The following is a 72089-nucleotide window of genomic DNA, read 5'->3' as shown; positions in this document are numbered from 1 at the left end:
CGAACGCTGGAATCGACGGCCTAGGGAGGTTGTGTAATCTCCATCACTGGAGAGATTTAAGAGCAGGTTAGACAGATGTCTGTCAGGGGTAGTCGAGAAGGTGCTTGGCCCTGTCGTGAGGGCAGGGGCCTGGACTCGATGGCTTCTCAAGGTCCCTTCCAGTCCTAGAGCTCTGATACTGGAGAATAATGCTCTCTATGGGAAAAGATCGAGTTGGGTCAATTTTTCTGTTGGCTGTCTAGATTGCAAGAGACCCCTGGTGGTCATGTCTCCACAGGCCACCTAGTTCCCAGAACAATTCCGCTCAGAGCTACAGCAGCTAGGCAAAGCAGCCATGAGCAGTGGTGGGGGAGATGGGGAATACACACCCACAATGCTTTTGTTTCAATCTGCATTAATCTTGCTCTCCACCCGAGTGCTGCAGGTCCTTGGAGTTGCCTTTTCCTTTCCCATGTGGCAGTGAAGCAACTCAGCCCCAGGAAGTGACAGAGTAGCCTGTGAGACGAAGTCCAGTTGGCTTGCAGGGCCCTAGGCTAGAAAGAGGAACCGAAAACTGCAACTTCTACCAAGCGTGGAGGTGGCAGGAGCAGGTGGGGAGACTCATGAGCTGCCAAAACCAAACCTTTCTGTGGCAACCTGTGTGGAAGCCAGTCGGTGTGCGTCGGGCTGGAATGCTAGCTGCACACTTGGGCTGCGTCTACACGTGCACGCTACTTCGAAGTAGCGGCAGTAACTTCGAAATAGCGCCCGTCACGTCTACACATGTTGGGTGCTATTTCAAAGTTGAAATCGACGTTAGGCGGCGAGACGTCGAAGTCGCTAACCCCATGAGCGGATGGGAATAGCGCCCTACTTCGACGTTCAACATCGAAGTAGGGACGTGTAGACGATCCGCGTCCCGCAACATCGAAATAGCGGGGTCCTCCATGGCGGCCATCAGCTGGGGGGTTGAGAGATACTCTCTCTCCAGCCCTTGCGGGGCTCTGTGGTCACCGTGGGCAGCAGCCCTTAGCCCAGGGCTTCTGGCTGCTGCTGCTGCAGCTGGGGGTCCGTGCTGCATATACAGGGTCTGCAACTAGTTGTTGGCTCTGTGTATCTTGCACTGTTTAATGAAAGTGTGTCTGGGAGGGGCCCTTTAAGGGAGCGACTTGCTGTTGAGTCCGCCCCGTGACCCTGTCTGCAGCTGTGCCTGGCTCCCTTATTTCGATGTGTGCTACTTTGGCGTGTAGACGTTCCCTCGCTGTGCCTATTTCGATGTTGGGCTGAGCAACGTCGAAGTTGAACATCGACGTTGCCAGCCCTGGAGGACGTGTAGACGTTATTCATCGAAATAGCCTATTTCGATGTCGCAACATCGAAATAAGCTATTTCGAAGTTGGGTGCACGTGTAGACGTAGCCTTGGTCTCTTCACAGTCCTCCTATTAAAAAAGCCAGTTAAGTTTCAGAAACATGGAGTCTGCCATATCGTTTACCTAGGCCATGAAACAAAGTAGAGGAGGGGTCGTAGGCAGAGCGACAGCTCACAGGCTTCAGCATTGGCCTGCTTCAACCCAGGGCGGGGAGCTCCATCCTTGGAGAAATTGTTGAGGGATTGTGGTCAAGTAGTTCACAGGGATGGTGCTTGGCCCTGGCAAGAGGGCAGAGGACTGGACTAGATGACCCTCAAGAGTTTCCTTCCAGCACTGGGTGGGTGGGTGGGGTGTGTGTGTGTATAAAATAATAAAATGTGTGTATGTATCTCTTTCTGTAGTTCCAGAGCAACACCCTCTGCCCCAAAACAAAACCCGGTTGCACTATATTTTGTTCCTTGCCAAGTTTAGATATTTTATCCTGCTTCAAACAGAAAATAAGCTTTTTCATATCCATGCCCAGTATGGGGGAAATTCCATCTTTAATCCACGCTCGCCGTCCAGACACTTCAAGTATACTGTTCTCCACACAAGACTATTCCTTGGGCAAGGCACGGTTTCTTCGCAAGAAACCATCTGTCAGATGAGCTGACTGTGTTACAAATTCCTGTAACAAATATGAATCATGGGAGTTCGAAGTTAGCAGATGGACTAATTAAAGACTCAATTATGGGTGTAATAGATAACCAGGTCAAAGTAAGTTTACTGCAAGAAGTAAATGGGATTTTGCAGAAAAGAGAGAATAGTTTAAGGCTGAGATTAAAGGCAAGATATTGTCACATTTTTCTCTTCCTGCCAAACAGCACACTTGGCACAGAATCGGAATTAGCTGTTGTCAGGATCGTTACGGGGCTAGAAATCTGCTATAATATGTCTGACTATATGGGGGTAAGTCCTGTCACCAGGGACAGAAGCACTGAAAATGGGGAAAGGTGGAACCACTGTCCTAGGTAAAGAGAACTTGCAGGTTAAGTTGAACGTGGGCATCTCTATTAGCCCCAGTCTGCTTTGTCCATGGGGCAGAGTTGCTTCCAACCCAAGTCCTCGCCAGCGCTGTATTGAGGGTGCCCTGCCAAATAGACTGTCTCTTTGGGGAACATGGGCCCTCTGAGCCTAGTTCCCTGGGCCATGACACAGCTTCTCAGCTTAACAAACATTGCCATATAAAGCTTAAAAGCAACTCATTGATGCCCAACCTGCACTCCATGTCTCCTTAGCCAGAGCTGGTAGCACAGAGCCAAGGTGAAGTATCCCAGTATCACCTTCTCCAGGGACATGGCTTTTGTAGTTCCTCGGCAGGAATTTCAGGGGGCGGGGTGTGTGTGTGTGTGTGTGTCCGTGTCCTTTTTTTGGTAAATGAGGACTGCAATTTTTTTAAATAAAAAGTTCAAATTAGTCTGTGCGAAGAGTGTGCATAAGAGGATAATGGGAAATTTGAGTGGAAACCCTGGTAACATGATTTTGTTAACTATAAATGTACACAGTAGTAAAGGTGTAGTATAGCAGCTACCTTCTGGGACCTGGCTGTAATATAAGTGAAAAACAATACTCCCTCACCTCCCTCCCTTTCCTGTTGCTAGCAGACAAGGGCATGCTGGGAAATGTAGTTCCTTCATGGCTCCAGGGCTAGCTCTCTAGGCAGGGAGCTGGCTAAGGAACTACAGCTCCCAGGATGCCTTGGGCTTCTCCATCATGCTCTGCACACTCCCCTTGCAAAGCGCAGCAGGGAGGAAGGGAGGGAAACCAGACATAGGGGTGGTGTGTGTTCATATTCTAGCTGCTCCCGCCAGCCGCCCTGGTGCGTAGGGGCCTAGGGTGTGACCTTTCTGTGTCCGAGTCAGGCCAGCTCTCTGTGTAGAGTCTCTCCCTATCTTAGGGGATTTGTCCCTGTATGGTGCTGTCTGGGCTGTGATGATCTGGGTGTTGTCGGCTGGCACATAAGGAGCCCCTGTTCCTTTGCACCACTTAACCTTCTTTCAGTCACCTGGTGGGTTCTGGGGGCTAGTGCACCCCTCATGGTTCCTGTAGTCCCCCAAGGGCAGGGCTGGGCAAACTTTCTGGCCTGAGGGCCACACCCAGTATGGAAATTGTATGGAGAGATGGATAAGGTAGGTGTGGGGAGGCTGTGCTTCTCCAGACAGCCAATCAGGGCCTGGCCCAGCAGCCCAACACCCTCTGCTTCCCAGGACTCACGACCCAACACCCGCCCCAGACTCCCACTGCCTGTCAAAGCCTGTCTGTTCTCTGCAATCCATCCCTGGCAGAGGGGAGCCCAGTGGGGGCCAGGAGTCTCGCCTCCTGCCTCCCAAGCCAGCACAGACAGATTCACGCTCGGGGCTGATCCCAGCCCTCATCCAGGCTCCTTCTCCAGCCATCGTCCTGCTTCCCAAAGAGGTGCTGCTTGGTTGCACCGCTTCTGGGGCTCAGGTTATGAAGGACATCAGCTGTGACACTGAAATTCCCATTCCCATCTGGGAATTAGTACAGAGCCCAGGGAAACTGAGGTGCACACGCAGGGTTGCTATAGGACAGCAGGACTCACAGGCAGCATAACAACCCAAATAAAAGCCCCACTCCTTCACAGGGCCAATGGCTAATTGCTCTCCCTGCTATAAATTTACCCCTTTTCCATCTTAATTTATCTAGTTTCACCTTCCGGCCCTCGGATCAGGTTACCCCTTCCTCTGCTAGGCTCAAAAGCCCCCTGTGAATACATAGGCACTTCCAGTCTGTAATCATGTCACCTCTTAACCTTTGTGTTAAGATCAAGAGGTTGAACTTTTGCAGGCCATCCCTATCCAGCATGTTTTCCAGCCCTTTAATCGTGTAATGTGTTAACGGCTCCAGTTGCCAGCACCAAGTGAAGTTTGGTGTTTTTTTTTTTTTTTTCTTGGGGTTCCCTTGGAAATTTAAATGACACTGGCTCAGTGCCCCCTGCCCAAAACCTGGGAAACTGTGTATGCCCCTCCGGGACCCTGGATGGGCTGTACTTCCCGCCCCCCCACCAATGAAAAATCCTTTCAGGGGTTTAAACCCAAGAGCTTGTCTGGAGGAAGGGCAAGAGAAGGCATTTAGGAAAAGCAGTGGTTCATCAAGTCAGGTTTGGAAGATTCCCTCCCTCCAGAGAGCTTGGCGCTACCATCCCAGCCTAAGCTCACTTCTGGCAGCTGGGAGTGGCGGCTGCTCTCCAGTACCAGCGTGTTGCAGCAGGTGGGGGATACCTCACCGGCTGCGCTCTGGGCTCCTGACCCAGCAGAAGGAATTCAGCTTTGGGGTCTGGGGATAGAGGCCTGCAGCCGAATGCCTCAGGGAGGCTGCAGTTCTCTGCATCTTCAGCTCCCTCGCTGCCTTTGTTCCCTCCAGTCTTTTCCATCCACATGCAGAATGTCTCTTTTTATGTGCACCAAGACGTGTGAATGCCCCACCGAGCAGGGGGTGCTCTGTTAATCAGCTTTTGACTCAGGCGGGCCAATGCTCTGCTGTGCCTGTATCTCATTTGAAAGGTCGGCACCTCTGGGCTGCCTGCCCCCAGCCACCCTGGCCATGTGGGGCAGACACTTGCAGCTAGGCAGCGAAGACACTGGGGCTGGCAGCTCTGGGCAGCTGGAGCTAGCGGAGTTGAACAGTGCTGAGGTCTGTGCTGTGCTGCTTTACCTAGTTTTTATCCCCCTCCCTGGGGAGGAGGACTGACTGTAAAACATACATCTTGTAGCAGCAGAGGGGGACACGCTTGCAGGCTCATGCCCCTGTGAAGTAGGAAGCTCAGGTGCAGCAAAAGTCTGGCCTGGAGTGCCAGCTCCTGGCTCTGGAGTCCGGATGAAGCTATGTTCAGAGTTAGACACAAGCTCCACTCTCGAGCTGTTGGTAACTCTGAGGTTCCGTTCCAGCATCTCCAGGCTGGACTCCTGTTTGCATATAATCTACGTCCTCCCTCCCCACAAAGAAACCAGAACCCTGTGTGTCTTCAGCACTGCTGTGGCTGGTCCCTGGGAGCTTGTCTAATTCCCACTTGATATTTTTTAGAATCATAATCTCTTACAGGTCAGTACAGTCCCACGGATTTCCAAGAGGTCTATCCTGATTTACACCTGCCAAGGACCCGGCCCATCCATTCATGCAGGAAGTTCCCACAATGCTCTAGTGTGGGGTGGCCACAGGTCACGTCCCTCCCCAGCAACGTGGCCATCGCAGTTCCATTCGGGCAGTTACTGTTGCTCGCGGTGCTTTCTGTAGAGTGCATGCTACGTAAGCCCCCTAGCTGGATAAGCTGCAATCTATCAGCCAGCACATTTGAATCCAGATATTGGTACAATGGGGCCTATCCCCTGGAAAATATTTCACTTACTTTGAAATAAGTGAGGCTGTCAGGAATCATTAAAACCCCAGGAATAAATGCCCTCCAAAGCACACTATTGTTGAGCTTGCCTGCAGTAGTACAAATGATATGTGAGGTGCATTAGATGTCTGCTTTCTCCAAAGGCTTGGAAACTCTGTTCCCAGCTGGGATACAATAGGCATTGTCCTGAGCCAACCTGAGCACAGCTGGGTTCTCTGAGCAAAGAGAGATTGAAGTCCTGCAAATGGCCAGGAGTGATAAATCTTTTCCCTTACTGGCACAGTGAAACCCCACTGCCAGCTGTTGAAATGCACTTGATCGCAACTGACAGCAAGGTGTGACTCTACCATCTCCTGATGCTGTTTCACTTACCGAGCAGATAGAACCACCTGTGTCCGCTCTCTGTGACACACCGACTCCCAGCTCACAAAGCTAAACACTGTTTTTCCAGCAGCTGGCAATGAAAAACCCCACCTGCTGCACAGCAGGCAGGGTGAACCTTCTCTGGGTCCAGGGGCTGTTCTTGCCTCAGTCACGCCTCTTTGCTGGAGAGCCAGCATGCCCGTTGGTTAGGGCAGCGTTTCCCAAATTAATTGGCCCCAGCACACTTTTGGGATTGGGCTATAGTGACAGAACACACGCCTGCTGGTCCAGGTGGGCTGGGGTGTGGGGGAAGGAAGGCTTCATATTGAAAAACTGCAACACATCATGCTCAACAGTTGATTTAAAAGAGTTAGGTTTTTAGATGTCTTATTTTACAAAGAAAAAAAAATCAGAGAAAATCATCGAATGAACAACTAATGTCCTTCTGCTAGGAGGACAGCTAGCAATCCTATACTTAAGTATAACAATAGAGCACACACCGAAAACAAAACAACAATACAACAGCTGAAAGAGGGATGGTTGGTGTCGTTCTTTTGTACAAAACTGGAAAGGACAATATTGTTCCAAGAACTGTCCTTTAAACCTTGTTTATTTTTATGAGAAAGAAACACAAAGCAAATTAGGTACAGAAAATATTTTAAATGATATGTTTTTATAAATTTGTTTCTTTTACAGAAAATTACTTGAAAATAAAAACATAGAGCAGGTTTTTTTTTTATAGGAAGATTGTTTTTGCATCTCTGTTTTGGTACGAGTTGTACAGTAACAAGTATACTACTGTGAATTCATTGAATATATTCATATAGCTGCAATCTAAATACTAGTCCAATATCTTAAGCAATTGTGTGTCTCAAAAATTCTATGTAATATTTTAGAAGGCAAATTATCACTAGCATCAACATTTTTTCCCACAGAACACCTAATCAACGTCCTGGGAAATCTAGATTCAAATCCCTGGTCCTCTGTGGATTTTCTCTGTGAACTTGGGCAAGCCCCTAAGCCGTTCTATACCTCAGTTCCCCCTCTGTGCAGTGGGGATAAGAGCCCTGCCCTACCTCACAGGAGTGCAAGGCCAAGTGCAGTATCTGAGGTGCTCCGATGCTATATTAGTGAGGGTCATATTATATGGGTTACCATATTTCAACTTTTAAAAAAGAACACGCCCCTGTGAGGCAGCGTGTCTGTAACAGTAGCTATCAACTCACAGGCTACGTCTACACTAGCTCCCTCCTTGTGGAAGGGCTATGGTAATGAGGCAGTTCAGAAGATGCTAATGAGGCGCTGCCATGAATATGCAGCACCTCATTAGCAGAAGGGTGGCCGTGCCTGATTTCAAGCACTGCTTTTGAAATGCATAGCGCCCGTGTAGCCGGGGGGCCTTTCGAAAGGACCCCCTGACTTTGAAAGCCCCTGCCTCCTATTTGGGTTTAGGAAGAAAGTCAAAGGGTCCTTCACAAAGGCCCCCGGCTAAATGGGCAGCTCCAAAAGCAGCACTCCCGAATTGGGCGTGGCTGCCATCCTGCTAATGAGGTGCTGCATATTCCTGTCAGCCCTTCATTAGCATCTTGCCCCTTCCGAAAGGAGGGGGCAAGTGTAGACAGAGCTACATCGTGTTAATGTGCGATACTCTATCGAGTACATTTATACTTCCCGACTTGGTAGCTGCTGATACTTGCCCTCTCACACGGGTCCTCTTTTTTGGAAGTTGACGTAAGGTCAGCCTAGGTCAGACCAATAGCCCCGAGATACTTCCTTTGGGGTTGCAGAGCAGAGCTGGGCCAAGCAACATGCATGAGCAGTATGAAGAGAAATTTGTTTCCTATGAAATGTTCTGATTTCAGGTTGAGGAAAATCCCGCTCTCTTCTTTGTTGAATATTTCCTTTTTCTCACCATGGTGAAAACAAGGCTGTGGGGGAAGTAAGAAAAGTGGGTCTCCCCCAACCCTCCCATTTTCTCTTACTCACGATATCCCTTCTTCCAATAGGAAAAACAAAACAAATGTGATTCTCTCCTTCCCACCCCTCCATTGCAATTTCAAATTGAGAGTGACCCTGAGCCTTGCTTTCACACTCATCTATGTATCTATCGCTCCCCAACCAGGACTAGTGCCTTCAATTTTCTTGCTCTAGCCCATTATGTGGCATAAAAGGGGTCTGGGAAGGACCTGAAAGCCAACAATGAGGAGATCAGATGTGGTGGCCCCCAATTTTTCTAGTGGTAACTGTAATCCAAGGCCTTCCTCTGCTGCGTTTATGGCCCCGTCAAAAGGCTGCTCCTGGTTTCCTATCAGCTCTCAGATATCAGTAAGTTCTGTTCCAATGGAAGAAATTTGAGCTGACCAGGTGAGTTGGGTTCGATTCATTAAAGGTAGTGCTCAGAAGTGACCCAAAACCTGTGCCATAAGGCTTTACCAGAACCAGGCGAAACCTAAAGGCCTGAATATGAATATCCTAGACTGGGGGAGTTAGGTCAAGGTCCAAATTCCCTGATGAAGGTACAATCAAGATCCAGGCACCAGAGAATATAAAGAAGTAAAAATAACAAGAGTGATCATCATAATAAAATAAAAGGATGCGGGGGGGTGTCCCTTCACAAGTATTCGGTAGTCCAGATCTGGCCTGCAGTTCACCTATGGATTCCCTCGAGCACTGAGCCATTGCTGATGCAGACTAACTCCAAGCTCTGATGCTTGAGAAAGTGCCATGACCTTGACCCACTCCCCCTGCCTGCATTTTTGTGCTCTGCTGAGCTTCTGTTGGGTTACCGTATGTGAACTTGCAAGAGGGGATACCCCTGAGAGGGAGCGTATCTGTATCGGTATCCACCAACTCACCATATCGTCCATGTAACGCCACTGTTTTTTTGTGCTGGTGCTTGGCCGTACGTGGGACTGGCACCTCAGCAGCCCCAGCCATGGGCTGTGGTGGAGGCAGGGAACTGGCTGAGTACCAGCTGCTCTTTGCCCCTGAGACGGGGCCGGACTGTGGTCCTCTCATGTAGCTGGTGTGCTGTAGTGCAGTCAGGGTTAGGAAATGGTGAAAGGCCAGGAGACTCGGAGATACGCCAAGAAGAAATGGCAAGAAAAGCAACACTGAAAGAAGGGAACCAAACAGGGGCTTGTGCACCTTTGTGGTGCTGGCAGTTAGAATCATAAAAATCATAGAATCCCAGGGCTGGAAGGGACCTCAGGAGGTCATCGAGTCCAGCCCCTGCCCAAAGCAGGACTAATCCCGGCTAAATCATCCCAGCCAGGGCTTTGTCAAACCAAAAACCTCCAGGGCTGGAGATTCCACCACCTCACTCAGTAACACATCCCAGTGCTTCACCGCCCTCCTGGGGAAATAGCTTTGCCGAATATCCAACCTATTCCTCTCCTTCTGTAACTTCAGACCATTGCTCCTTGTTCTGCCATCTGTCACGACTGAGAACAGCCTCTCTCCATCCTCTTTAGAGCTCCCCTTCAGGAGCTATGAAATCACCCCTCAGTCTTCTCTTCTGCAAAGTAAACAAGCCCAAATCCCTCAGCCTCTCCTCATAGGTCTTGCGCTCCAGTCCCTTAATCATTTTTGTTGCCCTCTGCGGAACCTGCTCCAGCACATCCACATCCTCTTTATTCTGGGGGGCCCAAAACTGGACCCAATATTCCAGATGTGGCCTCACCAGTGCCTAATAGAGGGGGAAAAACAACCTCTCTAGATCTGCTCAAAATGCTCCTCCTAATTCACCCTAGTATGCCGTTAGCCGCCTTAGCTACCAGGGCACACTGTTTACTCGTACCCAGACTTTCATCCACCGTAATCCCAAGGTCTCTTTCTGCTGCACTGCTGCTTAGCCAGTCGGTCCCCAGCCCTATAATGATGCCTGAGATTGTTCCCCCCCCGAGAGCAGGACTCTGTACTTCTCCTTACTGAACCGCATCAGATTTCTTTTGGCCCAATCCTCCAATTTATCCAGGTCCCTCTGGGTGTTGTCTCTACTCTCCAATGCATCTACCTCTCCCCCTAGCTGAGGCCAGGTCCATGCTAGACCTTAAAGTCCATCAAAGACATGCAATTATGTATCTATAATCAACTTATTTGCCCATCATCACCGAGGGAGGTGGATGGGAGAAATTCTCCAATCAGCCTCCCTTACTTCCTCATGAGATTGAGATGTACAGGGCTCAATTGTTGACCCCAATAGTTCGATGTTGTGTGTCCCTGCTAGGCATGCAAAAACGAACCCTGGAAGATTGACCCTGACCGGGTTGATCTACCGGGTAGTGTAGAAGTACCCTGAGATACCCGCTTAGGTGGGCCCAGAACTGGATGTCATAATGACAGGATGATTTTAAGAACTTATGAGTGGAAAATAAATTTCTTCAAAGATGATCAATGCCCACTGGGCCCCCTCTCGGGAAGACTGTCAGTCAGATCTGTTCCTTTTGTTCTGGGGTCAGAGATGAGAAGATGCTGGGTGGAAAGCAAGTCAGGCTGACAGATTATGTTTTCTAAAAATCTCTTTTTAAGAAACTCCAAGGTGGAAAGTGAGCAAGATCGTTTGCCCTTTCGCTATTTTATTAACCAGGGAGGCCTCATGTTCATCATACTCATTTTGATTAATGTCCAACTCCACATGTTCTGGTTTAAGCATGATTTTAACAGGCCTTGAATTAAATCACTAGCTCCTTTTTGTTTGAGCTAAACCAGTTTCTTTTTCTGGTGTTCCTGTACTTATTTACCTGGTCGTGCTTGGGTCCTTAGCTCAATTAAGTTTCTTTTTAATTTAAGAAAACCTCCCAAAAACAAGGAAAATGTCAATGCTTGGTTTAAATGATGGTATTTTAAAGAAACTTGTATTTTTAAGAAAATAATTTTTATTTCTGGATTTTTTTAATCAAACCAACACATTTTAGCAAATCCCTTTTTTTATTTTTAGTATTTTTTAAAATAGGAATTCCATCTAGTATTGTTTTTCTCATCCATATAAATTCTTACCATTTGTTATGTTTTAACACAATGATACTGTAAATGTGGTTTGCAGTAAGATTTTCTTCTAGCTTTCACACTGTAAGCATTAATTTAGCTGTGCCAGAATATAATGCTGCTCCAAATTTCCCCTTTTTATCTCTTCCGGGGCTGTGTCTACACTAGCACAAATGTTCAAAATGGCCATGCAAATGAAATGCATATTCAGCGCCTCATTAGAAATCTTCCAAATGGCCATTGGCATGGCCATTTTGAAGATTTGTGCTAGTGTAGACGTAGCCTTTGTAGGCTTCATTCAGAAGCAATCCTATTCCAGGTTCATCCTATTTTCCTGGCCCACCTTGGTTCGGTCTTTTCGAACACTCACTCAGTTCTGTCGGTTTTGAGGCCTGTTCTTGATTTGGTGATGCTGGCTCTTTTCTGTTTTTTATGAGGCACAATTTCATTCCAGGCACATCCCATTTTCCTGACCCACCTAACTCTCTTATTTTGCTTTAACTTCTGATAAAAGGAAGCTGTACACTGAATTTGGTGGTCCTGGCTCTTACTGTTTAGGAGGACTTCATAATCAGACAGACAGACAAACTCTCTAAAATATATCGCAGGTCAATTTTTCTTTTTTTCCCAGTCCATAAATGTTCTCTATTTTCCTTGGTTAATCTCCAAGCAGACCAAAAGCTATTGGTCATTTTGACGTTTTATGAACTTCTGCCTACCTTTTATACATCTGAGCTTACAATTGGGGCAAATTTTTAGGTCAAATGTGGATGACAAAAAACTGCCTAAGACTGCACTCTGTAAAGGATTCTACAGCCAAAAGCCTGGATAGAATAAATGAGTTATTGCTAGAAGAGACAGGTTCTCTCTGAAAGCAGCACACAGTGGACACATCTGTAGGGCCCCTTCCTATTCCTCATGGCTGCTTGCCAGCGCAGGATTTAATAGTGAAATTCTCAAGAGACCCGTGTGAGAGTAGAAGAATCAATCATGAGTTTCAGGCGCTATTTTTTTCTTTAATAGCAACCCACCGATGCATGGCTTGGCTGAGTTATTTATTAAATAAAAATTCCTCAGCCGCTACATAATTGGCTTGCAGGGCAAACCCTCAAACTGATCCATCCATGGAATTCAACTCATTTGGACTGCAATGAAAAGTAAGAACCTAACAGTGAGCTCAAGGGAGAGGAAGCACCTTCAGCTTCATGCTTCTTTTCATGGCTTATTTCAGAGTGGCTTTGTGTTATCTCAGAATGGCTTTTTGCTTGGAAAGGAACAGGTGAGAGAAAACTCTCTCCCTCTCTTTTTTTTTTTTTTTAAAACAGTGGCTGATTCTGATGCCGTTCTGCTCTTTGGAATGCCAGCAAAATGCAATGCCAGGAACCAGCCTTGTGAATGGATTTGATAAGGGTACATCAGTGGCTCAGCTTTAGGGGCTCTCTAATTAAGGGTCCCTTTTTATTTCTCCCCACAGGTCATAATGATCCAGAAATGTGAGTTTAGGGCGGTGGGGGTTAGGAACATTTGGGAGTTTCATACCCACAGAACCTCTCTGGTCTGGCAACACCTGTGGGCCGACGTGACTTTAGTTAGCCGAGTGTTTGTCTGTCATGGGTGCAGCCAAGTTTCCTATGGTCCCAAAAAGTTTGTTTCCAGCCCCCAGTCCTGGCTCTCAGTGTTCTGTGCTGTTATTTAGCTGTAACTTACCCCACATGTCTTCTAAGCACCCAGGAAGCAGTGCAAGCGTTGGTCATGTGCCAGGCAATATTGACCTCCTGCGGGTCGGCAAATTCTCTTGTCGGGCCCCGAGGGTGTCTCACTGGAGATGTTTAACCTACAGTGCCGTGGGAAGCAATGGCCATGTTCGTGAAGGCAGCAATGTCCTATTTACTCCCTTTGGGGCCAGCGATCCCAGTCTGACCCTTGCTGAGTAGCAAAGTCACCTTCGAGCACAGCCCAGCTCTGAAGAGGGTGCCTTAAAGACATGGCACTGGGAAGCTCCGTGTACGTTACCTCTCGGTGATGCCAGATTCAAGGTACTCGGGCTACGAGCTAGGACAGCCAGCCTTGGGAACCACAGGAAAGTTGGCTACACCCGTCGTAAGTGGTCATTCGGCTCACTAAAATCATGCCCGATTTGTGGATGTTGCTGGCTGAGACAGCGCCAAACGTTCCAGATGAGAGAGGTTCAACCGGTAGTCAATGTGGGGTCAGGCACTAGTGCGCTGTTCTGTGTGAGGGGGGACATCACAGTGGGTCCGTCAGTGGCTTTAATGGCTAAGGAGCTCACTTCAGAGGGTTCAGTACATTTCCTTCTGACAAGGGAGCACTGGACATGGACTTCCATAGTCTGCTCAGCTTCTCTGGCTATTTCTCGCACCAGGGCTCAGACCACCGGCACGGGGATTTCCCACGTGGCATCCAAGGGGCACTTGGCCTTTATAATCTATCGAGATCCCCTGCATCACTTTGCTTCAGCGGCAAAGTGATCATCTCACCCTTCCCTTTTCCACTGCTTTCCTTTGAGCCAGGAATGCAAGTCGGAGAAGCCTTGCCCTCCGCTAATGGCCTTTCCACATCACCAAGGTACGGATCTGTTCTCTGCCAGTATCCCCGACCTTCCCCACCCCACACCTGGCCACCTCTCATCCAGGTTTCACATGTCTATTTTCCCTGCCATGCCGACAAGAACTGCCCCGAGTTTGATTTCCTCACGGGGCACCACATCGCCTTTATATTGCCCGTGGGCTGCACGATCTTGGAGACAATTCAGAGGAAGCGGATGGAGATTTGACTTAACATATTAGATATGAGCCTGAATCGAAACCTCTGCTCCAAACACCCCCGAGAGCCAGGTTCTAAATTCTCAACTTGCCTTTCTATCTTCATAATGGTCAGAACACACCTCACCGACTGTGTTGTGGGCCACCTGCTGCCCTGGAAATCCTCAGCTGACATGTGCTTTTTTTATTTGTCTTATTCTTGAGTATTTTCTTGTAATATATGTGCCTCAAACTATGATGAGGGGCCCATTGTACGAGACATCGCAGATCAGTGACGCCAGTAACTTGACACCTAGGCTATTTGTCCACTCTGGAGTGGCTTCCCCAGCCCTGGTTAGGAAACCAAGAATATTTCCAAAAGTGGATGAAGGCAGAGTCTACAGTCACAGAGAGGGAGCCGTGTTAGGCTGTACTCCAACAAAACAGAGCAGCAGAAATGTAGCACTTTAAAAACTAACAAAATGATTTATTCAGTGATGAGCGTCCAGTACAGGCTGATAAATAAGGACTCAACTGTCCTCCTCCTCCTTCTATCCATTTGATTTGTCAGTTTGTATTGCTTCTTTTTTTTTTTTTTTTATTTTTGGTCCTCTGTACTTATAAATGTCAGTCTGTACTGGAAATGAGATTGATCTGATAAAATGGGTCTGTCCCACGAAAGCTCATCACCGAAGAAATCATTTTTGTTAGTCTTTAAAGTGCTACATTTTAGCTGCTTTGTTTTGCAGAAGCCGTGGATCCTGTTGAGTGCATCAGGAGTTCAGTAACGGTGTCTTGAGAGCTGGGCCCTTTGGGTGCCCTCTCACAGGTCTGCTTCTCCCCACCCCCGGCCTCCTTTGCTTCCTTTTCAAAGCTGGTGCAGTTATCATCCTATGGGAAATCCAGTCCCTTCGAACCACGTGTCCTCCCTCAACCGAGAAGGAAAGTGGCAATATAGGCACGTTTCATGGAGCCCAGACTGGCGATGAAGTTTTGAATTGGACACGTTGAAATGGAAACTGTCGGCAATTTCGATCGAAAGGAAAATGTCCTAACGCACTGAGGCAACAATTTTCATCTCACATCAACATTTCAAAGTAAAAAGTTGCCCAGTTGTTTTGAAAGATCAGCTTTCGAATCTCCCCATTGGCAAACAGCATTTTCCACTTGGAAAACTTTTCATGCAACAAATGCTGACCGGCGCTCCTCTCTGTGAGCCTGTAGGTTGCAGTGTTTGGGAAGGAGCCGTCTCTGAACAGTGTTTCCTTTCAGAGGCCAATGCATGTTTTGCTTCCCTTCAGAACCCTGGCTTGTAAATAAAACAGAAAGGAGCCCTCCTGCCTCCTTCGCCCCAGCAGCTGGAAGTGATCTAGGCCGTTTGCATATCAGTTTACACCCTGGGGAAATCAAGCAGGTGGTGACGCAGTTACCTTTAACCAGCACTTGAAAGCAGTTGCATTACACTTTATTACCAGCGAGGGCTTTGCTGCTTAGCTGGCAGAGCCAGCCGAAAGCAAAGGAATGGGTGATGATATATCTTCCCTCGCTCCCCTTTCCCCTTCCGGTGCTCGGACTCCTGACCCCAGTGACCCTCCGGGTTTGTGAAGTGACACCTGGGTTGCGGTACATTCCAAACGGCACGGACTGGAATGAGATACCGTGAGCAGCGGAGAGCCCAAACTCCCCCTGCTTTTCCTTTGTCGTCTTTGGCCACAGGAACAGTCCAAGGAGGAAATATACTTGCTCGAGAGCCACGAGAACGAAGGCCAAATTGTGGATTCTGTTCCAGGCCTCTTCCTGCCCCCTTCACGTTTCTACTGGACTCAGTCTTGAGACACAAGCTCTTGAGAGACAGGCGTTAGATGGAAAAGGATTTTTGTTATGTCTTCAAGTTGTTGTTGTTGGTTTGGTTTTTTTTTTTTTTTTTGTCTCCGCACAAATCCATTCAGGAAGTTTCTGAAAAGTAATTCCACCCACAGGTAGGATGAATTTTGTGAAGTACACGGAGGTGTGTGAAGATGTGCACCACTAATAGAAAAACAGGCTGCTAGCTGTGGGCATCCGCTAATCAACGGGCAGCGCCTGAATCGTCCCTGGGTGGCTGCTCATGAGCTCAGCTTACAGGGAGCCCTGATAGGCAGTCATATGTGGGTTCATTTCATTCTTGGTGCACCGGGGCAAAGGGAAGAAAACTGGATGCCGTCCGTCACCTCTGCTGGGCCCGTCACACTTTGCCTGTACTTCAGATGATTTGGACTCAGCGGAGGGCAACAAAAATTAAGGGGCTGGAGCACATGACCTGTGCAGAGAGGCTGAGGGATTTGGGCTTATTTGGTTTACAGAAGAGAAGACTGAGGGGTGATTTTGATAGCAGCCTTCAATTTCCTGAAGGGGAGCTCTAAAAAGGATGGAGAGAAATTGTTCTCAGTGGTGACAGATGGCAGAACAAGGAGCAATGGTCTGAAGTTAACAGTGGGGGAGGTCAAGGTTGGATATTAGGAAAAGCTATTTCCTCAGAAGGGTGTTGAAGCACTGGAATGCGTTGCATAGAGAGGTGGTGGAATCTCCAACCCTAGAGGTTTTTTTATGTCCGGCTTGACAAGGTCCTGGCTGGGATGATTTAGTTGGGGTTGATCTTGGTATGGACAAGGGGCTGGACTTAATGACCTCCTGAGGTTCCTTCCAGCCCTGTGATTCTATGATTCATGTCATCTGGGGAAGTGGGTCCTGCCCAGGCAAGCTTGTGACCTAATATATTGGTTAGCCTCTGAGGTGCTACAGGATGGCTTGTTGGTCCCATATAACTTAAGCACTAGAACCCGTCAGTGTGAATGCACCTGGACAAGATACGTGTGTGTTAGACAGGAAAACGGTTTGCTCCCATTGTGAAAGGGAATTATTTTTGCCAGTGTGAAGAGCCTTTGTGATATAACCTCTTCCCCCTCCCAGCTGTACCTGGTGAACGAGTTGAGCTGAGGTGTGATTTTCATTTTTTTACACTCATTAGACAACAGCGCGTAGTATCTAAGGCTAGGCCGTGGCGTCAGGGAGCAGCGGGGGAGGTCGAGGTTGCGGCTGGCACAACTGCATGCCCCCGACACCGCATCTGTGCTGCGGTAGCCTCGTAGCATTGACTTTTCCCCACATCATTTTCCCATTGTAGAGGCCGCAGCTACACCGGGTGTTAAGTCAAACTAACGGTAGCACTCGGGGTGACGTTCTTCCCAGCTTTAGTTGGTGTGATGGCTAAGAGAGGCCAGGCTTTAGTGGCACAAACATTATAAGGCACGCATGTCCAAGACAACACCAAGCAAGGCTAAGTTAGCCTGTTCGAATCATCTGAGGAGGTGGGTCCTGCCTACAAAAGCTTATGACCAAATAAATTTGTTCCTGTAAGGTGCTACAGGACTGCATGGTATGCATTAACCTGGTTAGCCTCATGTATTGCTCTATCCAAGGAGACGGATGGGCTGGAGAAAAATGTAGCATTCGCTCTCGGCCCAGGTGCTGTGCTGCATTGTTGTATCAAAAGTAATACATGAGAGGGAGAAGTGGGTTCAGAGGCAAGCACTGAGCAAGATGAGGGGCCTGGAAATAATCTGTGCGAGGAGATATTGACACTAGGGAGCTCTGCTAGTTCTAGAAAGGAGGTGAAGAAGAAGGGACGTTATTCTGCAGATCTCTCTCAGGAATGGTCTAGAGACAGGAGCTTGGGAACTCTTAGTTCTGTTTCATGACACAAGCATAAGGGGACATGCGATGAAACTGAGAGGCAGCAAAAATAAGTGTTACGAGGAAATACTTATTTCTTGCACTGCAAAATTAACCTGTGGAACTTTCTGTGGCAAGATAGGGGTCAGACCACAAGATGAGCAGAACTCCAGGGAAGATGGGTCATTTCTATGGATATTGAGAAGCTCTAGGATGAGGAGGAGGATTTTAAAAACAAGACCTTGGTAGAGGCAATAGGCTCACCTCTAGTGAATGTAGGTAGGAAGTAACTTCCCTCTGGGGAGAGGATATCTCAGAACTGCTAGCTTCTCTATTTCTCTCATTTACTTATGAAGCAGCTGCTTGCGACCACTTTGAAGATGAGATAGTGGACCAAATATCTGGTCCAACAACTCTGGTGTTTTCCCCCTGACTTTTCTTTTAAGATTCAACTGAGGTTCAAAATATTTAAATAAATGTATAATTTCCCTCCCCCGGTTTCATAGAATCATAGAACACTAGAACCAGAAGGGACCTGGAGAGGTCAACAAGTCCAGTTCCCTTCCCTAAAGACAAGACCTAGCACTGTTTAGACCACCCTGCTCGATGTCTAACCTGCTCTTAAATATCTCCAGTGATGGAGATTCCGCAACCTCCTTATGCAATTTATTCCAGTGTTTAACCACCCTGACAGTTAGGAAGCTTTCCCTAGTGTTGAGTGTAAACTCTCTTGCTGCCCTTTACGCCCCTTGCTCCTTGTCCTTTAGCTACTTGAGGAGGCTTACAAGAAGGGAGGAGAAAAATTGTTCATCTGGGTCTCCTGAGGATAGCAATGGGCTTAAACTGCAGCAAGGGAGGCTTGGTAATGCAAGCTGAAAATTTCTGTATTAAACAAATCCCAACAGGATGTTACAGGAATGGCCCCCAACGTGACCATAGCTCTGTTGGACAGGAGAAAGGGGAATATATTTGTTTAATTATTTGCGGTTTTGGCCAAGACTGACAACAGGATTGCTTAAACCACTATCAGGACAGCTGTTCTAATGATCTTTCCAGACCAGTCAGAACTCCCTGGAGAAAGTCTGTTCGCTGGAGATTTTGCAACCCTGTTGTGGTCACTATTTGGATAAACTTTGGTAAAACAGTCCAAATTTTGAGTGCTTATCTGCAGCACAACCAGACACAGACCTCTGTGACATCCTCCTGCTCGCTGTTTTTTGCTAGACATAATCACAAACATTCCCCGTTTCCTGATAACACCCAGAGGAGACCAAACAAATTCAGAAAAACTCTCTAATGTGTGAACATAGGCAGCTGGGGACTGCAACCCCCTCCTGTGGCCAGGGCTGAGTCGGTGCTAACACGAGGTGTAAATCCAGATGGAGGCAAAATGCCATGATTCACTTAGGACCCTAGTTAGCCTGGAATAAGGTCTTGTCAACCACCAAAATGCATCCCTTGGGTTCCCCTCCCCATGAGCACTGTAAGGTGTGTGTCTGCCGTGATGTGCCAGGGAGTAGGGAAGGCAAACAACATTCTCCTCTCATTAACCCCCCGACAGATTTATGAGCTGGAAGCTAGTGAGGTCAACAACTCCCTAAGGGTCCGTAATAACTCCTCCCAAAGGCTGACCCTGCTCTTGACCCAGTGCAAAATGGAGTTAAGATTGAGAGTCCATATTAGTTCTTTAGACGAAGTCCATTATAGGGATGTTGTAAATATCCAGAAACAAAGCATTTGTCTATTGTAGACCCCCTACCAGGAAGAAGAGACAGCTGAGGTCTCTTTCAAATGGAGGAGTTGGTGGTGATGAGGGACTTCAACTACTCCGACATCTGTTGGGAAAATAACGCAACAGGCTTCAGATGATCCGAAGTGTTCTTGGAATGCATTAGACAACTTCTTCTTACAGAAGGTAAAGAGAGTGACAAGAGGAGAGGCTGATTTTTGGCAAACAGGGAAGAGCTGGTTGAGAATTTGAAGGCGGAAGGGGGCTTGGATGAAGGTGATCATGGAAGAGCTCATGTTAGGAGAAGAAACGGTGGATTTCGAAGGCAGACTTTAGCAAACTTAGAAGTGAGAGGTAAAATCTGGTGGAAAGGAAATCAAACAGAAAAAATGTTAAGGAGAGTTCTCGGTAGTCTGAAAACATGTTACTGAGGGCACAAAAGCAAGCTCTTCCAATGGATAGGGAAGATTTGAGATGTGGTAAGAGACCATCCTGGCTTAACCAGGAGCCCCTCAGGGTCCAGAAACTCAAAAAAAAAAAAAAAAAAAAAAAAAGACTCAGGAAGAAGGGGAAAGTTGATACAATTACAAAGGATGAATACATTTAAAATTAAGCCAACATAAGCCTATTGGGACAAAATTAGAAAACCCAAGGTGCCAAAAGCACTAGCAACGGGTTAAGGTGTAACACACAAATTTTTGGCAAATACAGACGGTCCTTGTTTTAAGTCCAGGTTATGTTCCTAAATAACGTAATTATAAGTGAAATGACTTATAAAGGGGAATGAATAGGAATAATGTAATGAGCTTGAGATACCTTCCCAACACATACAGTTCACATGCGCGTGGTAAATATAATGTACCTATAGCCCACAAAAACAATAAATAGAAATTGAATAGAAACTAACAGAATCAATAAATTATCTAAATACTAACAAATAAATACATAGAAAAAGATCAGCTGGCTCCCTGCCAGCCCCTGGGGCTCCGTGCTGGCTCCCCACCACCTCCCCTCTGATTTCCTGCCGCTCCCTCACCCGTCCTTGCGGCTCCCCGCTGGTTCTCTGCCTGTCCCTGCAGCTCCCCACCAGTCCCCCATGACTTCAGGGCTTAATTCCAAGGCTTGTGCACTACAACGCCTGCTGCCTGGCTGCCACAGAGCTCCGCTACATTCCTGGCTTCTGGTCCCCTAAATGATGGAAGCCCAGAGCAGTGCGACTTACAAGGAATCTGCTTTCCTGAATTACTGAACGACGGACGTGCGAAACGACTTACAGCGAAGCAACATGTAACGAGCAGCCCCCCGTACATTAGATGGAGGAGGAAGACCCAGGTCTAGGTGGGTCCATTACTCAATGAGGAGGGAAAGACAATAGCGCAGAGATACTCAGACTGAGGCGTAGGAGCTGCAAGTGGCTCTTTAATGAGTCTCCGTGGGCTCTTTGTGGCGCGTGTAATTAAAACACAGGGTGCTTTGATTCTTAGCCAAGTGAAGCGGTTAACCGCTCAGGATGCTTTTATTATTTTATCAATGAATTGCAGAGCGCTCAGTCACCCATTTTGCTGTGAGAATTATATATGTAAACGAAACAGTAAATTCACACTCGTGGGGTGGCTCTTGGGTAACATCCATCACTCGTTTGGCTGCTGAGAATCTCTGCAGAAAACGCAGCGCTGGCCAAAGCGCTCCATCCCTGGCTTGTTTTCACCAGAAAAAGTTTGCAGTGATCGGTCAATGAACATGTTGAATGTCGGTACAAATAAGGTAAGCATCTCAGACTCACCTAGAAAGAGAACAAGTGAAGAGTTACTTAGGCATGTTAGACGTCTTCATGTCAGCAGGAATAGGTGATGCATACGGGGCCATGGGCGGTCACGTGCACCCCAAGATCTTAACTACGGAGGACGGTTGACCTCACTCTGTCTCCTCTTTCTGTCCCCTGCCCCACAGATGTGGGTCACCCCTGTCGGCAGAGCCCAACAAAGTAAGTTCTAAGGAACTGGCTGAAGGAAGCTATGAACCATTAGTGACTGAAGACACATGGAGGATGGGAGAGATCCCCCAGGACTGGGGCTGGGCCTCCCAGAAACCTCCTTGGATTCAAACTTGTGTGTGCGGCTCACAGCTCTTGCCACAGTCCGCCCCTTGGGTTTGTGGCTGTCGGCTCCATTGCTGCTCTCAGATTTGCTGGCCTAAGAACTATAGGTCACTTGTAAAGCAAGTAACCGAGGCCGAAGTTGTACCCTTGCAAGCCACCAAAGAGCGCGCACAGCAGCTCTGGGAGTGTGGACCAGGGAGCAGCCAGCACCGTATTTGCAAAGCACTGCGAAATAGAAGATCGGGCTGTCACTCGGCTCTCTCTGGACATTGGGAAGTGTAGATATGGAACAACGAAGGATGAGGCAGAGGGCTTGTTCACATGGGTTTTCCCCAACCCTCCCAGGGAAAAACCTTTTCTCCCCCCCCCCCCCCCCCCAGAAACAACCCCTTGTGTCCACACTGCAAAGCTTGTTATTCTGGATTAATGGAGCATTTAACTTGAAATTGTAACTCCACCAAAATGAATGACTTTCACTCGCCCCCCCCCCCCAACTTTTTCAATTTCAAAATTGGCCCACTGTCTACTAAGTGCAGGCACCCCATCGTTGCTCTTATTTTGAAAGTGGGCTCCGTTTCAAAAGGCTCTTGGAGCGCGAAGGCTTTTTTCGAGATTAGAGATAAGACGTGGCCATAGCGTCTCCACTGCCCTCATTCGCGTCCACGCCTCTGATTGTTTTCCCAGGCCTGTCTCTTCAGCTTGCTTTTGCTTGTCACCAGTGACTTTAAGAGCTCCGAGTTATGAGTGACTTCAGTTTCTGGGCATTGTGGTGGGACTTTTACACGATTTAAGAGAGAGAGAAAAATTTTTCCACCTGGAGCAGCAGACTGGAACTGATTCGGCGAGAGAACTAGCCGCCTCCCCGTAAGCTGCAGCGCAGTCCGTTCCCACCATTCATTCTGCCTTCTGTTGTTCCAAAGCTGAGTGGGATCCCGGAGGGGCCCGTTCCCCAGACATCGATAGAACGAGTAACTGTGAAGCGAAACCTGATGGAATGCAGATATGGGAGCAGAGGTTTTCTGACCCTTGCTGAATAGTTTCTGGTCACTAGCCAGTTGTGCTAGGTTTCCAAAGAAGAAATGGGTGGCTTTCTGCAGTGCAAGGGTACTTGCGCATCCATTCAGGAAAACAGGTGGTTTGACACTGGTTCGTTTTAACAGTGACTCTCTGGTCACTCAGTGCACTAGACGGTGAGCCAGGAGGCCGAGCACCAGGTTTTATATTATGCTTTCAGAGTGAATTTAATGCTGGTTCATCAGCTTTGGCGCCCTCTGTGTCTCCATACTGTGGGATCCTCTACCCAGCAATTCAAGGTGAAGTCACATGGGGTGGGAGAATCCCCACCCTCAGAGCAGGCCTTGCAACATGCACCTGCCATGGTCCTAGGACTTCACTGGCCTTGGACAACAAACTGAGTTGGGAGTAGGGGAGAACACAGAAAGCTTTGTCCATTCACAGCTGAGAGGGGACAAAGTGGGGGCTATTGATAAAACACCCCCGGGTTTGCCAGTTTAATATTTACTGGCTTTCCCAACGTTATTCTGCTGTCCTGGCCCCTTTCCTAGTTCTCTTTGTTTTAATCGCTGGGCCTGCGTTTGTGCTCATGGTGGTGCATGGAGGTTCAAGCAGCTGTAATTTCACGGTAATTCCAAGTTTTCTGATGTGCACCCTAGGAAACAGAACCCAGAACTTCTTGCTGCTGACAACACGTGGCAGAGGGGCTATGCTGAAAAGTGCTGCTCTGGGTTGGCTTTAGCTGGCTGACGTTTGCTTTTTGCTTTCTCGGTCCTGCGCCGCACCCTTAAAATGCCACCTGTCTTGCAGGATCTCAGGGCTGTTCAGCGGAAGTCACCCACTGCTCATGAAATCTCCTGTGGAATGGGCACTTCATCATGACAAGATTCAGATGACAAATTTCTTACTGAACTGAAGTACTTATCTGACCTCCTGGTTATGCCCCCTTCCCACTTTTACCATACTGAGCCACACAACACGCAGGGCTCTTAGTCTCTCTATGCCTCGGTCTCTCTTCTCTATAATGGGAGTAAGTGGCTTGCCCAAGTCCACACCAGAAGACTTTGCGGGAGAAGGGAAAGCACGGTTGGGTTGCCGATCACAGGACTTCTTTCTTCCTTGGACTGGAGCAACAGGCAGCCATTTTGGGTTCAATTCAGTGCAAACAGTGAGAGGAGAGAGAGACAGTGTGTTCCTGGTCTCATGAAGCATTTACTTTTGTTCTTCCTTGTTCTCAGTTGAAAACTAAGGTCATTGTGACGGAAAGGATTCCTTTGCCTTTTGTCTTGAAGAAAATGACATTTTTGCTGATTCAATAGAACATCTACTCCTCCATCCACCTACATAATTAGAAAAATTAAACTTGGTTTGGCTACAAGAAAATTAGTACGAAAAGTAAAAAATAGCCCCATGTTTTAACATCTAGAGTTTCACTCATGTTAGCCGAGTATTCTCAGCTCAGTCACTGGAAAGGCAAGATTTCATTTCCTGGAACACATGTAGAGTTCTGTGCCTATCAATAAAACAGTACAGTAAATGTATTGTGGCAAAAACTTCCCCAGTGATCAGATGGCTTCCCCAAGAACCAGAAGTCTGTAAAATTAGGACTTAGATATTCATCACACCACGTTTCAAGTATTAAGGGATTAATAATGGTTTGGAATGAAACTGCAGTGCTGCCCAAAAAGGCATTTGGGGTATGTAGCCTTCAACAATATTTGAACGTAAATATTACCCACATATGCTGTGAATTTAGAGTTTGCTGCAATTCTGAAGGATAATATAGAATCAAATGAAGCAAAAATCCTAAAGGAATCAAAATGTTCCATAGAATCATTATGGATAACAATTCATTCTTCTAATATGAATATGGCATTAGGAATATATTACCGACCACGCAACCAGGACAGTGATAGTGATGCTGAAATGTTAAGGGAGATTAGAGAGGCTATCAAAATAAAAAACACAGTAGTAATAATAGGAGATTTCAATTATCCCCCTATTGATTGGGTGCATGTCACCTCAGGACAGGATTCAGAGATTAAATGTCTTGATGCCTTAAATGACTGCTTCTTGGAGCAGCTAGTACAGGAACCCACAAGGGGAGAGTCCATTCTCGATCTAGTCTTGACTGGAACGCAGGATCTGGTCCAAGAGGTAACTGTTACTGGACCGCTTGGAAATAGTGACCACAATATAATAACTTTTAATATTCCTGTGTTGGGAAGAACACCGCAGCGGTCAAACACTCTGGCATTTAATTTCAAAAAGGGGAATTACACTAAAATGAGGAAGCTAGTTAAACAGAAACTAAAAGGTAGAGCAACTAAACTAAAATCCCTGGAAGCTGCATGGAAACTGTTTAAAGACACCATACTAGAGGCCCAACTTAAATGTATACCCCAAATAAAAAAACACAGTAAGAGACCTAACAAAGAACCACCAGGGCTAAACCGCCATGTTAAAAAGGCAGTGAGAGAGAAAAGGGCAGCTTTTAAAAAGTGAAAGTCAAATCCTAGTGAGGAAAATAGAAAGGAACATAAACACTCCCAAATTAAGTGTCATAATGTAGTAAGAAAAGCCAAAAAAGATTTTGAGGAACAGCTAGCCAAAAATTCAAAAAACGATAGTAAAATGTTTTTTAAATACATTAGAAGCAGGAAGCCCGCTAAAAAAGCAGTGGGGCCCTTGGACAACGAAGATATAAAAGGAGCGATCAAGGAAGACAGTGCCATTGCGGCGCGATTAAATGATTTCTTTGCTTCAGTCTTCACGGCTGAGGATGTTACAGAGGTTCCTAAATCTGAGCCAGCCTTTTTAGGTGACAAATCTGAGGAACTCTCTCAGATTGAAGTGACATTAGAGGAGGTTTTGGAGTTAATTGATAAGCTGAATAGTAACAAGTCTCCAGGACCAGACGGTATTCACCCAAGGGTTCTGAAAGAACTCAAATGTGAAATTGCGGAGTTATTAACAGTGGTTTGTAACCTATCCTTTAAATCCACTTTGGTACCAAATGACTGGAAGACGGCCAATATAACGCCAATATTTAAAAAAGGCTCCAGAGGAGACCCTGGCAATTATAGACCGATAAGTTTAACATCAGTACCAGGCAAATTAGTAGAAACGCTAGTAAAGAATAAAATTGCAAGGCACGTAGAAGAGCACGAATTCTTGGGCAAAAGTCAGCATGGTTGCTGCAGAGGGAAGTCGTGTCTAACTAATCTATTAGAATTCTTTGAAGGGGTTAATAAACATGCGGACAAGGGGCACCCAGTGGACATAATATACCTAGATTTCCAGAAAGCCTTTGACACGGTCCCACACCAAAGGCTTTTATGTAAATTAGGCGGTCATGGGATAGGAGAAAAGATCCTTTCATGGATCGGGAATTGGTTAAAAGACAGAAAACAAAGGGTGGGAATAAATGGTAAAATTTCACAATGGAGGAGGGTAACTAGCGGTGTTCCCCAGGGGTCAGTCCTGGGACCGATCCTGTTCAACTTGTTCATCAATGATCTAGAAAATGAGGTAAGCAGTGAGGTGGCAAAGTTTGCAGATGACACCAAGTTGTTCAGGACAGTCAAAAGCAAAAGGGATTGTGAAGAACTACAAAAAGATCTCAGCAAACTGAGCGATTGGGCAGCAAAATGGCAAATGAAATTTAATGTGGGTAAGTGTAAGGTAATGCACGTTGGAAAAAATAACCCAAATTACACGTACTACATGATGGGGTCAAATTTAGCTACGACAGATCAGGAAAGGGATCTTGGAGTTATAGTGGATAGTTCTCTGAAGACATCCGCGCAGTGTGCAGCGGCAGTTAGTAAAGCCAATAGGATGTTAGGAATTATTAAAAAAGGGATCGATGATAAGACAAAAGATATCATACTTCCCCTATATAAAACTATGGTACGCCCACATCTCGAGTATTGCGCGCAGATGTGGTCTCCTCACCTCAAAAAAGATATATTGGCATTAGAAAAGGGCGACTAAGATGATTAGGGGCTTGGAACGGGTCCCATATGGGGAGAGGCTAGAGAGACTGGGACTTTTCAGTTTGGAAAAGAGGCGATTGAGGGGCGATATGACAGAGGTCTATAAAATCATGAATGGTGTGGAGAAAGTGAATATAGAAAAATTATTTACCTTTTCCCATAATACAAGAACTAGGGGACACCAAATGAAATTGATGGGTAGTAGGTTCAAAACTAATAAAAGGAAATTTTTCTTCACACAGCGCACAGTCAACCTGTGGAACTCCTTGCCCGAGGAGGCTGTGAAGGCCAGGACTCTATTAGGGTTTAAAAAAGAGCTTGATACATTTTTGCAGGTTAGGTCCATAAATGGCTATTAGCCAGGGGTAAAGTATGGTGCCCTGGCCTTCAGAACAAGGGCAGGAGATGGATGGCAGGAGATAAATCACTTGATCATTGTCTTCTGTCCTCCTTCTCTGGGGCACCTGGCATTGGCCACCGTCGGCAGATGGGATGCTGGGCTGGATGGACCTTTGGTCTGACCCAGTATGGCCATTCTTATGTTCTTATGTTCTCAGTGTCTCTAGGATGCTTTTACTATCTAACAGCACATCTTTGAAATGTATTCGAAACTGCCACATTTACCGCTTGTAAGTGTGGGGAAGCAGCCTGCCGAGTTGATGCTCAGTAAAATAAAGGCGTGTGGAGGTCATGAGATCTCCGTATGCGTTTGTGCAGAAGCGGGCATATATTTGTGTGTGCGTTTCCTTTGTCTGAAATAACCTGCATATTAGGGAGATGCTTTGGAGGCTTCTCATGTACTTTGCTCCCAGCCCAATGTTCCCTCTAATTTTTGTGTGGAATAAATTTTATGTGCACCAAAGCATGTGCAGATGTGCACCAGCAGTAGAAATGCATGCGACTGGTTGAAAGCACCGTTGGCACTCTGCTGATCTGCCAGGGGGCATCTGAATCTCTCCTGGGTGGCTGTCCAAGTGCTTAGCTCCCAGGGAAGGCTGCACCCAACCCTTAAAAAGAGCCGGTTAACCCCATTTGAGGTGCAAGTAACTTTTTGAAAGCCCCAAACTGTTACCACAGGGCTTAATTATATTTTAATTCTTTAACAAATACGGCTCCCTGGTAGGGTAATGAAGTGGTTGTTGTTTGTGTAGCTGCAAAGAGAGGAAGTTCATTGGTTCATTAGCAAAGCAAATGATTTGCCTTTTGGCGCTGGCTAACCTCTGGGGCCAAACTCCACTCTCTGTCACAGATGTACAGTTGATAGAATAACTCCAGCTTTCTGGTGGTACTAACGGGCAAAAGTTTGGCCCTTTGCTTCCGATGGGAACGTAAATACAATATTCTTGCCTTCCATCTATCACGTAGATAGTGAGATGGATAGATTAGATTACAGAGGCCAGGCCTGCAATTTCATATGCCAGGGGGCATTGGAAAGTGCTGATAAAATGCAGATTGGTTCCCTGAGCTTAAAAGAAAAACAAAATATTCCCTCGGCCAGCTTCTTCCCCTGCTGAAAGGGTTGAGGCTCAACAGCTGAGACAGCTTTAAGTGAACCTACTGCGCATGTTAAAGTTGGATGCACTGGAATGGGATTCATTTTTTTGAAGTTTTGCCCTGATTCCTTGACATTTCTTTGGCTCTGTTGGGTTTCACGCTGAGAAAATGTACAACTGTCCAACTTCTTGTGCTTCATGGTGTCTCTGTGTGCTGAACGGAGTTTTTCCTTTTCCACTGGACCTGTTTCTAACTCCGTTTCAGGGAGCCTCCATAAATATAGTGGCCATTGACTAGTTTCCTTGCTCAATGTCTGGTCCAGGATTGCAGTTTTCATTTAAGAACAGCTCATCATGGTTGTGAGGCTTGGCAGGGTTGGTCTCTGCAGCGGCAGGGTTGTATTAACTCTTCTGGGGACCCAGGGCACTTATATTTTGTGGGGATCATCCCAGCCTTGGGTGAGAGATGCCTACCTTGTATGGAGCTGCTCAAGCAGCTAAGCAACGGATTTTCATGGTGCCCTGGCATACAGAGGTGGCTGCAGGAATGAGGCAGGGACTTCCATTTCCCTCATGCCAGAACAATTGTTTAGCATGAAAAAGAGCTGGGGGTAAGTTCCAGCAACCTCTGCCTTCCTGCCCTCAGAAGCACTGTGCTGAGCACAGCTTTTCATTCATCTGTCCTTTGCCTGCACCTGGCATCTTCCTGTTTGTTTTTCCCTATCTACTCTCTGGATCCCACACACAAGGAAAAGAGCAGAGACATGGCCTCGTGTGATTTCTTTTTTTTTTTTTTAAAGGGACACGGGGACAGATTTGAATGTTATTTCACATTAAACCATCTAATTTGTTGTTATTCAAATACATTTCTTCCTCGGACTTGCAGTGCTCTGCGTATTGAGTGTGAATCCCTTTACTGCTAGTGCAGTAAAACTGTGACTCCGCCTAATAAATAACCCAGAACGCTGCTTATTACCCATTAAAAAGGCCTCCAAATGCTGCGCTTTGTAGCGTACACCGTGATGTGTGTAAGCTCTGCAGCTGCAGGGCGTGATGGCAGCCCATGTAGACACAACTGAACTTGACTTGCCCTCGTAGCCCAGAAGGCCAATGGCATATTGGGGTGCATTAGGAGGAGCATTTTGAGCCGATCCAGAGAGGTGGTGGTTCCCCTCTATTCTGCACTGGTGAGGCCACATCTGGAGTATTGCATTCAGTTTTGGGCTCCCCAGTACGGAAAGGATGTGGGTGTACTGGAGCAGGTTCAGCAGAGGGCAACAAAAATGATTGAGGGGCCTGGAGCACATGACCTATAAGGAAAGGCTGAGGGATCTGGACTTATTTAGTTTGTAGAAGAGAAGACTGTGGGGTGATTTAATAGCGGCCTTCAACTTCGTGAAGGGGATGCTTAAAAAAGGGATGGAGAGAAACTGTTCTCAGTGGTGACAGATGGCAGAACAAGAAGCAATGGTCTGAAGCTCCAGACGGAGGGGAGTAGGTTGGATATTAGGACAAACTACTTCACCAGGAGCGTGGTGAAGCACTGGAATGTGTTGCCTAGAGAGGAGGTGGAATCTGCATCCCTAGAGGTTTTAAGTCCTGGCTTGACATAGTCTTGGCTGGGATGACTTAGTTGGGGTTGATCCTGCTTGGGGCAGGGGGCTGGACTGGATGACCTCCTGAGGTCCCTTCCAGCTCTGTAATTCTACGACTGACTTAATTTAGCTATTGCAGATACCAGTATGGGCTTCAGTGTGGGCTACATGCCCCCAGCCAGAGCCCTGGAAGATTACTTACGGGAGGAAAAACATAAGAGGCCTAGAATGTTTGCAGCATAAGGTCTCCAGTACCTGAGCCACTTAGTGATTGCTGTGTCGACACACTCTGGAAGTGACACTCCACCAGGATGCACCGTCAACCTGTGGAACTCCTCGCCAGAGGATGTTGTGAAGACCGGGACTTGAACAGGGTACATAAAAGAACTAGGCAAATTAACTCAATCTAATTCTTGATCCTTCCCCCCTCCCACCCCTCCACTCCTCTGATTTGCTCACCTTGATTATCTTTTTCTGATTTGTCTTCCTTGCTTACTGTTTTTGGTTCTTTCTGTCTTAAATATTGCGTCTGTTCTGGTCTGGGTATGGTCTGAAGAAGTGGGTCTGTCCCACGAAAGCTCACCTAATAAACTATTTTGCTAGTCTTTAAAGTGCTACTTGACTGCTTTTTGTTTTGATAGGCAAATTCATGGAGGTCAGATCTATCAGTGGCTATTAGCCAGGATAAGGATGAATGGTGTCCCAGCCTTTGTTTGTCAGGAGTTGAGAATGGACAATAGGTGATGGATCACTTGACGACTCCCTGTTCTGTTCATTCATGGGGCACCTGGCATTGCCACTGGCAGAAGACAGGCTACTGGGTTAGATGGGAACTTTGGTCTGACCCAGTGTGGATGTTCTGTATGGATGTGAATTAGTGAAGCCACCTGTTTAAGAGATTATAAGTGCACAAAATGTTGAAACGGAGGCTAGATGTTTGAGTCTATTTTGTGAGAGAACTTTTAAGATTTGCTTTTTTAAAGAATAATTAGAGAATACTGTGACCGGCATTCTCTCTTAGTAAGTTTCCTCCTATTAGTGTAATTTTACACATTTTCTGCTTGGCTTATTTCCCTTTTTGTTTAATTTATAACAAGGCAAAAGAGGTGAAACCGCTTTGCATAAAGCACCACCCCCTTGTGCATGCGTGCACCTATCTCGCTGTCTGCAGACGCACGATTAATTAATAATTACAGGTAGTTACTGCAGGTAGGACAGGTGGCGATGTGTGAAGTTAAGATTGCCTAGCATCTTCCCCTATAAGAACCTGTTTTGAGCTGCTTATAACATTCCCAAACAGTGACAATTTGGACGGACTCACTTAGAGAAGCTTTACCATCTCCATGTCAGAGCAGGGACTTGAAATTTAGCAGGGGATTGCCACAGTGCCAGGGATGTGCTTTTTTCCTATCGCTGTGAAAATCGGGCCAAATCTGTCCAAATCAGAAATTTCTGAAAAATTCAGTCCACACAGACCAAGATGATGATGGGCTTGGGTTGTGCAGAAAAAATACTGTGTAATCATGTCATTAAAGACTGGATCACAGCACATACAGACAAAGGGGTCAAATTAAGATTGTACAGGCAACCTTAATTTTACCTCCTCCTAATGTTGGATTGATTGTTTTTTGCAACTTTAGCATTCTTCAGCTATGTTTTTAATGCATTGCATCGATACTTGTATTTATCAGAGGCTAGGTTATGGATAAGCATAGCGCTGAGCTGGTATTTATTTCATACCCTGTTGCCTGAATTTTATCAGCCTCTCCTAAGAGAGGTCCTTGGAATGAGGAGGGACGAGACAGCTACGGACCAATATGTATTACCGCTTCTGGTCATACCTGAAGGGACAGAAATCGGAGACAATGTTCTCCTTTACCTTTCACAGTCTCTTCTGACTTCCAGAGCATTGCCTGTCATTAGAGTTCCTGATAAACTATTGTCACAGTACAAGACTCCCTCGGAACCCTCTCCTGAGGTCACGGCAGAGATGAGTTTCACTGCCGCACAGCCCAGCGGACAAAAGGAGAACCCATCAAACCCAGAATCATACTGTGTATTTCCTCCAGCACCTGGTAAGACTTCGCGCACTTAACTAGTGCACAGATATCTACAGCATGTAGAGTATTTCCAACTGTAGGCATTGAAAAATCACAAGAGGGGTCCCCAGTGAGATTTGGAAAATAACAAGTATGGGTTCTTTCGATTTGTCTTCTAGGTTATGAGCCTTTAGGGCTCGCGAGTTTAAGATTTTCTCCTCTGCCAGGCACCTCAGGAGCTCTGTTGGCTGCACCTTTAGGTTCAATATCTCCTCCTGGGTCTGGACTTCACATGCGCTGAGGGCTCTCTTGTCCAAAAATCCACCCTCCTGTCCTCCAGCATGGGTCTCCTCCATGCATTTAACTGTGCTTGTCTGTGCAGCTTGCATGAGCTCTAAAAACATATCTTCTGCGTTCATTTTCTCCTTTGTAGCTGTGCCCATCTAGCAGCTGGGGATGGGGAGGACGAGCAGTGATCAAGGAGCCCGTTCTCGAGCACGCCGCAACACAATGGAAGTGAAGGCCAGACGTTAGGGAGATCCATTTACTGTAGATGAGAAGTTCTACAATGCACAAAGCAATTTCATGAAAGAGCCTCTTCGGAAAACAATAGGGATGTGTTGTGGACAAGGACAACTTCTGGCTTATAAGCACCCTCTGGACAGCGGGCACTACACAGAGATCCTAAGACACCTGCTTGACTCGGTTTACTTGTAGTGACGGTAGGGCAGATTGGGCATGATTTCAAGCCTGCGATGCCAAAAGCAGCTTCTGCACCCGTGCACACTTCAAGCGAGGGGAGGGCACAGCAGCTTTCGGGGCCGTGGCAGTTGTGGTCAATGAATGCTTCATCTCCCCGCCTTGCTGGGGCATTGAGCATTTCCCTCCCCGCCGGAGCCCGGAGAAGGGTATAGTGGGCAGGTGTGGCGGTTTGGCGTGTGCTATTGGGGATGTGTGGCTCTTGCTGTCCCTGTGCTCTCCCCTCTGCTTTGCACGGACGGTGAAAGTTGCCCTTCCCTCGGAGCCAGGGGAAGGGGATTGGTCCAGGTATAGAGAAGCAGCTTGCGCTATCGCAGCTCAATGCTCCTTCCCGTTCATTAGGAACGGACGCTGACCGTATGCGGGCAGAAGGCCGGTCGGCACGCCACGCTGCTTTGTGATGCGACAATGCCAGCTGGCTTGGCGTGGAAAGGAGTCCTAACGTGGAGGTCAGAATAAGGCAGGTCCTCCTCCCTCTCCCACCGAAACCTCATGAGAAGAAGTACAGAGTACCTGTCTGAGAGCTTAATGGAGGTGCACAGGGAGAATCGGCGCCCTGTCTCTAGACACTTTAACACGTTGTTCTGGAGGACCCAGCTGTGCAGGTACAGACCCCACCGCAGATCACTCCGAATTGTCTTAATCTGCTTGTAGCCTGATTCAAAAGGAGAACTCGCCAGAGGTGCCCTCCGCGCCATCAGGGTCTGGGTGTGGAACGCCCTGGGAAGAGGGGATGAGACCCCAAGTTAAAAGAGAGTCCTGGCTGCTGGTGAGCTCAGCTGTTCGGTTCTCTCGAGAGGTATCCACAGATTGTTCAGGGACAGGGGTTGGGTCTCCTCCTAGAACCCCACGCAGCTGCTCCGTAGAAGTGGCATGTTGGTGGCAGTGACACGGAACATCTGTTTGCTTCCTTTTACTTGTGGTATACCTGCCTGACCTCTTTATTGTCACACTGCCGAATGTCCCTGGTGTATCCTTTCCCCTCCATGCCCCATGAGATCTTGGCACAGATGTTGCTGTTTCTTTTCCTGCTTCTGTTTCTTTGCCAGCACTTGAGGTCCTGGATCTTCTGCCTGTTCCATGCTGGTGTTTTTCTACAGCCCCTGGCAATTCATGGCCAGATGCACTATTGAGGTGTACTGCCTGCTCTAATTACCACACTGAGCAAACAGGAAATGAGATTAAAACTTTCACGGCCCATTTCCTGTGTACCTGGAGAGCAGTGTAGCTGAAAGTGGTGGCCAGAGTGGTCATATTAGGGCACTGTGGGACACCTCCAGGAAACCAAGAATGTTGAATTTCACAGTGCTCCATCTGCACTACCCTAAACTCAACCATGCCAAGTCAGTTTTGGCACTACTCCTCGTGAAAAGCAGGAGCACCAAAGTTGACCTTAGGAGCACTTAAAATCAGTGGAACAGATCCGGTATTGTGGAGTGAATGCTTAGAAAATTGACCTATCTCACTTAACTTTGACTTAACATCCTCGTATAGACCGGGCCTGAGACACTTGAGCGCAATCACAGAAGAATCAAAATCAGAGAGAGCCAAATCAGGCTGCTCCTTGAGGCAGAGAAGCACAATTCACCCAACTTACTTGAGGCTGGCTCTTTGTTGACTGAATGCTGAACATTGAGGCTTCATGCTTCCCAGGGAGCCTTCTAGTGTGCAAGAAGGAACCAGGAAATCTCTTACACTTAACATGATAGCTTCTATTAGTAGCAGGACCATCAAGCAATTTAAAAATGAATCCTGATTGATTTCACTGTTAAGCAACAATAGAAAACCATTTATTTAAATTTGGGACATTTTCTACCTTTTCAAATACTTTGAATTTAGTTACTACGTAGAATACAAAGTGTACTGTGCTTGCTTACTGTTTCTTTTTGTTTTTTTACAACGCAGATATTTCTAATAAAATAAATAGAATTTTTAATTCACCTAAGCCAAGTACTACAGTGAAATCTCTTTATGATGAAAGCTGAACTCACAAATGAAGAATTATGTACCAAAAAACTTATTCAAAAATACAACGTCAAACTTTTGAGCCTAAAATGGCCACTCAGTCCTACTTCTTGTTCATCAGTCTCTCAGACAAGTACGTTTATTTACATTTGCAGGACATAAGGCTGCCTGCTTCTTGTTTACAATGTCATCTGAGGCATTCATATCCCATTGTTACGAACAGCATCAGAAGCATAACTATCTTCATGCTTCAACCTTCATTGCAGAGGACATCTGCTCGTGCTGATGATGAGTTCTGCTGGATAATCATCCAAAGCACTGTGAACAGATGCAAGTTCATTTTCATCATGCCACCAGCAGAAGATTGGTCTGCAAATTACAGAACCTGAATAATCAAAAAACAAAAATCAGAGTGTTGCATTTTTAAGTCTTCTGGAAGCGTGCTCCATGCTTCATCCCGCTCAGGCTTTGGAAGACATTTCAGGTTCTTAAATCTTGGGTCAAGCACCGAAGCCATCTTCAGAAATGTCATGTTGGTATCTTCTTTGTATTTTGTCAGATCTGCCGTGATGGCATTCTTAAAATTAGGACCATGTGTTGGGTCATAGTCTGAGAGGCTGTAACATGAATATAGGTAAAACAGAGCAGGACACGTACGGTTCTTTCCCAAGGACTTCTATCATTAAATTTAATTCATGCATTATTTCTGTAACAAGTGTTGCCAACGTGTTTTCTAGAACGGTTGCCAAAGCACGAGGAGCAATAGAAATATGTAGCGTATCTGACATGTAAATACCTATGAAAGAGCCATGCGAATGCCCGTTCTCACCTTCAGAAAACTTCGTTTACATTTATAGGAGAGAGTGCTGCCTACTTCTTATTTACAAACTTGTTTCCCTTAGGTCAGGGGTCAGCATCCTTTCGGAGGTGGAGTGCCAAAATTCGATCTTTTGATCTCTATGCACAGTTCGAAGGCTGGTGATACTTTTTCACAGTCACAAATAGTCCTACTTACAACAGCTTCCTTAGTAAATGAAAATGCAGAGCTTTAGCGTTTAGGTGGTGGTTGGTGGCATTAGCTGCTCTTTTGTTAATTCACAGGCAGCTTGAGTAAGCTCCTGGCTGCGTGGGGGAGGAATGGCGGGGCTGAACTCTTGCCTCGTGTGCTGATGAAAATTGGCTCATGTGCCACTCGGCACGTATGCCAGGGTTGCTGACCCCATCTTAGGGGCTGGGTGATCAAGAAGTAAGGCTGAGTGGACTTCAAGGCTCTGATGTTTTACATGGTTTTGGTTTTGGAGGAAGTTGCACTTCCATAGTAAAGAGATTATTCTAAAGTATTTGTGTGAGGTTAACCGAAGAATACTATTTTTTTTGTCATTTCTACAATGCACTTATTTGTAATGAAATTTTAATAATTCTAAAGTGAGCGCTGTACTCTTTGTGGTCTGTGTTGGAATTGTAATCAGTACATTTGAAAATGTAGAAAAAATCCAAAATATTTACGACATTTGAATTGGTATTCTGTTGTTTACCAGTGGGATAAAAACCACAGTTAATCTTTCATCACAATTTTTGAGTTCATTGCATCAGTTAACTGTGTTTCATCAACAGCCCTAAATTGAGTAAAGCTTTTAACACACTAGGAAGAGTTTGTTGTAATTGTGCAATGCAGACCCAAAGGTATATTGCTAAGAGATCGCTTCATTGGGCATTTCCACGTCATTACGTTTCGGTATAGGTGAGCACCGCATTTTAATTACCTTAATTGGTTGCTAATGAAGTTTTGTAGGAGAAGAATTTAATGCAGAATGTTTAGAATCAGATGTTGCTGTTCAATGCATTTCCCCCCCAAAGCTAAGCTGGAAACTTGCAACTCAACAAACAAAAGCATCCACAAAGTGAAAATATATTGGTGTTTCCTGAAAACCCAAAATAAAAAAAAAAAATTTTTTTGTCTGATGAACCTCTGCCTTCATTCCAAATTAGTCAAAATCAGACATTCTCCATGGACATGTCCATTTGGGAGGGGTGGGGTGAATCAAAAAGGTTTTTGATAGAAATTCTTCAGCCTTCCCATAGATTTATTTTTTTTTAACCCAAACTTCGGAGTTCTAAAGCTGGTTTATAATCCTTTGTTCTTTGGAAGAGTTTAAAGATGATCAAAGGAACTTAGTTTCAGAAGGTTTGTGGAATGATGCATACAGCCCGACTTACTGTCTATTGGTTTCACTCCTATTAAATTCTTCTGGACTCTTCCAAAATGATGTGATGTGATTTATTTAGACAGATGACAACAATATGGATGTCTGGCTGCATTAGGAACTAAGTGAAAGCTGTTATTATCTCCAGTGAGCCAGTTGATCATTTTCTTATGCAATCTAATTGGTTAACATTGCTCCAATCAGCTCACTTTATGCTAATCTCATCTTCTGGGCTGGCTCACCAGAGCTCAGAAGGAATAGGTTTGGTTTTAACAGTGATAACTTTGGCTTCCTTGTAGGACACTTGGCTAAAGTAATGGACAGACTTTAGCTTTTAATAGCCATAAGAGGCTTTCAAATATTTTCACTGAAAGAATTCAGAATATATGTGGCTCTGTAGCTTTTCTCCCCCAATGAACAGAGAGATTTATTGCCTTTAGTGTTTAACAGTGATTTTAGCCATGTCTCTCTTGATTATCTACTGGGGAAAGGGGTCAACACAGCTTCAGGCTCTTCCAAAAAGAACCCTACATCTGCTTCATTACCTGACCGTGCACCTGTGTCTTCTCTTCGGAGTTCTCTTCTTCATCCATTTACCCTGCCGCCTTGGCCAGCCCAAGTTTCAAGCTGAACATTTCTCTGCTAATATTGTCTTCTGCCGGCCCTCCTGCAGAAACAGGCTGTGGATGCTCCATGAGGTATCGGTCACTTGCTTGTGTCTCGTTTGGACACATCTGCCAGAAGCTGGGAATGGCCAACAGGAGGGATCACTTGACGATTACCTGTTTTGTTCGCTCCCTCGGGGGCACCAGGCATTAACCGCTGTCAGAAGCTGGGACTCTGGGTCAGATGGACCATTGCTTTGATCCAGTATGGCAGTTTTTATGTTCTTATTCACCCTCTCAGACATCTGTGATGCTCTGCTGATTCCTGCGCATGGAATGTGGCTACCTCGACAGCGAACTATTCGCACAGCCACTGATAGCTTCTCTGACTAAAGAGCTGGTGCAGATTTGGAGGCTGGACCAAAGTAGACTTGCCAATTTGCTTTAAAAGATTATCCTTCTGGCACTGATGGATCCCATTTCCTGCCTGAACTCCATGCCGCCTTGTCAGATATCAGAGGCAAAGCCTACTGCAGCCCGAGGGACACCCATGATCAAACAAATTCTGGAAGAGAGAACAAAGCCTTCCCCAGCTTGCTCTGGCTCTCAAGACTCAGCAGAAAAGAATTTAGATGTGCTGTAACAGAATGCATGGGTGAGAACGCCACAATCCCAAATCCAGTGCATGACAACTACCACACTCAAGGCTCTGAAAACTTCCTGACAATTATATATCCCAGCGTGAACCTCCCTGAAATCCTTTCTGGTATGTCCACGCTGCAGTTACCACCACGGCACAACTACAGTCCACAGAAGTTTATTTCGCCATCACAGCAGGTAATTCACCGTTTGGAGAGGCCACAGCCCTGCTGACAGAAGAGTTCCTTTGCTGCCTTAGCTGCTTGTAGAACGGGGGTTTAAATCAACCTAACACGTGTGATTTTTTTTTTTTTTCACAGCCCTGAGTGATGGACCGAGGTTGATCTAGTTCTTAGGTTCCAGCCGCACTCGGGTGCTGCTGAAAACACAGGATGCATGGATGGGGGAAAGCGCACATCAGGCCCTGCCCCGCTGATGGGGGATGCGTCTTTGGAAGGGTGGCATTCCTTTGATGTCGCTATCTTATGACATGGCACAGAAACAGCAGCAGCAAAGGGGTAAATATATTTGTAAAAGGAGGCCCAGGCTCAGAGGACAGGAAGGGACAAATGTGAATCATGTTGCTGAGGGCACTTGGGGAAGGTGCTCAGATACTGTGGTGGTGGAGAGGTTATGAGAAACTGACCAGCACTGAACGGACTTCACCAGGGGGAGAGCAAATGGAGGAGAGAAGCCAGGGCGGGAAAGGAGAATAATTCTGATCCAAGCAAAGCCGAAGCAGGGTCTGGGACTGCTCAGGGCTCTCACTTCAGTGGCTCTGATGTTTGATATTTGTTTGATGTTTGATATTTGAACCCTGAGCATTTTCTCTACGTGTTACTGCTGTGGCTACAAAACTGCCATGAGTCCATGCTCTGCTCCCTGACAACCGCCTGCGGGAAGTCAGGTCTCCTAAGCTCTGCTGGGTCTGTTGAATGGAGAGCTGGGGTTGCTGAGTCCAGAGTTTCCAGACCCTTCTCCAGAACCTGGATCCCGCTAGCCACCCAGGGCCACATGATCACAGAGTTTGCTGAGGCCAGGTGCCCCACCAGCTCTTCACGGATGCATCACTGCAGGGCAGACAGGGCCGGTCACCTCTCTATGGTCAGGTCCCTCCCTCTGGTTGTCGGCTTACTGGAAGAGGAAGGGATGGATGCCTGGAGGCCGGCTGCTCCTCTCGCGGCTTTCACAGGTCGGCAGCATTTACTCGTGGCTGCTTACTCACACTGGACCATGCCGAGGAGTCTCTCTGACGTGTAGCAGCAGCAGCAGCAGAAAGGTTAGCCTAACTGCACTTCAGACCGATGCTTAGAGTTTCCCACTGGGTCTGCAGGACGAAAGCCCTGACCCTCGGACGGCTTTCAGTACCTTTCCCCCGATGTCGGTTTCTCCCTGCCTCTGTCGCTAAGGTTGCACACGTGTTGACTGATTGCCCGTGATGAGTGTGGAAAGGACCCACACGTCGAAGCCTCCTGCGTTGGGAGCGAGTTCTCTGCTTGTCAGGCTGGGGCTATTTCATCCAGTTCTCAGGCAGCAGCCTGAGAACGCTCCCTGCAGAGGGAGGGCTGTCCGCAGGTGGCTCAGAGTGCTGTGTGTGAAGCCGGTGACTCTGCAGAGTGGATTTTTCTCGCAAAGCCAAGGCCAGCTGAATGCGCTCGCAGACTTGTGCTTCCCCGGACAAGGCCTCTGTGCTCGGCTGCAAACCGCCTCCCAGTGAGGGACACGTCAGCTCATTGGAGCAAAATCCCACCCCCTCCTCCCAAGCCCCCTTTCCCGGACCACAGCTGAAGTGTTCCCAAGAGTCAGAAAGGGCGGGTGGGGTTTTGCTTTCACCTCTCTTTTTTCCTCCTGGGCCTGCAAGTGAAAGCGCTGAAAGGGGAGCGGAGGGGAGAACTTGAGAGCTCCTGAAGTTTCTAGGCAGGAGGCCGAAGTGCCAAAACCACAAGGGAAACCTGGTTGAGATTTTACAGAGCTCCCACCTGAGCACCTGATCCGGACAGGGTCTGGCACCGAGTCTCCCGAGGGCGGGAAACTGAGGGTGCTCAGCAGACAAGCCGCTCCAGAGCTGGCAGCGAGCTCATCTCCCTTTCTCTCCCGGCCTTTCATCTGGCTGATCTTTCACCGCAGGCTCAGGTGCTAATTTTGGCAAGTGGGGTCATGGGCGAGGGGGTGTTGGCAGCAGCCCCCGAAAACCGGGTGTTGAGGGATACAGTAAAGTTTACTTAAACTTAAACTTAACTACAAAGCCAGTTAAAACAGATGTCAGAGAGGTAGCCGAGTTAGTCTATAAGGTACCACAGGACGTCTTGTTGTTGCAGTTACAGACTAACAGATATATTGGCGCATAAGGTTTAGTAGTGCTGTGAACTCTCCTATGCAACTGACAAAGCGGGTGTTTGCCCACAAAAGCTTAAGAGTGGGGAATCGGGAGGCGAGAGGGAAGATGATGTGATCTCACTGCAGAGCAGAGCTGCTACTGCAGCAAACAGAGAAAATAAAAATATTCACGCAGCACACTTAGGATTAGCACTAATACCCCCGAGAGCTTGGAGCGGCGACTGTTCCAGGCTGGCAGGGGACAGGTGACGAGGTAGCTCTCAGGCAGCTTTTCTACTTTACCTGTGTCCGACATCCCCTCCCTGCTTCACGTACCATGGAGTCTGCTTCACCCGGTAAACGCATAACAGCCTTTATAGGGGTCTGGTTTTCGTTTTCTCTAAACCAGCCGTGTCCCGGGAGGGGCAGCCCTGTGGTGAGGAGAGCAGCTGTTTTCTCCATTCGCGGGGAACGCTAATCTTGTGGCACACCACAACACACCTTCTGGAGACTTATTAGCGTTAGACCTCCGCTCTCTGGGTAATAAACCACGCTTTATGAACTGACAACTGGATTATACGCTTCATAGGCAGCAGAACCTAACAGAATGGGGCAAGGCCAGCCCGAGCGAGCAGGTATTAAAAAGAGGCCCTGACATCAGGCACTCTTCAGAGCCATGTAAAATCTATCGGTGTCCAACCTGGGAAAAGCTTTTTGCTCTGAGGATGGGCGTGCAGAGAGAGAACGGACTGGAAAGGCATTGGGTGGGCTAATTATCTATCTCACATTGCACAGAAAATCTGCACCACTGGCCTGGGTCTGGAAAGGAATTTAAAAGGCAGCAGTCCAGGTGGGCGAGTGGATTTGTGCTACTGCCCTCTACTGGATGGAACTAAAACCGCTCGGCGTGTGTGACAGGCGCAATGTTAAGCAACAGCCCTAAGAAGAGTTTGAGTGGTGGAAAAGATTTAACACCTGGGAAATTTCTCAAAGCCTGATCTGTGCCAACGTACATGCTGCTGCTTAAGTATTCCAGTGCTTTTGCAGTGGGGCATAGGAAGCTTTCCTAGCAGCAACCTGAACCCAAGCAAAACACGTCCAACTTAATTAACACTCCAACCCTGCTCTCCTGGTCCCAGTTTGAGACACAGCTACGCCTCAGCATTGGCTATGTAACGCTTTCCACCAGTAAACCATCTTCTTTCTCTTCCAGAGCTCCTACTGCAAGCAGCCCTTAGGCTTGCCAAATAAAGGTGCAGGTTGAACCTCTCTCATCCGGCAGCATCCATTATCCAGCATGATTTTAGTGAGTCGGACGACCACTTACTGTGGGCACATGCAAGTTTCCTGCGGTTCCATGAAGCTTTTTTCCAGCCGCCACTCCCGTCTCTGTGTTCCGTGCTGTTGTTTAGCTGTGATTTACTCTTAAATGTCTTCTAAGAGGCCAGTCAGTTGCAGACACGTTGGTAACGCTGCTAGACAATACTGACCTCCTGTAGTTCAGCAAATTCTAGCTCAGTACCAGTTAGGTCCTGAGGGTGCCGGACTAGAGAGGCTCAGCCTGTACTACAGAGTCAGGCTTAAACAGTAGCATGGTGAAATATTCTTTAATTTATATCAAGAATTCTCACAACGAGATGGCTGGCAAGAGTTATGATTTTATCCGCTGCATCCGCTGCCATTCGTTAATGCCGCAAAAGTATCCTGCTTGCTTAATAACATCACTTAGTAAAACAATGTGATGTCATTATTACCCATCATGGGCTGCTAAGAGACACGTTAGAGAGTATTTGCTGCCTAAGCTTTCTGCAATAGCCAGTGCACAATGTCTCCTGTATCAGAGAGGTGGCCGAGTTGGTCTGTAAGGTGCCACGGGACTTCTTGTTGTTCTTGCAGATAGAGACTAACAGATATTTTGGAGCTAAGCATAAGCATATTTTGGAACATAAACATAAGCTCTCTGACAAAACAGGTCTTTGCCCATGAAAGCTGATGCTCCAAAACAGGTGTTAGTCTATAAGGTGCTATGGGACATCTTAATGTCTTCTGTAGTCACTCTCCTGAGCTAGTGAGGGAATTACCTCCTGCCTTCGGGGGAAGCTACCCTAGCTAGTTGGGTAGCCATGGAGCCAGGCGGGTGAGGAACTGGCTATCTGGTCATTTGGGGCGCGGGCAGTTCAGAGTGCTGCTGTGCTCACCAGAGCTGAGAAGCTGGGTAGCCTGCAACGAGCAGGGCTGACACCGCGCAGGGCCCCTGGGCAAGATGCGGGGGGGCAGCTCCGTACCCCTAGAAGGGGCAGGGCTGGGGCATGCCGCCATCGGTGTACCTGGACTGCAGCCCGCCCCCTGTGGCCTCAGTGCTTTCTGGAACAGCACTCCAGCGGCAATTTAAAGAGTGTGGAGGGTTAGGCCCGTTGATGCTGCCAGGCCTGGGGTAGTTCCTCCCCCTCCATTTGCCATATAAGTAGCCTTGCTGTGCACCTACTTCATGTGGTTATTTGGCTGCCTGACTGGGCTGGCTGGTGGTGGATGCTCTGGCAAGAAACCAGACTGGTCGGCCGGTAAGTGGACCGTTGGCCAGCCTACCTGCCTGGTGTCTGCCCAAACTTCTGGCTAAACTGACATGTTTCTACAGAACTTTAGGTGCTGCCGAATCAGCGTTTTCCGATGAACAACTGTTCCGGCAGAAGCTATTTGACAAGCCCTGTGAGGGCCGTTACGGGGGGTGCTTACTTGTCCATATATGCTCTGCTCTCCTGCCCTGGATGCAGTGCTAAATCCACTCAAGGGTTTCCACCTATTGCCTTTTGGCGCTGCCTGGAGTCCTGCGATGGCCAACCCAAGAGTTCAAATAGGACACGGCAGTTCCCAAACATGGCAGGATTTTAGAATGCTATGAATGGAGACTCTCTCTTATTGGCTCCCTGATGTAGGAAGGTTGGGGGTCACATTTTCAAGGTTTTCTTCCACTCACCATGATGACTAGAAACCTCCTTGTGGTGTTAAAAACACAACCGAGCTTCTCAAAGCATCCCCAAATCCCACCGGCTGGTGTATTAAGAGAAATGTCAGATATTAGCAAATTCATGAGAACTGGCTACTTGGAGGACTACAGGGTGTAAGAGTGTTACGAGCAGCAAGAGCGGATCAATGTTCACTGGCAGAGGCTTGGAGACGAAGGTGCTCAGTTGTGTCCTTTGGCTGAAGGTTAATGGGCATGCATGATTGTGTGTGTGTGTGTGTACGTGGAGAGCAGCGAGTCAGGAGGTAGAAATTTATATTTCAATATAAAACGCCATAAAAATATTATTTCCTATGTGCACAAGGCACATAAGTGTGTCTGGAACTTTTCAGTGCAGACAGATGACACGTCTTCTACCCTGAAGGGCTTGCAAAGCCCTTGTTCCTGCAAAGAGGGCCCCTCAGGCAGACCCTTCTGGCTTGTAGATTGTGCCTCCCCCAAAGCGTGGTTTCACTGAGACAGTCAGCATGGGCCAGATTTTCAAAGGTGCTTAAGGAGTGAAAGATGCAGAAGCTGGTGCTTTTGCAAGTCTCGCAAGGCACTTTCCTGCATTTTTACCTTTGAAGTGCTAGCCTCTTGCACTGCAGGTCCCAGTGACATGATGCTGAGCCTAGCACCGCCCTGCCTTGCGTGCCCCGTGGAGGGTCTGGCCATGGAGGATTGTCTGACGGTCGCGAAGAAGATCACGTGGGCTGTAAAATGGGGGTGAGTGATATTGACCGCCTTTGTGCAGCTCTTGGAGATTTACTGATGAATATTAGAATCGTAGAAGACTGGAACTGGAAGGGACCTCGAGAGGTCATGGAGTCCTATATTGTTAATGATTTCTTACCTGGAGAGCTAGATCTCTCTGCAGCAAGCTCCATGAATGCTTCAGCAGCCTGGCAAGAGTTCCTTGTTTGCATTAAACCTTAACAACGTTTGCCAGCATAGACCCCCTGAGCAAAACACATAAATCTGACCATTGCTACTTCCAGCTCGAATTTCCAGGAGAAATCTGGCAACACATTCCACCAGGCAGGGAATGCGTGTGACTCCACCCCCTCTTCTCCTGTTACTCAACCACAGGAAAGACTTGCTGAATAATCTTTTCTGTAGACGTGCTCTTAGGTTGTTGCAACTCATTACTTTGTGGGATGACCTCAGAGAGCGTTAGGGGCTCGGTCCATCTGGCATGAGATGCAGCGGGATAGCGGGATACCGGCGGTGAAAGATACCCCAAAATGCCTGGGTTGTAACATCGGAAAATGGCGAGCGATCAGTAAGCAGAAAAATAAGACGTGTTAGTAATAGCAAAAAGAATGTCAAAGGCCAAGGCCATTATTATTTCAGGTCATTCCACCTTCCTCTTGCCAGATTGTCTGCGGTGGGCGGTGGGGAGCGTGACACAGTCCAGATCACTAGCCCAGACCTGCCCCCTGCCAAACCCAGGCAGAGCCTAATTGGAGTTAAATCCTGGACATGTCTGGATTTAATTTAACCCATGGCTCAATTACTTCATCCAGTCAATTGATGGAAGTCTTCAGAGTGGAGACCTTGCTTGAAAGGCCTCTGATGTCACAGGGCCGGCCCTGTTTTCTGACTGAGAATCTCTGAATCCGTTCCAAACCCTTTACAGTGTGTGCCAGACCAGGGGCTGTAACTCAGGGGACTTGGAGGAAAAGGTTCTTCATAGAATTCTTCCAGCGATGATGAAAAGCACCAGAGAAGTGGAGTCTCCAGGGCTGTGAGCTGGCCTGTCCAGGGAGCAGGTACAGTGCAAGTTCCCACCAGCTTGTTCTTGGGGCGAGTGTGGATTTCAGTCTCCGTGGCCCATTTCCTCTGTGGCTTCTCTGCCAGCAGAGGAGAGGGGAAGAAAGTCCAGTGGTAGAGAAGGTGGTAGCAGGACCAATGGAGTGGGAGGAAATTCATCAGATGAGAGACACCCACTTTTTCCAATCAGATGCTCTGCGCTCAGCTCTGCAGAGGCAGACGGCAAATCTCCTGGGCCAGACTTCCTTCCTAACTTCAGCTTGGGTAAGAGTGGGAAGTTCTGTACGCGAACAGCAGTCACCAGCGCTCAGCAGCTAGGTTCTTTCATCTGCTTGTTGTACCCCCATCCCAGACACCTTTGGCTGCTTGTGTCTCTAGCTTCCAAGACTTCAGAGCAATCACTGTCTCTTCGTGCATCTGCACAACACCTAAGCGTGATGGGTCGCCGGGTGCTGCCGTTCAACATACGCTTAGCTTTAAGCACATACTTCGGTCCCTGTGACTTTGAGTTAATGCATGTGTAGACATGATGTGCTGGCAAGGGGTTCTTTTCTGAACTGTGACCCTGTCCTTCTTTAGGGTGCACTTTTTTGTGAAGAAACCAGTAGGAAAGAGAGGGGGGTGGGGGGAAACTTCCTACAAAGATTGCAGTAAAAACCACAATTTTTAATCAGAAGAATTATTGATGGGAAAGAATGTAGCATAGGAATGGCCATGCTGGGTCAGACCAAGGGTTCAGCTAGCCCAGTGTCTTCCAACAGAGGCCAGTCCCAGGTGTCCCTGTGAAAATAAACAGAACGGGATATCATCAAGTTGTGTCTACCTGGTTACCCACTCTTAGCATCTTGCAAACCAAGGCAAGAGACACCATCCCTGCCCATGCTGCCGGATCTCCATTTCAATCAGCTCTAGATTTATGCTTTTTAGCTCCTGTAGCTGCCTTGGGGAAAAAAAAATACCCCACCCTTTGCAGCCCCAGCTCCAAACAGCCTTTATGCCGAATCCTGGCATGATAGATTCTGTCTCTTGCAAGCACAGAGGATTCCAAGCGCTGATCGCCTGTGTGTGTGTGTGTGTGCGTGTGCGTGGAATTTGCCCCGTGCAGATACTTGGCACAAGACCTGCACATCACAAAAGTCCCATCAAAGTCCTAGTTTCTCTGGTTGTGAGAGCGCATGGGGGATGTCAGTGATGACTCATCCTCCATTGTCGGGGAATCGACTATCTCACCCCCTGTTTATGTAACTGAGGTGCTTCGAGGAACATCTACCTGTTTGCCGGTTGCTGCTTATTTCAAATAGGATCCTAACTGCCTGGAACATTTCGACGTGCACAGTCAGTTCCTTCACAGTGCAGTGCCGGGCTGTACATTGCTACCGTTCTGAACGTAGCCTTTTCTTATAGCCACTGGCATCTGCTCTCAGATCTTTAGGACAATCAGCTGCCGTGTTGTGCCCTCCTCGTGGCTTCTGGACACCCACCCAGCCATGAAGCACCCCTGCATCCTGTCCCTGGCTGGCAGGGAAACTGCACGTCCTGCTGTCAGAGCTGAGTGTAGCCCCTATGCTTTACAGACAGGCAAGAGCCTTCCTGCGTTACAGAGATGACAGTTTCCCTCATCTGCTGGAATTAATTGATTTCTCACGAGCAGCACCACCAGACTTGCGCCCTCTGGTTGTAGGTAGGGTGTACAGCCCTGGGATAATGGTATGTGAATCGATTTTTCCCATCATTTAATGGAAAAAAACTGTGCTGGCAACGAATATTGTTCAACAGCAAATTCCCAGAGCAGATCTGAGCAGGTCATTGGGAAGCCAGCGGTTGGCACACGCGCAGCTGCTGTGTCTGATCACGGCCCGAATCCGCACACCCTTACGAAGGGGGTGAGGCGGAGCCAGTGGGAGTGCTCATGTGTTTGAAAGCGTTTGCAACATTAGGGATTACAGTGGAGACCCAGTGGCTGCAAGCAGTGTGGAGAAGAAAATGCATCTCTAGCCAGAGCCTCTTTTCTTCGTGGTGATGTTTTTGGCGTTTGGTCCTTGGCTATGATGGTGATAGGTAAGGATGTAGCAGGTACTTACTTGGCACCAGGGTCAGTCCTGGCCAATTGGCAGCCCCAGGCAAAGTTTGGTGGTCCTTTGAAAATGGCACCCCCCACAGTAACTCTGAGCCCAACGCTCCACCCCAGCTCCCCACCCAGCAGCCTGCCCAGTGCTGGAGCGCACAGAGTGGCAGGGGCTGCCTGGGAGCGGAGCGCCCACCCGGGAGCCTGGGCAGCGTGGCGGGTACTGGACCAGGAGCGGACTGCCTGCTCAGGAGAGGAAAGCTGGCTGCAGAGACAGCAGCCGAAACCAACCTGTCAGACCGGCTTTTTGGCGGCCCCTTGAAAGTGGCGGCCACCAGGCGACCGCCTGACTTGCCAGTCCTTAAGGCTGGCTCTGCCTGTGACCAAGTATCTGAGGCCCTCACAGCACATTTACCCTCAGACCACACCCCATGCAGCAGGGAAATACTGCTAGCCCCCTTGCACCGGCGAGGGAAACTGAGGCACGGGGTGACTAGGAGTTTTCTACACTTGCTCAGGAAGTTTGCAGCACAGAAGGGACCAGACCGTGGTCACTCATGTGCTAAAATAATCCATGGACCCTCCTTCCCCTCAAGGCACTCTCAGGAGCTTGGGGTTCTGGTTCTTACAATAACACTCTTCCTTCATGCATGGCACTTTTTGGCCGTACGGTGCTGATTTTTACAGTAAATGGGCCCGTTTCATGGTTCCCAGAGCTGCCTCCGCAGCGCCTTCACGGTGAACGCCAGACCCAGCATGTGACTAAAAGGAGTCGCAGACCATCCGTGACGGTTTTATAGCGAAACCGGGGTGATTTCATCTGACCCTTTCAAAAGGGTAAAACTCAGCACACGAGAGCTGCCAGCCAAGTGTCTTGGGTTGTCTCCCTCGAGTGTCACTTTTCAGAGTCTCTCCCTGGGGATTTCCAGCTGGGGGCTGCACCAAGACAGCCCCATTTCGGGACCCCCGTCCCTAGAGCGTGGGGGGTGTGCTGCGTGCCTGGTGGGATTCGGCCTAGTGTGGCACCGCTGAAGTCAGTAGAGCCGGGGGTCTCAGATGTGGAGGGGGGGGGGCAGTTCCACAATCCGGCTTGTGCACGGCTGCTGCCATGTGAAGCCCTGTGGGCCTGGAGGGAGGAGATGCACACTCCGCCGCCCTGTCCAGCCCCTGCCCTGCCCTGCCCTGCCCTGCCCTGGCCTTGCCTCGTCCCAGCCCTGCTCTGCCTTCTCCCATCCCACCCCTTACCTCAAGCCCCTTCCCCTGAGGGACAAGGCCTCCAGCATTACCTGGTGCAGGCTGAGAGGTGGGGCCAGGAGATGGGGGGCAGGAGAACACATGGAGACCCAGCCCCCTGGAGCACTGCCAGAGAGGGTGGCCTGCTAGCCCACTAGGAGGCTCTGAGGCCTGGCCCTAGGTCGAGTATGAGACCCCCAGGGGTAGCGTAACAGACGTACACGCGTTCATTCTCTCACAGCACAGACAACCTCAGCGTCCCAGCATCACGCACCAGAGAAGCTCACCAGCAATCTTTGTCCACCTCCCGTGGTCTTCACACCACCTCCTGGTAACTTGGCCACCCTCGAAGTCAGGGCCTTGGAGGAGAAAATCGGTGACCTGGAGCCTGGTTGCTTCCTCAGTGGGGCTTGTTTGTTTCCACTCTATACGACAGTCCTGGAACAGAAGTGGTGGCAAAGAACATGCCGGCTAGCCCCTCAGGAAGCGCAGGGCAGATGGGAATGCCTGGCTCCCAGGGCAGCAGCTCTTCCTCCAGCACCAGCTCTCCTCAGAGAGATGAAACTCTCCTGCAGCTGGCCACAGACTCCTAAATAAAACAATTCACCCCAAGACTCGTGGCAGTGCAGCGCTTCCTCAGACAGAAGACCACTCGCCAACCAAGAAAAGAGCTGAGCAGTGGCAGTGTGACCCACCATAAAGTTCTCCTCAGTCCTCTCGCGAAGCAAGACCATGACTCCACGTCCCTAACAAGCACAGTGTTTCCACGGACATGGCTGGGATTTGCATGCACTCGCTGGATGGCTGAATTTGTGCCTCAACATCTATTTCCTAGGCTATCCCTAAGCTGCCGTGGTCCAGGCACAATGCTGCAGTGATGCCCCGGCAGTGTAAAAGGGGACACCAGCAAACAGGGGTTCTCCATCATCATAGGTAATCCACCTCTCGGAGTGGGCACAGCTAGGCTGAGAGAAGAATTTTTCCATCAACTAAGCTGTATCTACAGTGGGGGTTAATTCAGCCGAGTTGTGCATGCAGCACCCCCTTAGAGGCATGGCAGTGGCTCTGAGAGCCCCTGCTGGGTGGTGGACACAACAGCATGGCATTGCTGGGAGTTGTGACAATGAACCCCAGTCTTACCCCCAGCTCAATTTTAAATAAAGTTTCCAAAGGAAAAAGAAACAAAGGCTCCGAAGCGAGAGTACTGCTTCAGCCAGGCTCTCCTAGACTGGCCCAGTCCATAGGCCAAGCCCCGCAAGAGCACCCCTGGTCCTTAGGCAGAGCCCTCTTGGGGATCCTCTGGTTTCAACAGGTCAAGCACCATTTCCTTTCAGGTGGGCCAATGGTCTTTGTTGTTTGGTTGCCATGACCAGAGAAGAGCAAAGGGAAACATCAGTCTCTCCCGTCTGGAACTGATGGCTGCAGGAGATGTTGAGTGTGGGAGCCGCCCAAAGACAGCTCTCTGCTGACATGATCTGTTACTTCTATCTGCTCTCTCTCGCCTTTAGATATATTGAGCCGGAAATAATGGACATGCCACAGTCCTAAATCTTACCATCAGCATCCAGGCAGCTCCCTGCTTCTTGGCCGCTATTACTCACCCCATCATAAATTTGAAGGTCAGAAGGGGGATTAAGGTTTTCTCATCTGAACAAGCCAGAGTGTTTCATACATCCTTGATCTTGTGGTTGAGCAGCCCATGTTTGCTAGGAAAACGTCCGCTCTTGAGTTATGCCTGTTTTGGTGGGCTGTGGTTTCCAAACCTGGCTTTGGGTGGCAAAGAAGTGTGAGGCTAATGAAGCCATTGAAATGAAGGTGGTTTGGGTTTTTCTTCCCTGAAGGTGTTGCGTTTTTAATGCAATGAGATGCTAAGCTTCATCCAAAACGGAGCTAGATAAATGGATGATAGGACAGGTCCAGCAATAGCCATTATTCATGGTGAGCAGGGCTGGTGTCCTGAGCCTCTGTTGGCCAGGACGTAGGAATGGGTGATCGGGGCTGGATCGCTTGATGATAGTCTGCTCTGTTCCCTCCCTCTGGGGCATCTGGCATTGACCACGGTCAAAAAACAAGATCCTGGGCTAGATGGACCTTTGGTCTGACCCCAACTGGCTGTTTTTATGGACTTTTCCTTTAGCGCACTTGACCGTATTGCGATTTTACTTCTCTTTAGGGATGTGCATTTTTTTAATCTTCACATCGAATACAGTTTTCACTCATGATTCCAGACTGTTAAGCAGTTAGGAAGATATAAAGCTGGTACGAAGTGCACCAGGGTGATTTGGCAGCACGGTGCACTGGTGTAAATGACAGGATAAGATGTTGCCAAGCAGCTCAGAACCAGGTCCCGGAGCAACATTAACCTCAAGGAAATGTGACAGCCTCCTAGTTCTGTGTTGGCGCCTAGCATGGTGGGCGTGTGGGCCGTGCGAGGGGCTCTTGGGCACCACTCCAATGATGAATAATCTTCAAAACACGAGAGGCCCCTTTGAGGCTCCTGAATTCATACCTAGGCCATTGGATAAATGACCTGATTTTCAACAGCGCTGACCATCCTTCCGGTCAAAGTGTGTCTCCGACTCTCCCATTCTGCCGTCTCATGCTTGTCAGGGGAGCAAAGCGTCCGACTTCACAGGCACTGTGCAGGGGGACTCTCACGCCTGCCTTTAGTGGAGCCCTCCAGATTTTCACTGGCTTGGCTGAGACCCGCATCAGAATCTACATTGCTGGCTTTTCACCAGAACCTGTAGCTATCACTGGCCTGGATATAGATACAGCAGCAGCAGGCTGTAAAGGGGTACCAGGGATACCAGAAACAGTGAGGCTCAGGTTACCTGGTTCTTTCTGCTGACTCACCCAGCTGGGTTATGCTTGGTTACACAAATGGCTTTGGCTCACTGTTGATACTAGAGGTTGAACCTCTCTCGTCCAGCACCTTCAGGACCTGACCGCTGCTGGAGGAGAGAATTTGCCAGACCACAGGTGGTCAATATTGTCTAGTACATTATCAACACTTCCACTGCTTACTTGGCTCCTAGCAGATATGTAGGGGTAAATTACACCTAAGGGACAGCACAGAACATTGCGAAGCAGGACTGGTGACTGGAAACAAACTTTATGGGACCGTGGGAAACTTGGTCACACCTGTGGTAAGTGGTTGCCCAGATAACTAAACTGATGCCAGATTACAGATGTTGCCAGATGCGAGAGTTCCAGATCAGAGAGGTTCAACCTTGACAGCACTCTAAGTCAGTTCTGACCCACTCAGCAGAGGGGGACCAGAAGTCAGTGCAGAGGTGCAGAATCTCTCCAGGCCCCAGAGATCCATCCAGATCTTGGGGAATCTGAAGGTTTGGGGCGTGAGTGACTTCCATGTAGGGCCTCCTTCCCATACCTCCTAGGGGCCCTTCCTCCTCTATAAGAATAGCAGCTCCGGTGGCCGATTTCTCAGACCCACCACTAGGCAGTTCCGTAATTTAAAGCTGATGGATAAATGCCATGTGACCTCAGGCTGGTTTTACTAATTGTTGTAGGAAAGCGTCGATTACTCACTAACGATAGAAGGTGTCGTAAGCCGCGGAAAGCCTGCCAGTCTATCAGAGTTTATGAATAAGCAATGCTGTTTGGCCCATCCTCTTTCTGAAAAGAGGCCGGTCCCAGCTCACAGTACAGCATCCGTCTGCCCCCAAACTGAATCAGAATGTCTCCGCTTATCTTTGTTTTTCTAAATCCAAACGGACATTTCAAACCCTCAGTCACAAAAGGACCCAACTCACAGCCAAGCCAAACAGAGAGAGAGCAAAGCAAGGGCGGTTACAAGGAACCTGCTGCTGAGAAAAGCAATGTCTCCTTGCTCAAATTAGCCTGGATTCTACATAATGGACTGCACTGATATCGGCTCACCCATTTAAGCCCCTTTCCCGAAACCTTGGCAATTAGCTGTGATGTCTGTGAGTGATAACAGGGCTGAAGCTGCCTGGTTGAGCATTACAAGATTAAGTCACATTGTGGTCCTTGGAGATCCATCAGTGCCTTCCCTGGTGGTCCATGAAACTGCTTGAGAACCAGGGCATGGACGATGGGTGGGGGAGGAGGGCAGGCTGGCTCTTCAGGGAATCTTTCACATGTAAAGGGGGAGAAACACAGAGTTAGAGCCAGTATCTGTCTCAGGAGAGCTGGGTGCAGCTCCTGCATCCCTTGCAGTGAAGAAATCCTGATGATGGTCTACAAGGTGGAGCCTGGGCAGAAGCAGGCTGCAGATATCGTTACGCCGTGTCCTCCAAAGCCCTTAGCTTTGATGTTCCCCTCATGATGCCAGTGCCTTTCCCGCAGGCAGAGCCTTGTGTTACTGCAGCAGTGCTGGGACAGCCGGCAATCTGCAGAGAGCTGAGGGGCAGAGACCTACAGCTGTCAGGAAGGGGCTAGTTATTTCACAGTCCTGCCTGGGGTGTGAGGGACCGGCCTGCACATCCTACTTCTGGTCCCACACTTCTAGGGTTGTGTGGGGCTGGTGTTCTGGGCGGTGGCAGAGGTGGCATCAGGCGCAGGCTCTGTGGCCCCAGTGAGGGAGAGAAGAGCCCAAAAGGGCAAATTCCAGAGCTGCTCCCTCTGAGGAGGGTGGAACAAAAAGGAAAGGGGGTCAGCTACTTTCGGGGGACACACCGTGAATGCCCAGCTTGGGTGTGGGGTGACGGGGACAACAATATCCTGACAGTGTGTGATGAGACCGAGGGGCTGGGGGACACGGCTTAGCTGGGGGGGGTCTGAATGAGGATCCCCGCAGTCAGCGAGCCCTGGGCACTCAAGTTTCCTCTGCCTGGAGTGAAGCACAACCAGCGTGACCAGGGCCAGGAGTTGGCCTGCAGGGTGGTGTCTGGTAGGAGCAGTTCGGACTACCAACCACGCGCTTCGCAGCTTATGGCCTCCACTGAACAGTGGCTCAAGCCCCCTTGGCCAACACTGAATCAGAATCTGACAGACCTTGGACGTCAGCAAACTGGGAAAAGCCCATGTCTGAGTGAGAGGCCTGGTTGTGGTTGCAGGCGAGGGGTTGGCTGAAGCACGGTGGGGACAACTCCTGCCCCTTGCATGCTGGGTTAGGGGGAGGAAAGCTCTCTGGCTGTTCCTTTGCTGAATTCCTCCCACTGTACGAGAGGCAGCTTTAGTCATCACTGGCCACTTGGACTGCAAAGTGACCTGGGGCTTCCTTCTCCTCCCTCTGCAGCCACGTGGCTCTGAGCCATGCGTGTGTAAATTTGCTCACTGTCACCGGCGTGTGTCTCGTGTCTCTGCAGGAGGAGATTCAGGGGACTTTCCCCCAGAGCCAGGGAGGGTGGGGTCCTATCACACAAATCCAGAGCAGCAGCTGCTCCCCTCCCCTAAGGGCTTGCAAATGAATAGTAAAGCTCACGGTGCACATTGTAGCAGGGTCTGTGGTCAGGGCACCCCAGAAAATGTCATTACTCCAGGATGGAAACGATAGGACGAAATAATCCAGCAGCGCCCATGAGTTTGCACTGCATGGGTTGGACAGGTACACGCGTGGGCTCCTTTGTATATGTGCTTAGAATCCCTCACCTCTAGTTACACCGCACGATTTTCAGGTTAGCTCCACCCTATCCCGGTGATGGCTCCTTCCCTCCATTGCTGATTGGCCAGGAAACTACACCCAGGCCTGTCCACACCACTGAACAGCTGCCCAGGGTTGAGGGGAGAGGCAGAAATGTGCTTAGGTGCTATCAGAACAGCAGAGATTCAGCGTCACTTGGGAGGGGGGCAGAATTAGCTCCAGGCCGTGCTGGTGGTTGATGGGTGAATTCCTGTGTTTCACTGATGCTGCTTTTCTAGGGGGTCAGGTAGATACATTGGAGGGAAGGGACACGATCCGGAGCGGACGAGACAAATTGGAGGATTGGGCCAAAAGAAATCTGATGCGGTTCAAGAAGGAGAAGTGCAGAGTCCTGCCCTTGGGACGGATGGATCCCAAGCATTGTTACAGGCTGGGGACCGACTGGCTAAGTGGCAGTGCCGCAGAAAAAGGACCTGAGGATTTCAGTGGATGAGAGGCTGGATGTGAGTCAACAGTGTGCCCTGGTAGCCAGAAAGGCTCACTGCACATTGGGGTGCATTAGGAGAAGCATTTCCAGCAGATCTAGAGAAGTTATTGTTCCCCTCTCTTCGGCACAGGTGAGGCCACATCTGGAGTATTGTGTCCAGTTCTTGGCCCCCGAGGATAGAGAGGATGTGGATGGACTAGAAATGATAGAGAGGATGTGGATGCACTAGAGAGGGTTCAGCGGAGGGCAAGTAAAATGATTAAGGGGCTGGAGCACAACACCAATGAGGAGAGGCTGAGAGATTTGGGCTGATGTAGGTTGCAGGAGAGAAGACTGAGAGGCGACTTGATAGCAGCCTTAACCTCCCTGAAGGGGAGCTCTCAAGAAGATGGAAAGAGGCCGTTGTCAGCGGTGACAGATGGCAGAACAAGGAGCAATTGTATCAAGTTACAGAGGAGGAAATGTAAGTTGGATATTAGGCAAAACTATTTCCCCAGGCGGGTGGTGAAGCACTGGAATGTGTTACTGAGACAGGTGGTGGAATCTCCATCCCTAAAGGTTTTTAAGTCCAAGCTTGACAAGGTCCTGGCTGGGATGATTTAGTGGGGGTTGATCCTGCCTGAAGTAGGGGGCTGGACTAGATGACCTCCTGAGGTCCCTTCCAGCCTTGTGATTCTATGATTCTTCCTGCTAGTAATATTAATGCTCCTCACACGATCCAGCCCTTTTTGAAATCCAGGAAATGCGGCACAGCTCACAGGACGACGCTCTCTGCCAACACGCTCCTCCATTGGCACGAAGGAACGGCTCCTGCCTGTGTGGGAAATTCTCCTCTTCGAAGCGTGTGCTGGAGGCCTCCCTCAGAGCCAGCCCAGCAACTTAAAAGAAAGCCGGAGTAGGACGGGAAAGGTCCAGGTCATCGCTCGCTCCCCGCAAAGCGGCAGCGCAGCATGGGCGACACCCAGCATTTCCTGGACGTCTTGGAGGCACAGATGGCTCTGGAGCAGAGTGACCGTCTGGCCCATAGGTTTCTGGTGAGGATGCAACACCCAGAAGAGGTCACATTTTAGTGTTCCCGGGAGCGCTGTCACAAGGAGACACACGCAGAGAGACGTGTGGAAGGATGGTCCAGGGTTGGTTTGTGTACGACTAATTACTGATTATCTGCCACCCCTGTCCCCTTTAAGGCCTTTAACCTCCAATGCCCCCGTGAGGCAGGGACACAATATTATCCCCCTTAACAGATGGGCAAAATGAGGCACGGAGCGACTAAGCTGCTGGTCCTCAAAGGGGTTAGTAGGTCGATATAAATGTGGGGAACCTGAGCCTGGGTGGGTTATGTGATGTTTGTGGTACCAAATGACTGGTCCAGCCTTTCTCTCAGCTGTGCGTGTACTCAGGGGGCGTCGCGCAGGCCAGCAAAGGCTGGGGAAAGGGGCATCACAAGTGCAGGTTTCATACGAGTCAGCGACAGTTCTTGGAAGCAGCAGGGCTGCTGATGCAGGGGGAGACTGGGGAGTTGTCCAGGGCCCAACAAGTTCAACAGCCCTGGGTCTGGGCTGCCTGGGCCGCTACTGCAGCAGACAAAGCCCCAGGTCCTTTACGGGAGCCCTGTGTGGGATGTGCTTCTGCCTGAGGCCACATCCCTTCCAGGGGGCTGCCCAGGCCTGGTGATATCGGTCAGCAGCTCTGGTAAGCAGTAGCATGGAGGCGGGTCTTTGAGAGGGACTTACCGCAGACAAGATCTGGGCCTTGCGGATGAGCTCAGGGAGCAGGGCCGTCCCTGGGATCCATGGGTCCCTACACTGTACTACTGTCCCCATGGCCCTGCGCCCGATGGCAGCCGGAGGCAGGAGAGGATGATTATTTACAGCTGGGATTTTATAATCTTCAGCCGCACGCCAGTGAAATACTTTGAAAGTAAATGTTCAACTGAGGCCCATTCGACTATCACAGTGTGTTCTGAAGCTGACAGTATACACCTGGGGTTTGCAAATGCCTGTTGAATGGTTACTTTACCCTCGAATGGCTCTTTTGCAGGGTCAGGGAACTGCTAACAGCTCTGGTGGGTGTTTTCACTTGTCAGTTAATGAGATCGTCCTGGGCGGAAGTAGAGCCACTGAGCTGGGATTGGAGAGGGAGGTGGGTGGACATTAAGACTCAGCGGTGCCCCACACAGCTGCATATTCTGCGTAGGGTAAGGATGATGTGGTCAGGGAGGCTGTTGCATGTTTAGGGGCATGTGGGAAAAGCACAGAGATGACTCTCTGAGGGTACATCTACTCTACCCGGGAGACTGACCCAGTCAGGGCCAATCTTCTAGGGGTTCGATTTTGTGTTCCGAGTGGGGATGAGTGAAATCAAATAATGAGGGTTCAACAGTTGAGCCTTCATCATCATTATCAATAATCGTGGGCTCAGTGCCCGTTGGTGTCTGATGCCTCTCTCGCGATTTCCTTGCATCTTTCCCTGTCCGGTGCAGAGCAGCTTAATTTCTGTAGACGAGCTCCGCACCAATCTACTATATCATCGACCCATTCACTGTGGGTCTGCCTCTCCTATTCGAACCGTCCATTATGCCGAATACCAGGGTCTTGATTTTTTGTTCGCCATTCGTTCTGCAAATATGCCCAGATAGTTTTATCTTCTGTTTTATAACCTTCTGCAGCAGGTTCTCTTTTGGCTGTATCTTTCTATAGAAATTCCTCATTGGTGACCTTCTGCATCCATCCTATTCTTAGCATCTTTCTATAACAGCTCCTTTCAAACACCAATATTCTTCTTTTCGAATCTTTCGTTATCACCCAGGTCTCACATCTGTACAACACGCTGCTGAATACACACGTTTTCAAGACGCTCAGCTTCGTTCCTAAGCTAATCGCTTTGCTTTTCCAGATCTCATCCATCGCCTTCAAACTCGCTCTTGCTTTCGCTATTCCAGTCACTATTTCCTTCTTACAGTGTAGATCATACCTTATGTTGCTCCCCAGATACGTGAACTTCTCTACATTCTCTAGTTCCATCCCCTTGACACTGATCTTCCTTCCTATTTCCTTATCTCCAAATAACGTTGTTGTTGTTTTATCGATGCTCATAACCAGTCCGTTCTGCTTCCCTTCCTTGTTTAACACCTGCAGCGGTTTTGCTAGCTTCTCCTCAACCTCCTCGCACAAAGAATAAAGGCGGTCAATGGGAGGCTTTCCGCCATCGACCTCCCTCAGTGGACAGCCAGATAAGTTGATCGTAGATACGTTGATTCTGGCTACACAATTGCCGTAGCTGGAATGGCATTTCTGCGATCGTCTTTCAGGTCTAGTGTAGACCTAGCCCAAGAGACTACAAAAAGGCTGAGGCGGGTGGAAGGTTGGTGACTGGGAGTAGTTGTTGTGGAGAGGTGAGGAGGAGGGAGGTACAGAAAGTTTAAGGTGGTGACAAAAACTGATGTGCTGCCTTAGTGGATGGGAAGCCAGCGGAGGGATTTGGAAGGAGAGGGAGGTGGGTTCAAATCCACAGGAACGGGAGATAGATGTCCCTCGTGACTGCATTGGATGGAAGAGAGCCGAGGGGTGAGTCTGGGAGGCCAGAGAGCAGAAGTTTGCCAAAATGAAGGTTGTTGTGTGAGGTTGGTTTGTCCCGCTGTCTATGGGCCAGTCCGGGTTTGCTCCAGGAGTCTGGTCTGGTGCATTTGGTCTCAGGAGTGGGTCCTCACTCCCGTTTTCTGGACATGAGGCCGCTTTGCACGGTGACGTTGGTCTTTCCGAGAGGAGGGGTCTGGCTTTGCCGTGTCTTGCACGCCTATGCGCTGTCATGCCTGGGCTCAGCCTGTTAAGGCTGCTGTGAGGAACCGGAACACTGACTGCTCTCAGGGAAACTGAACGCCTCCCCCTCCACTTAGCAGCCCAAGAGCCACCGAGCTCTTCCCTTTGCCTTCTGGAGGCCACCGCACAAAGGGGCACGGTCACAGACCCACTCGGCAAATCCGTCCCTACTGCGCGGGTGCCTGGCCAGATGGGGTAAGGGGGCTACACCGCCCAGCTGGCAGCAGAAGGAGAAGCAACAGGGTGCCATTCTGAGCAGCCTCACGCTGGCTTGGGGCGTTCCATCAGGAGCCACGCTGCAGTAGGGAGAACTGCAGTGCAGTGACCTCTGACTGTGCCCCCTAACATCCCTACCCCCTGTGCATGCGTGGAGGCTGGCAGTGGGTAGCTACCCCTCCTTCTTGCGGTTGGATAGCCCCAGGACCTTTATAATTTAGCCCACTCTTACAGCAGACAGAGCCCGAGGTCCTTTACTGGAATCCCACATCCACAAGGCCCAGATCCTGTCCAATTTAACAGGTTCATTTTCCACCACCAGGGCCAGGCCATGAGCTTGTGGAAAAGTTCAGCCGTCCATGGGGCAGCTAACAGAATCACTTGACTCCATTGTCACCGAGTCAATAGCATCCTGGAAGGGTCACATAAAGGCCAAGCCTCGTCACAGTCCCTTGTACAAGCCCTGTCTGGCTTTTCCACTGTGGTCTCTGAAGTGACCCACCTCTGTGAATATGCAATACAGCTACACAGGTCACTATTCCGAACTTCTGGTAAAAACTAATACATGCACATGAATGGGATAATCTTATTCAATAAATCATGACCTCTCCAGTGATACCTTACATGAGCCATCTTGCATAAAGTATCTCTGTGTTGTGCCATTGCCATATCATAAGCATATTTTCATAAAGCATCCAGAACACCCCATCCCAGCACTATTAAATACATCATAAATGACAGGTCACATCCCACCGTGTTCACCATTGGCTTCAGCTGGATTTGGGTCAGATGCATGCCCAGCCCAGCATTGGCGCATGACCTCTTCTCTTCCATGTTTTTGGAACTGATTTTCATTGGTAAGAGGAGACCATTTAAAAGCTCGGTAAAATATTATGAGGCTCTACTCCCCATTGCCATTTTTAATTGTGGGGAAGAAGAAGAGACCATCTCCCCGTCTTCGAATAGTTTTATTTTAAGAATCCAGCAGAGGGAAATAGCAGGGCTTGCTTTATTTCCCGTAACGCCCAATGCTGTCTCTCCTGGTGGATCCGAACCTCATTGACCCAGCCACTTTATTTTCAATAATGTAGCCATGTTTCAATAAAAATATTTTATAACGTGGTTCAGAGCCCTGCTACATAAAAGCTGTCCATGTGTTTCACAGGGCAGCGGGGGATTAGCCATTTCATGGGAGAGTTTATGTCATTCTGTGTTAGCAGCTCTCGGATTTCACAATTACAGGAACTCATTCCCCGTACGACAGCCCGCGTTATGAATCGAGCGAGAGCAGGGGAGTCCGGAGCCCGTCCCTGTTGCTGAGTTCAGGATGGGGCAGCTCGGGCTCTGTGGTATTTCTACAGGCGCTGAGCTGGGCTGGCTGGGAGACAAGAATTCCATTTCATGAACGATATCAAGGGTTTGAAGTTGGAGTTTGTCCTACGCTGGAGGAAAACCAAGATCTCTGGGAACTTTTTCACAAAAATATCAAAAACGCCTCTGCCCCAGAATGGCCTAGTGAGCTGGGCCCTCACTCGGGAGGCGAGAGAGCTAGTTTCAAACGCCTGATCATCTCCTCCATCTCGGGGGAGTGCCCTGACACACAGCCTGTTTTCTGTTCTGGAGCAGGCCTTTCCTTGCCTCTTGCAGCAGAAGTTTCTTCCTGGACCTGAGACTCCCTCCCAATTAAAACATGGTTTAAACAGGTGTGTTCCCAGCGTCAGCGAGGTGCTTTTTGTGAGGGAAAACAATTCAGGTGAAAAATCCCTGATTGGCTCTCGCGCCTGATAGTCACAGAGAACAACTGGAGTTGCCTGGGGATGTCTACCTAGCAACCAGACCCCTGAAGGTGGGCAACACCCACTGACTCAGGCCGTTGGGGCCGGGGATGATGCACAGGGAGTGGACAGGCCTGGGTGGCCCCTGTGCTCCCTCCCAGAGTCACGCCCCGCCCCAGCCCTATCCATGAGCACAGCACAAGACCAGCCCCACAAGAATGCCACGAGTGAGTTCTGTAGAAACGCATCCAGTCTTCATTTAATGAGCCAGAGTACACCATGGGCCTTGCTAAATCAGTCCTGTGGTTAATTACTGTTGCTGTGAATAATGAATTAATACTTGTCTCAATTTGCCTAACTTCAACTTCCAGCCATGGGAGAATGTCGCACATTTCTGTGCTAGACTGTTGACAATTGACCATTATCAAATATTTGTTGGCAGTCTCTTAAGCACCTAGATGGCAACCAGCTCACCCCTTAGCCTTCTCCAGGTTAGGTGAAACAGACCAAGCTCTTTGAGCCTATGGCTGTAGGGCAGGTTTTCTAAACTTTCCATCCTCTGGGTGGCTCTTTTCTAAGCCCTCTCCAATTTATCAACATCCAGCTTCAAATGTGGATACCAGACCTGGACACAGTGTTCCAGCAGTGGTCACAGCAGAGCCAAAGACCGAGGAAAAATGGCAGCTCCACTCCTACTTGAGACCCCCTATTTATGCAGCTCAGGGTGGCATTTGCCTTTTTGGCTATGTTATCACAGTAGGAGCACACTCTCTCTTTAGTGTTTAAAATGGGTTGTTCTGTCACTAAAGAGCGGCAGGTAAACGTGAAAGGTGGAGTGACACTGAAGAGGAAGGTTTCAGAGGTCGCCATGGTAGTCAAAAGCAAGGGTTCTGGTGGCAGCTTAAAGACTGTTGTTATAACATAAGCGTACGTGTTTTGCAGCTCACTTCCTCAGTTGCATGGAAAAGAACCAGTCGCTGGGATGCAGAGATGGGAGTATCGGAGAGGTCGCCGTGTTAGTCTATAAGGTGCCACAAGACTTTTTGTTGTTCTCAAAGCTACAGACTAACAGATATTTTGGAGCAGAAGCTTTCGTGGGCCAAGACCCGCTTCATCAGATGCCTGAGTCGGGGGGTGGTCGAGATGGGAGTGCTGCATCAGAGCTAATTCTGTCTGGGTGCGGGGTGTGGGTAAGAAGCACCTTATAGGCTAACCGTTTGATTTGATTTCTGAAGAAGTGGCTCTTGTGCACAAAAGCTCATTACCTAATAAATCCAAGTGTTGGTCTCTAAACTGCTGCCGGACTCCTTGGGTTTTGGTAAAGCGCCGGCTCCCCCTCTCTGGGTAAGAAGATGAGAATACCTAAAGGGGAAAATTACTTCGGTTAATGAGCCAACCATTCCCACTGACCTGGGGAAGCAGATCACTTCTTGGTCACAGACAGCGCCCAAACCCAAAACACATACTTCCCACCAGCCACATATGGCACAAGAAACACACGAATCCAGGAACCAATCCCGGACACAAACCCCATTGCCGCTTGGGTTCACGCGTCCATTCTAGCGATATCATCGTGGGACCTGACCACGTCAGCTGCACCATCACAGGCTCATTCACCCACACAGCTACAGACATGATATATGCCAATGCCTGAGCTCAGCCGTCTTTATCACACTTCGGCACTCGCTATAATTTCATGGCGCACCCAATATATATAACCCAACCCTCTTCCTCTCCTCCAGAGCCAGGCACCTCCCAGCATCCCACCGTAATCCTCCTCCAGAACCAGGCACCCCTGGCCACCCCTCCTGCTCTAAGTCAATGCCAGCAACTCACTGCAGCCACTGCTGATGTCTCAGCACCACCCGCCACAGCTGCTGCCCCAGAGCCAGTGCCGCCACCTCGCGCGTCTCCCACCAAGTGCTGGGGTGCCCGTGCAGGATGGCACTCCTGGCACGCAACTCTGAGGGGGAGCTACGTTTAGCGTCTAAACGCGATGCACACAGCTCAAAAGACACAGGTTGGCACCCCCGATTTATGCAATTAATGGGAGGTCAAACTTTGAGAAAAAATATCTATAAGGAAGTGCCACTTCACAGCACATCAGTGTGCCAGGGCACACTGGTTGCTGGGCACTGATGCGTGCCATCGTGGGCCAGCAATGCCCCTCTGCCACGGACATTGGACAAACTGTACTGTCGCTATGCAATAGAGTATATGGTTGCAAAGCAGACGTCAATAATGGTGGCATGCAAAAACCAACGAGAGAACATTATAACCTCCCAGGAATCACAGTTAGAGACTTAAAAGTTGCTCCCCGCGAGCAAAACCACCTCAATACAAAGCTGCAATGTGAAATCTCTGAGCTGGAATTTATATGCCAATTTGACACCAACAGAATGGGTCTGAATAAAGACTGGGAATGGTCTCGGCAGGGCTAAATCCTAGGGTACGTCTATACTTGCTGGGAGATCCTTCTAGGGTTCAATTTTGCGTGCCAAGTGGGGATGCGCTAAATCGAACTCAAATCGACAATTGACCCTGGTCCTCTGCATTCTCATGAAGAGTGAGGGAGGTTGATGGGAGCGCTTCTCCCATCAATCTCCCTTAGCGAGGGCGGACAGATAAGTCAATTATAGGTACATCAAGCCCAACTACCTAATTGTCGTAGCTGGAAAAGCATATCTAAAATCGACTTTCGGGTCTAGTGTAGACTTGGTCTCAAACAGTCCTGGGGCAGATGCACTGAGCAAGTACATGGGCTGGGGGCAGAGTGTGGATGGGACTGGGCTGGAAATTTGGGAAATCATTGCCTTCGCCTGCCTCAAATACATGTCTCTCATGATCAGAGCTCAGGCTGTGACGTACCGTGCAAGCAGTGCCTGGGCACGACATTGAGAGGCAGCCTAGAATCTGGCTCGCTCTGCACTGCATGTGAAGGACACCCTCTGTTTCCTGACAGATCGTTGGCTCTGCCTTTTTTACGCTCAGACATGGTGTGGCTGAGATGCAGTGTTAAGGATCAAGGCCTTAAAAAACTTTCCTCCTGTAGCATTTATTAGCCTCTGCAACGGCAAGAGGCGGCAGAAGTTTCCACTGGCGAAGGCAGATTCCCACTTTCCAGCCACTCACTGTCACTGAGTGACCCACTTGTAAGAGAAAAAGAGACCTTTCCTGTGTAAGGTAGAGCTCCAAGCAGCGCACACTCAAGGCTGCTCTGCTTTGGCCCTCCCATTCAGCTGATCATCCAGCATGATTCCCAAATCTTTTCCAAAGTCTCTGCTTGTCAGGAGGGAGTCCGCCTTACCATGACGGGTTAAGTCACAGAAATTCCCTTTGGGTTGTCCCCCGGTGTGCTGGACCAACAACTGATGCCTGATTTCCTGCCCTATCTCCACCACCCTGTCCTGCTGGGCCAGAATCTCTGGTCTGCCCCAGCCAAGGCCCAGACTGGGGTTTGCACCCCGCCTGCCGAGCAACACAGACACGGAAGCAGTTCAGTTCTGGTTGGGCTCAGCTAAAAGTGCTCAGCACCTAGGTGACATCTCCTATTCTTTGTCCTCCTCCTTATATCCCTGTTGCCCAGGACAGTAGTTCTATGTGCTCAGTTCAAACTTTTCTCTTCTTGAGTAGAAAAATCTCCAGATCCCAAATGGATTTCAGCATCCGGTGTCCTGGCCACTTGTCTTTCTAGGACCAATCACAATCTGGCTTACAATAGAAACAAGACTATTCACAGATCGTTGACTTGCTCTTCCAGACATTCAGGTTCCAGGGCAATAGTAATGGCCCTCATTAACACATTTAGAACCATGAACAAATGGAATAATGGTACACAGACAAAAATAGAAATGTGGATCTGAAGTTAAACATATGAATGTACACATTCAGCAGATTGTCACGTTAAAATTGATGTGACAGGAGGTATTTTGTCTAATGAATCTTTAAGTTATGCATACCCCAACATATATGCACTCAAGTTGCATGAATCTCGGGTTAACACAACTCTGAGTGGCTGGGAGCTGGCATCTGGCTCTGGGCTGACTGCCACTCAGGAGAGCCGGGAAAGTGACTACTGCAGCAGTGCCGGTCAGTTTCCCGACTCCTGTGAGTGGCAGGCAGCCCAGAGCCAGGCGCTAGCTCCCTGCCACTCACGGGGGAAGGGAAACTGATCAGCGATGCTGTGCTGGTCAGTTTCACTTCTCCTGTCAGTGGCAGCAGCTTGACTCGGGTAGGAGTTGGGACACTCACCAGCCTGGCTCCCAGCTCTGTGCCGCTCCCAGGAGACTGGAAACTGTGCCAGTCAGTTTCCTGGTGCTCCCGAGTAACACAAGATTTGACTTACGTGGCCTTGCGCAAGAACACAACCTCCACGTAAGTCGGGATTCTACGGTAGTCAAAGCCATAAGCCATTTTCCATGAAGCGGGAGTTGCCCTGACACACCTGCTTTCCCAAGTGGTCCAACTGGCTTGACGTCTGTGGCCTGGCCTCATCACTATTTACCACTCCCCCAATTCTGACTTATCTGCAAACTTTGTCCAAGACCTTTTTTCTCCTTCCAGGCCATTGATAAAAATCTTAAATAGCGAAGGGCCAGGAACCCATCTTCATAAGACCCCACTGGAAACACGCCTGCTCCACAGATAGCAAGCAGTCCTGTGGCATTTTAGACACTAACAAATTTAGTCGGTCAAGAGTTGTCATGCGTAAATCCCACTCCAGGATGGTAATCTGTTCACAGTTATACAATTCATATGGCACACATTAAATGGATTAAAAAGTGGCTGTGCCATACACCACAAAATGTATCATTCTCCTCTTTGAATTAAAATGTCATGTGGAGTCAAATCAAATAGGTCACAGAAGCCAAAAGATATTATGTCAACACTACAGATTGGACCTTTTTAGTGCAGCACTCTTTGGTACAGCAGTATCCGTGCTCTGGCATGATTTTAGTTAGCCAGAGGTCCACTTCGCATGGGTGTGGCCATGTTTCCCACAGTCCCATAAAGTTTGTGTACGGCCCCCTGTCCTGGCTCTCAGGGTTCTGTGCTGTTATTTTAGCTGTAAGTTACCCCAAAATGTCTTCTATGAGCCTAGTATCGGAGGGGTAGCCGTGTTAGTCTGGATCTGTAACAGCAGCGAAGGGTCCTGTGGCACTTATAGACTAACAGAAAAGTTTTGAGCATGAGCTTTCGTGAGCAGAGACTCACTTCATCAGATGCATCTGATGAAGTGAGTCTCTGCTCACGAAAGCTCATGCTCAAAACTTTTCTGTTAGTCTATAAGGTGCCACAGGACCCTTCGTTGCTGTTCTGTGAGCCTAGTAAGCAGTGAAGTGTTGGGAATGCACTAGATAATATTGACCTCCCGTTGCCCTGCAAATTCTCTGGTTTGGCACTGGTCAGGTCCTGAGGCTGCTGGACTAGAGAGGTTCAACTTGTATTACCTTTATCAGTCAACCTTGTAATCTCATCCAAAAAGGTATCAATTAGATCTGCTAGATTAATCTATCGATCTGTGATCACGAGCAGCAATGCTGATGTAGTCCAGAATAATTCAGCTGTTTATAAATCACCTCTGGTTCCTTCAAGCAGCAAATACATCACACAGATCTAAGCGATGACTCATTTGTGTCAATACCTTATCATATTACAAGGCTCCCAGTGGCATCAATTGAAGTAGTTGGATTATCTTCAGCGGAGTTATGCTGCTCTGCAGGAGCGGAGCGTTGGGCCTGTAGTTCTTTAGCGTACACAGAGTGATTGTTAACGTCTCTGAAATGTGTATTGGCGAGATCCTGTAAGCAGGGAGGAAAACTCTCTAAGGAACAACTGCATATTGTTTTTTTCAGATAAGTCCTTTGAAATGCTGAGTTACAGGAGCTGTGAAGAAGCCCCAGTTCAGGCCATTCCTTATGCTTGTGTCTGAATGGTATCACCACAGGACTTAGATAAATGTACCCAGCTCTGGTCTCCTCTTCCCCTGGTATAAATCACTCTGGGGAGTTACAATAGGGTAACCTCACAGGACAGCTTACAATTTAATTGCTTGGTCTTGGCACCCAGAGCTGATGTCCCAGCCTGCAGGAATCACGCCCTGATGGGAGTCAGACCAGACTTTCACTGCAGTGCTGTCCACTGTTCCCTCTAACTTTTTCCAGCCATGGGCTGAATAAATTTTCTCATGTGCACCACCAGTAGAAACACACACTGCCAGCTGCGGGTGCTCGGCTGATCGGATGGTCAGCACCTGAATAGCTCCTGCGTGCCCGCCCGAGCGCTCAGCTTACGGGGCACGCTGGTACTGTCCCATCTGAAAGCTGTAAGCTCATTTCACATATCTCCACTGGGAGAGTCACTGTAGGGGAGCCCTTTTGTAAACATTGCATTGCCGCGCCTCTCTCAATAACCACCCGCAAACTGGCTGGGGACTGATGTGACCTTTTGCAATGATTTCTGATGCTCTCTGTGCTCTGGCTGGTGGAACGCAAAGGATGCTTTCATGCGTTTCGACACTGCCCTGTGGTTTGGCTGCAAGGCAGGGTACAAAACGTTCTCTGGACATAACCCTTCTCCATGCAGAATGTGGGGCTTGCGGTCGATTTGCTGTAGGCAGACAAGGAGTTGCATGTCCCCAGCACCTTCCCTAGGAGGGTCTCAGTGGGCTTTCCCAGCTCCTACACGAGAAAGGCCACAGCCAGGGCAGCCCACGTAAGTGATAAGGAAGTTTGGAACCTAGCTACAGCATCCTCACCAGGTGTCCCCCGGATCTGTGTCAGGGGATGGAACTGGAAGGCAAGTCTGACCCCATGTGGAAAGAGCAAGGATTTCCAAGGCAGTGCATACCTCAGGCTGATGTGGATCAGGGGCAGTGTTCCCCCTAACTGAGCGGTTCCCAACTTTTTCCAGACAGGGGTCCATTTTAACCATTTAGGAAGACTCGGTGACCCCCGGCAATTCAAAAACAGGGGTTGGGTGGGGAGCAGAGCTGTAAGTAGCTAATTTTGTGCCTGAGGCAAGACAATAAAATCATGTCCCCTCATGTTTATAGATTCATAATAGTTGTATTAATAAAATAATATTTCCCTTTTCTATGAAATAATACATTTACTATAGTTGTGGTGGTGGAAAGATGCTCCTCCAGCTTAACCCCACAATCAGGGGCTTGGGAAATCACACGCAGGGGCTAGGAGTCATTCAGGGGCTGCAGGGGGCTAGGTGAGTCACACTCAGGGGCTAGAGGGGGCCAGGGGAGTCACTCAGAGGCTGGGAGTCACACTCAGGGGCTAGGAGTCACTCACAAGTTGGAGGGAGCTAAGGGAGGCACAGGGTCCCCTGTGGCTAGAAGCCAGCTGGAGCGCAGAGCTGTGGCTGGAAGCCAGCCTGTGGGAACCCTGCTGGGGTGTATGGGGACCCCATCTCTTGCAAAGGCTGGCAGCCAGGGAGCTGATCAGCTCTGCCCTCCCTCCCAGCCTTGGCCTCAGGCCCCCACCCGACCTGAGCTGGGCACTGCTCCTCACATATGCGCTTCTCTGCCCTGCAGCTGAACTGGTTCTCAGTTTAATTGATTGGCTTAACTGCCTGAGGTTTCTTACTCCAATTAAGACGTTGAGAACCACTTCAGGAGTGCGAATGGCTTCTTAAGAGCCACCTGTTGAGCCACCCAGCCCAGCCGGTGACCCTTCTGAAATGTGGAACAGACGGATGTTTGGGTCCCGACCCAGAGGTTGGGAAACCCTGCTCTAATTTGTTCTATCCATGGGTGGAATAAGTTTTAGGTGCCCCAAGGCCTGTGGGGATGTGCACCACCAATAGAAACACAGGCTGCCGGCTGTGGGCGCTCTGCCAATCAGCTGGGCCGCACCCGAGTCTCTCCTGGGGGGCCACTCAAGCACTCAGCTTACAGGAAACAGGGATGGGGTATCCATAGAAGGCTTGAACACAAGCTGTTAGGTTCCAGGCTTCCTGGCTTCACAGCCATCTTTCCACGAACGGCGAGGTGGGTGGCAGCTTTTCTCTCCTGACAGTGCTGCAGAAGCCACTCAGAGATGGGACGGGGGGAAGGGTGTGTGTGTGTGTGTGTGTCACGCAGAACTTGCGCATAACAATTCACCGCATTACATCAGAGCACAGACCTTGGGGGAAATAGTCATCCCCTCCACAGATCTCCAGGGAGATTCACTGGGGATGGGAGAATGAGGTCTCTGAGGCCACTGGTGCTGGTGAGGCCGGACAGTGTTATTGTCCCTCCAGCAAGCGCTGCCCTCAACGAATTCACTCACATTAGCTCCTCTTCTCTGATTAGTCCCCTTTCACTGTAGTGCCGTGGAGCCCAGAGCTCTGTAAAGCACTCCCAGTGCACAGAGATAGTACGGCATACCAAGGCTGATTCTTGTGGTATGTTTACAATTGGCTGAACATTGTGAACAGTGATTTTAACTTCCCAGGGAGGTTTCCTGTTCCTGCTTGTAGGTTAGAGGGTGGTTTGGGTCTTCAGCAGCTAGCCTGCCAAAAGCCAGCCTCAAGCCAAGTGGCTGAGTTGTGTCCCTATGCCTGAGGGAGCCGCCTGCTTTCTAGCTCTCTGTTCTTTTTTGCTTATTTCTTAAGATCTGGGACCCTATGTCCTGTTACATTGCAACTTTCCAGAAAGATCGTTAGATAAAAGCACAAGTTCTCCGTATATATGTGGGGAATAGAACAATTCTGATCTCACACACTGATTTTATACCAGTGCAAATCCACTGGCTTCCAGGGCATTCTTCCTGCTATAAACCAGCCTCAGAGAAATCCTTGTAATGTCCTTGTGGAATTGTGAACTCACATTGACTTTGGGTAACTCTCTGGCTCAACTCTTTTCCCCCTGAATTCCTTCTGAAACCTCCTTCTGTCTGCGCCAGCTCCCAGCTTTATTATCTTACACTTCCTAATTGTCGCATTAAAATCTCATCTCCCGTCGGTCTGCCCAAATCTCGTGTGCTCTCCTGATCTCTGTTTTGGATCAGTTATCGCTGCTCTTTTTGACTCTGCTTTATCTGCAAATTGATCCCTGCTGAATTGCATCACCCCCCCCCACATTTGTTAATGAACTTGGCTGGATATTGCTGGTCCCAGGTCTGAGTTATTGGATACCTCCCGAGGCAGCCCCGTTCCTTACAAATAAAGCAGTGCTCATGGACTTGGTTTCGTGATCTCTTTGCAGTGAGGAAAACCAAACAAAACTGACCCATAACAATATGCCCCATTGAGGTGGTGGGATTCCTCCAGCTTTATTCCTCCTGGTTCCAGGGGTTTGGCTGCCCAGGCTGCAGCTCTCGGGAGATGTGAGGCTCGGGATAGAAGCACACAGGGAAGCGGAACTGCTGCATTGAGCCACACACCAAACAATGACTGCTCGGACTCTAGAGTCGGCCCAGGCAGCGCTGCTCTCTCTGAAGCTCAGCTTCCACTGGTGAGTCGCCTTTCTCTGTGCCACTCTCACCTGGGAGAGGTAGATCATCAACTGCGAGGACTTCCCCACTGTCCTGCCCAGGCGGAGGATCCACAAGAGCCCCGGCTCCCTGGTCAACTTCACCACCGCTCGGCTTCTGGGTTGGCAGAGGGCAGAGCCACCGGGAAGAGGCGGGGCAGGAGCCGGGCCCACGGACGGGGTAGGGCTCCTGCGTTTGTCCTGTTTTTACATTTGGAAAAAGTCACCCTTAAATGCACGTGGGGCCTGCCCCTGTGGTGCCCCATATCCCCTGCTGGCCCTGGGCTTTTTATAGGAGTGTCTGGGGCCTCTTGTGAGCCCCCGGCAAGCACACCAAGTGCGTGCTGGTTGATCCAGGCTTGTCAGTCTGCGGCGCCGAAGTCCATGACGCTGGGCTGAATGACACCAATAGAGGCGCGGTTTGCCGCCAGCCTCTCCTCCAGTCCCCATTCGAAAAGGCAATGGCCCCCTTTTGCTCAGCCCACCGCTCTGAAGTTTCCAGGGGGCAGAAACACTTCCTCTGTCTTGAGGGACAGTGCAGGAAATGAAATTGACGATAGCCTTGGTGAATCACAGCCCCTATTTCTCAGCTGCCTGCTGGCGGCTCCTCGGGCAGTAACGCCGACTGACATTTGGACGCTGCTCGATGCGGTGGTGGTGTGAGAGCACTGGGCCTCGGGTATGTGAGAGATGAAGCCTGTCAGCTAATATCTTTTATTGCACCAACTTCTGTGAGGGAGAGAGAGACTTTAGAGCTACACAGAGCTCTGCTTCAGGTCTGGGGAACTAACTCAGGTACATCTACTCTTTCCAGGAGATCAACCCGATCTTCCGGGGTTCCATTTAGAGCCCCTGGAGGGGACACGCCAACTCTAACTATCAGGGCTCAACAGTCAACTCTGGTGCTCCTCATTCTCACGAGGAGGAGGTGGAGGTCAATGGGAGAAACTCTCCTCTCTACCTCGCTCAGGACGGATGGACAGTTAAGTCACAGAATTGTAGAATTCTAGGGCTGGAAGGGACCTCAGGAAGTCATTGAGTCCAGCCCCCTGTCCAAAGCAGGATCAACCCAAATTAAATCATACTAGCCGGGACCTTGTCAAGCTGGGACTTAAAGACCTCCAGGGATGGAGATTCCACCACCTCTCTCAGAATCACGTTCCAGTGCTTCACCACCCGCCTGGTGAAATAGTTTTTCCTACTATCCAACCTACACCTCTCCCTCTGTAACTTCAGACCATTGCTCCTTGTTCTGCCATTTGACACCACTGGAAACAGCTTCTCTCCATCGTCTTTAGAGCCCCCCTTCAAGAAGTTGAAGGCTGTTATCAAATCGCCCCTCAGTCTTCTCTTCTGCAAACCAAATAAGCCCAAATCCTTCAGCCTCTCCTCATAGGTTATGTGCTCCAGCCCCTTAACCACTTTCACTGCCCTCTGCTGAAACCACTCCAAAGTTGATCCTGGATAAGTTGATTCCAGCTACGCAATTGTCATTGCTGGAGTGGTGTACCTCGGATCAACTTTCAGATCCAGAGTAGACCTGCTCTCAGCGTTTCACAGCTACGGCACTGGCTGTTTAGTGTAAGCAGTAAACGCATGTTCCAAGGGACCATTCAAGATAAAACGGCCTGTTAACAGCCTTCCAGTCACGGCAGGCCTGCCTATGGGTGGGTGGTGGCGTGTGTGTGGGGCGGGGGTGGGTTAGGGTACAGGGGGGTGGCTGCAAAGGGGACTTTCTTTGCTATGTATAGTTACAATTAGACCTGGTTGGAACATGGGGTTTTCTTAACAGACATTTTGGGGATTTTACTGAAAATAAGAACTTAGGTTATTTCACCCCAAACCCGGCATTTTTCTGTTAAAAAATGTCACTCTTGTACTTCATGCGAATTGCAGTTCAGGTGTCTCTTTCTCCCATTCTTCACTAGAGACTCAGACTCAGAGGTTCAGACTCATCTCCTTCTTGGTGATGGATGGTACGGAATTGTGGTGATGACAAGTTTTCTAGACCTTGTGCTGTCTTCCTGAAGAACACACAGGACAATGGAGGAATCAGACATTTGTGTGGCTTCTACCATGACCCGTTTCAAAATGTTTGTTTTCAGCCAAAAACTGGCCAAAAAAAAAAAAGTATTTTGGGGAAGTTCAGGTTTTCAATGAAAAAAACCCAAAATGTTGATCATTACATTTTTCATGAAAATAGTCTACTTTTAAGTCAAAATCCCAATTTTCTATAATAAGCAAGGTTGGATGGGTAATTTTCAACCCTAGCCACAGCTCCAAAAAACACTTGGTAACCAAATAAACACATCCTAATCATAGGGGTTGCTTGAAAATGTCACCCTGCTTCCCCCGTTTTAATTTTTGTGTAAAACGGTTAAGGAGAACTGGTCAAAACTGACATATGCCTCTTTATCTAAGGTGGTGGTGGAATGAGCGAGAAATCCAGGGGGCTGCCCTACCTAACTTTCTGCTTCTGGGCCATTCTGGGGAGGGGCCAGCATCGGAGAGCTGGGCTTGATTTGATTAAGCTTGGAAAAGTGCCATCGTTCCTGTGTGTTACTGCACTGGGCCTCTCAGTTCTGGGTTTGGTTTTGACTCCTCCTCAAGTAGGCCTAGGTCCCATAGGCCACATGTTGGGGGGCAGACAGGCTTCCCATG

This window comes from Carettochelys insculpta, chromosome 7 (assembly GCF_033958435.1).
Source record: "Carettochelys insculpta isolate YL-2023 chromosome 7, ASM3395843v1, whole genome shotgun sequence".
NCBI classification, from domain to species: domain Eukaryota; kingdom Metazoa; phylum Chordata; order Testudines; family Carettochelyidae; genus Carettochelys; species Carettochelys insculpta.
The sequence above is the reverse complement of the archived record's forward strand: the minus strand, read 5'-3'. Positions refer to the sequence as shown.